The 71,373-nt window shown below is 34.5% G+C and overlaps 2 protein-coding genes across 2 annotated transcripts; both read right to left on the bottom strand.

Annotated features, from left to right (window-relative positions):
- Positions 1-42,963: 42,963 nt before the first annotated feature.
- Positions 42,964-66,395, bottom strand: LOC138334851 (xylulose kinase-like). The gene is made up of 20 exons (XM_069283625.1): positions 66,039-66,395; positions 65,067-65,171; positions 63,393-63,475; positions 62,935-63,004; positions 60,324-60,404; positions 59,870-59,956; positions 57,571-57,663; positions 56,771-56,872; positions 55,896-56,027; positions 55,134-55,199; positions 54,089-54,170; positions 53,665-53,705; positions 53,103-53,218; positions 52,287-52,402; positions 51,635-51,708; positions 49,264-49,360; positions 48,252-48,310; positions 47,961-48,048; positions 46,799-46,884; positions 42,964-43,737 (listed from the first exon to the last, which is right to left on the bottom strand). The coding sequence occupies exons 2-20, from the start codon at positions 65,121-65,123 to the stop codon at positions 43,687-43,689; spliced, it is 1,581 nt and encodes a 526-aa protein (XP_069139726.1). The 5' UTR covers positions 65,124-65,171; positions 66,039-66,395; the 3' UTR covers positions 42,964-43,686.
- Positions 66,396-68,778: 2,383 nt separating this feature from the next.
- On the bottom strand, positions 68,779-71,128 carry LOC138335730 (putative ferric-chelate reductase 1 homolog). Its single transcript, XM_069284894.1, has 3 exons — positions 70,978-71,128; positions 70,415-70,555; positions 68,779-69,899 (listed from the first exon to the last, which is right to left on the bottom strand). Exons 1-3 carry the CDS (start codon positions 71,096-71,098, stop codon positions 69,775-69,777), a joined length of 387 nt encoding a protein of 128 aa, XP_069140995.1. The 5' UTR covers positions 71,099-71,128; the 3' UTR covers positions 68,779-69,774.
- Between the last annotated feature and the right edge of the window lie 245 nt (positions 71,129-71,373).

Genomic DNA, 71,373 nt, shown 5'->3' with positions numbered 1-71,373 from the left:
GCCATATGGATACTTGAATTAAGTCATCATAAGAACAATATGGAAATAAGCATTGTATTCACATAACAACTAGTGAACTACAATAACATAATAATAAATGCAAATGGAGCAATTAAGGGAGAAGTGAACGTCGGAACGTCAGATTCGTAGTTTATAACTGTAATCTTCATTTTCTTTGAAATTTTGAGACATCTGTGTTTCAACAGCCTCAAACTTACGATCGATTATTAGAGCAAGTAAACCCTACTTAAGGCAACGTGTCTGTTAGTGTTTGGAGTATAGGTTTCTAATGCCTCTCTCGTGTTTTTTCTACGTTTACTGTATCCTAAACTTTTATTGGTGATATAAACGAATGCTTGCACAGCTATATAATTCTTGCATACGTAAAATATTTTGGGAGGTGTGATGTAAATGAAACAATACTTCCCCGTGAATTCAATACACTAAGCTATTTCTGACACGACAACAAATAAGAAAAATATGTAAGGGGGTATATACCTACGCCATATGCAGTGAAAATTTATCATCTTAAATCATAACAACCCATGCATGCCAATGGTATTAAAACAGTTTGCCTTACGAGGAATATACTGGGTAACGACCATGCGATCAGTTCGACGAACGGAAGATATTCGAGGAATGCGAGCTCGAGTTAGAGAGGTTCTACTGTAAATGTTTTCATGGTGTCTCTTATTAATTATGTGTTAAGGTATATATATGTAAGTGCATAATATTTCTCCAATCAAATGCTTCCACAAAGGAAGAAACATAATTGGAAACGTCAGTGACAATGCACGTATATGCGCTCGCCTACATATGACGAGACATCATATGTATATCTATTACATGTCTAGCAGTTTATGGATTGGGTATAAAAATTAAGGTAAAGTGTACCACCAAAAAATGTACAAAACGCAAATTCAAATTGTATAAACATATATGAATGCAAGATAGAAGCCGCAATGGCGAATTTGTGTATTCATGAATGTATTGAAATAACAAAGTAACAAAATATGGGAGATGCTGAATACGCGAAAATGGAGTTATATCACAGGACCCAGACAGACATTTTGAGTAGGGCAATTGAATTTACGTAAATTTAAAATATAACATCCTTAAAGCGCTAAATATATTTCAAACAATTCTGGTAAGACTTATTAAAGTGGCAAGAGGATTTTTGTAAATGATCACGGCTCTCCGTAAGAAGAAGTAAAGGTGAGGATCGAGAATCAATAAGCAAAGTCATATTGCCATCTTTAAATATAATAAAAGGATCCAATTTTGTAGATAAAGTCTGAACATCGCATGCCAGAATAGTGACTTTTCAGTAAGGTGAAGTATTGCACATTCGTGTAAATATTGCTTCAACTTTAGAATAATTACATGTAGCTGTATTTACTGTAACATCGAGTTATAGGTTCATAATTAATGTCCTCAGGGCACCTGTTGTTTAAAAAAAAATGCATGTATGTATATACACATTTTTGTAGTACATATTTTTGATTATAGCTAAACTTTGCCGTGCATGCTTTACATGTGATGGAAGGTTTCTATGCTTTCTGTGATATAGCTAAATCCAACGTGTATAGTCACTATTGAAAGTAAGAAAATATACACACAATTTGATATAGGTAATTCCAAGGTGTCTAGTCACTATTGAAAGTAAGCAAATATACACATAATTTGATAATATAATTCCAAGGTGTCTAGTCACTATTGAAAGTAAGCAAATATACACATAATGTGATATAGCTAAATCCAACGTGTCTAGTCACTATTGGTAGTAAGAAAATATACACACAATTTGATATAGGTAATTCCAAGGTGTCTAGTCACTATTGAAAGTAAGCAAATATACACATAATTTGATAATATACTTCACGTTTGTTCTTATTAAAGGTAATAATTCATTTCAATAACATTTGCGATAATAACAACACAGTTATTACGCTTTTTGGCATGAAAATTTTGTATTATCTGTTGTCTAAGGTAAAATCTAATTATCAAAATGCCAAACATGAAACGAATAAAGGGTTGTAAAAAGAAGAAAATAGTCAAAGTTATTAGGGGATAAGTGTTGCTTGCATGTGTTGTGGAATGTTTTTGGTATATTAAAACGAAAGGCAGTGTCTATGCTGTCGACGGACATTTCTAAGTACATGTAATATTCCTGACACGACTTTTAAATGAATGTTTCAGACAAATTTGTTCAAAATTCGATCAATATCGTTTAACATCAACGGTACCAAACGAATATCAATAGGAAAAGTGTGAAAGTTGTTTGTTGGTAATTCGATTGCAAATATCTTTTCTGTCTGTGCATACAAGTTTAAAACATGTTTTCGGCGTTCCTTTTCAATTTTATGATTATTGGTATAATGTGTGACCTTGAATAATTGAACATATGTTATGGTAGATAATTTCAAATCAATGTTCAAGTTAAACTTCAAAGATAGTAAACGTAGCACTGCATTACGATAAAAGCGGGTTTTTTTTCAAATGATTTCCATTTTAAATTGTCACCTATACTTTTGTTAACAATATCTTTAGACAAAGTTTTTATTACGTGCTATATCCGAAAGAGAGGGTTGTCACTTCAGCAATGACACGCGCAGACCGTAACTCCGTTGATCCTACATAAAGTTCCTGAAATTCCTCTGTGGAAATCGTTCACAGGATGTGTAAATATTATTTTCTTCAATTTCCTAATACGTATGTTTTCGTTTTTATTTTGAATGGTTTGATAATTGCGAATACAGTTCTATACACAGCCAAGATATTTAACGGCGACATCCATTAATTATGTGCGATATGTTGCATATCGTATCTGAAGTTAATCGATAACTTAATAGCTTTTACCTCGCGTCATATTGATACCTAAGGTCATGAAATGGAGGTCTTCCTTGGGTGGGTGTGCTACAGAAGACTGCGGAATGTTGATTTTACCTTATATTACTGAACCTCTGGTCAATTTAGTATTAACTTCATGTAGTATATAGTGCCAAAGACTGCGCATAACGCACCCAAAACATTAAAATAACAACGAATAATCTGGAGGCCCAACTGAACCCATGTTAAATGTGTAGGAGTCGTCCACTGACTGTTAATTGTCATTTCATACATAACGGGTTTTCTGCAAAGCACTTTTTTTCCGTTTAATGTAATGTATGCATTAATATAAGGACTGAAGAACAGAAAAGGAAATACGGCATATGTAAATCCTCTTCGATTGACTTGACAACAGCGGAGGATGTGCTGCCACTTTTAATTTAGTAAAACTGAACAACATTGCATAATGGTTTCCAAAGCTGCACGTTCTGCAATACATCTTTTACTTAAAAGTTTCACTGATAAACAAATCTTGATTCTACATTAATATAAGTTAACATACTAAATAGGACGGTGATGAAGAGTTGACATACGGCACTTGGAAGCTATAGCTGATGGTATAACCAACAAGTAGAACGATAGCGAAAACATGTAATGCAGTACCTTCATAAAACATATTTCCTATAAAATGTATATAGTATATGTGAAAATATACCGTATTCTACCTACGTTATTAGGAGAATATACAAAGTATTGAGCAACTACTCGACCATTGTCTTGTTGACACATATAAAGCATGCTATGGGTAAACGTTTTTTTAATCATTTTAAGCATCACTATATGTGTGTCTGCGCCTTTGAAACAAATTATATATCGCATACTATCAATTAACTTTCTTTTGCGGATATTGAATTTCGCGATTTCCATATCAAAACAAGTTCGCGAAGATTATTATTCGCAGATTTAACGATTGAACTTTTGCGAATTTACTTGGATCGCGAAATTCGTGAATGTAAATCACATGCGAATGAAAGTTACTTTGCATGATTTAAATTCGCGATAATTTGTACGCTGCAAACTTGATTAAGCTGTGACAAATGAAGTCGTTACTGAAGTGTTTTTATGACGGCTGTCCCTGTGCATGACCCGTACCACAACATAAAACCCCTATGCGCTATAGTTCACTGACTGGATTGAATTATTTCTTCATTACACAACCAAATCAGTCTCAGTAGTACATTCGCCACTATTCACATAATTTGCTGACAATGCGAGTAGGAATTGCATGTGATAATACTGATGCAGGCTATCAAAAGAGGTTTATAGATTCTTTGTTTAATATTCTTATTTGATTTGCCTAGTTTTTATTACAGATGTAATGACGTTTTCGCCAGTTTTTGTTAATACATTTGGAGAAGGCATATATCATATACGCTATGTTTGCTGCCTAGGGGCCGCGGTGGCCGAGTGGTAAGATGTCTCAACATAATACCACAAGCCCTCCACCTTTGGGTCGTGAGTTTGAATCTCATGTCGGGCAGTTGCCAGGTACAGATCGCTGGTTGGGGTTTTTCTCCGGGTACTCCGGCTTTTCTCCACCAACATACTTGGCACATCATTATATGACCATGACTCTTAATAGGGCTAATACAACCCAACTTATTTGCTGCCGAATTTCAGTTAGATCTTACGGTTTTAATAAAAATGTTTTTGAAGTTTTTCATGTTATGGATATATAACAGAAATTAGTGTACTCTTTATAAACTGCAATTCACGAACCCCTGAGTGTACTCTAATTAGACCACGATATTCTGTATTATGTCCTTTTTTTGTCAAATTCATTTATTATCTAAGAAAGAGGAAAACATATACCATCGGTTCTTGCTAGTCCGAACAGGGTCAAAGCGATACTTTACCATAACCAGTCAGTTTTGCGGCAGTCTATGATAATACACATGTATGTTTAGGCTAAGAACACACATTAACATACTGCAGACTCTCAAAATCCATACTATTTGGGTTAAGGTATTTCCTTCATGGATGCATTGTTCCAATTTCGTTATTAAAACAATTTTCAGAAAACAAAATATTTTACCCCAACATTTGTATTATAATAATTGGTACTGTAATTACTTCTGAAAATGTATTAAAAGTTGACATGGAAACAAATCATAAACAGTGTATCCATGGGAACCGCATATAAGCCCATCAGCTGTTTAAGGGATGTTAAACAATATCAACCAATCAAACATCTTTATAATTGACGCTGAATGATGTGGACCAATATCACAAAATCTATATATAGCTCATATTCTAATAAGATATTGGTATCAAGGGTCTAAGACACGTAATATAACTTAGACTATGGTACGGAATACCGATATTACATCAGTGCTCAGTCATACATTTATAACGTGAATACACCTCACGTTTGTGGATATCCGGTTCGTAAGTGATTTAAACACAGCTTTATTTGAAAGTGTTTCCTTAATTACCTCTGCCGGCCAATAAACTCTACGGGGGTTCTCTGTCTCGTTGAAATGGTCACAGGCTTCACTCGTGCTGGTATTTTCAAAATTTGCTTTCAGTTCTGTCTGAGAAGGATATTATAAAAGACGTGCTTTTTTCGCAAGAATGACCTTTTTAAAGATATACAATATAGCCGACATTTTATATGGGTTAACACTCGCGGGGATATTGGTATGTTTGTCAACATATTGCAATGTAGGACATAGAAACTAATTTAGTGACGTAACCGAAAAGCAATCGCACATAAAACGTAACCCATATTGTCAGTAATTACATAGTAGTCAATACCGAGGCATTACTGACAGAGGATATATACATAGATTTATATTGATAAAGTCTGTATTATTAAAAGTGCGGACAAATATTTTGTTAAAATGTTTTCGAAGCGATTTGCCCCTTTATCATAAAAAATAAGCATGTAAATGTGCACATATTCAAGGGCGCCGTAGCCAGAATATGGACAACGCATGGTACCTTCTGTCGATCGCCATATGAAGCGAGATCGCAGAAGGCTTCTATGTTTATCTATTAACAAAACGTCTCGAGATTGTATAAAGTCGAATATTGAAGTGTTTAAGCGTTCGCTAAAGCAAGTATGCGGGAAACTGACCGTATGACGTCATAAAGATGTCGATGTGAAAAAGTTAACAATACGTTCGTGCACACACTCACGATTGGGGGTCGGGAAAAGATCTCAGTATGTCAGAACCAAAAAAAGTTAGTAGATGGGGAAAAGTAATATGAAAATAATTGTGCAACTAAAAGTCAGTATAGTGAGAAACGCACCAACATTACCGACTATTTCACTGAAAGTAAAAACATATGTGTCAACATAAAAGTCAGCTCGTCTAGAGTAAACTCATTGCGTTGTAACACGTCCCGGAGAGGACCGAAACTTTAAATTCTATAGTTTGTGTATGCCAAGTGGATATATAGCAGTCTGTTTCTAGTAACCTATGTAATCTTACAGTTGCTTGATAGGAACAAGTTACGTTTTTGGCATAAAACGTCGCTATTACTATAATACTAAAATTTATAATTATATTGATAAAGACCTCTTAATTGTAGTAGTACAGTGTGAACTGTTCTTAATATCTTTCATTTTTTTTACAAAATTAAGACAAAATTATCGCACGCGATAATTTTCTGTATGCTTAAAACTAATCTTCCTCATCATCAAGCACAATCATTATACAAAGATGGAGTTGCAAAACTCGCCCTCCATTTTTTATTTTTTTTTTATATAATAAAGTATACTTCTTTTTTTTTTATTTGTAACCATTTATAATGATATTTACTAATTAGTTTTACTACAATAGGATTTTTCAAGCACAAAAACCAAATTTATGGGTATTGGGTTTGTTCCAATTTTTCAATAATTTTAAACCATTTCAAAAACATGACATAGGTATAATCATATGATAGATAATTTTCCAAAAAAAACTAATTCCCGGAAAAATAAATGTAAAGGTTGAAAGGTTGAACTGTAGCTAGAGAGAATTGGCTTTGAAATTCAACATTTGCCTCAGGTGACTGTTAATTGCTAAGTTGACCATAGTTTCCATAAAACAACAATTAGTGATAGAATTGTATAAACTAATATAATATTATATACTATGATATGGGAAATGGGTGCATTTTATTCTTGCATTTCCCCTTACACTACAAAAAAGCTAGAAAAGCAAAAAAAAAAAAAAAAAAAAAAAAAAAAAAAAAATAGATATGCTCTTGGGTGAAACAAAAAGTTTCTTTTTTAATATCAGAAATCAGTTTATTGGACAGAAACGTATTTTTATTAGCAAAGAAAATGGAAGAGATACAAATTTTGATAACTCTTCCCTCTTATATAGATAAAAACTTTTTGAAGTTGGATTAAAAATTATAACAAAGCTAAACAGAATAGCATTAGATTTCCTAGTAAAATGTGTTTCAACTAAAAAGAAAACCAACACACAAAGGCTACAATCTTAACTTGAACCAATCATGGGTCTATATTTCGTTCCAAAGTAATTCGAAACTATTTATATCTTAATCGGCATAACACATAACTATTAGGTACTATTTTTACTCATATAGAAATATCTACATTTCAACCAATGAGAGTCGCTCATTTTGTTACCATGCAAACCAAACATTTCGGAAGTGTCCCCATGAAAATTAATATACTTCAAAACCCCTAAACACTAATTTTCACTTAAATCTGACAATATCTAAATTTCAGCCAATCTGAGACCTTTATTTTGTTACTATGACGACCAATACTTCCGTAAATGTACCATTATATTCAGCATCCAAAATTATTACTATACACTTATTTTCACTTAATAATTCGGACTCTTATATAAACAGTGTTTTGTTGCTCTAAATTCAGGTCGTCCAAAAACTGTTTTTTTCCGGATTTCGATTTTGAAATAAATAAACCCATAGACAGAAGATGTAATGACAGTGTTTTTATTTTGAAGGCAGGGTAAAACTGTGGATACACCCTTTAACAGGGTAAAATGAGATATAAAGTATACGGTCTACTCAAATGATATTTGATTAAAAATGTTTCGATATGCATGCCAATTTTGGGATTTGGGCAGTATCTACGGGATTTTAGCTAATTAGCTTTAACATCAGCTTTACATCAAACACAGATTAGTCATTTTGTTATAAATACATGTGTATATATATACTACAGGATGAAGAAAAAATGAACATGAAACATATCTAACTCTAATGTCTTTACATTAATAAAATCTGGCCAAGAAATCATTGCATTTGAAGCAGAATAATTGGAAGTGCACCAGGTAAACATTTTTAAATTTGAAGACGATGTTCAAACGTGAGTAAAATGCGTTATTTCGACTCACATAATATATAACCCTCGTTATCGTATGAGCTGAAATATATCTAAAGGGAGGTAGTTTAAAGTGAACATATTGATTTTGAAACCGTACTCTTCTGGTATAGAAGGCAATTTCCTATGATACATCTGGTTACACAAGTCCTTTAAACTTTAATGTTGATGCATTACGTCAGAGTATGTGAACTTTATTCCGTGCGGAAGCTTTCGGTACAAAATACACTACGTAACAGCAAGTGAAAGCAATGCTCTAATTCCTGTCTAACATGAAACAGAAAAGACTTATTGACCTGAATTTAAACAGCCATCGCGTGCCTGTAAGATTTCATGGTCCACAACTTATCATTGATAAAACATCTTGATTTTGCATTGTTTAGTTTCCTTTCATCAGATATACTCTATCAATTCGTGGTAAATTTTCCGGATTTAGAAACGGGTTTTATATACGGCATTTTTTATTTTTTTTTTTAGTTTTTTTTCGCGGTTCGTGGAATGGAATCATTTTGTTAACTCGTTTCCGATTCCAACAGCTCGCCGTTACCTCTTCTGAATGCTATCATAGGTAAGTTATATACTTAAACCAAAGGTACTAACTGCATTGTGTGCTGCGTTTCGCGTGTGATTGGGAAGTGTGTTTTGGGGCACTGCGGTATGGTCAAGTGGTGTCACGTTTTAAGAGTGGAAATATTGTGTTACTTACTGTAAAGTATACAAAACAGTTAGTGCATTCCGTCCCAATACAGTATACACCGGCAATATTTCTTCACGTGCATTAATTTCACGTGAATCACATGTGGATTTTACGTGAAATTCACGTGGCATTTACATGTGAAATTCGCTTTTACACATAAAAAAACAATTGTCTGTGTACTGACAATAGGTTAATCAGTCGTCCCATCCCCTTGGTGTTGAAGCTCAAGACGAAATAGAAGCTGCCATTTTACAATTATTCTATATTTGGATGAAAAATGTTTATTGACCATTTACTACAGCGGCTAAATTTAAGTCATATTAAAGGAGACATCAGAAAGTGAAAAATCATTTAAGGCGTCGCGTGTAACACAATGCAGCATTAAGAAAGAGATTTTATAGCAGTTATGTGTAGGAACATTTAAGAATGTCGATAACGCTGGTCCACGCCAAAGGCAAGAGAGGCAAAAATATCGACTACAATTGGCGTTGAAAACTGATGCTAATTGTGGCAATATCTATTTGTCCGTTTATTATTAACTTTCATTCTGGGGAATACGTTAAGTATGCATTTGTTAACTTATTATATATGAAGAGAACTGTTTCACAAAGTTATTAAATATGAAAGCGATCATATCGAAGTTCGGTATGTTAGTTTTCGTTAAAATGTGTTTGGTTTGTCCGTTACAAATATGATAGGATTGTATAGGGTTCAGTCTTTGGTGTCATTGGTAGTATACTTTAGTGCGATTGCACTTGAAAATGGGAAAGACGGGTTTCCAGTTTTACAAGGAGACACAACAGGGACATAATGCTGTGCTACCACACCAACAAGCATCCACCACAAGCAACACGTTGCTTATAAGGAAGTTTGTCCTGAAATAATATTTGCTGTTAAAAAGATGGCTTTATTTATTACAACAAAATTCACGGTAGATGGACCAGTGCACAGAGATACCACTACAAATGCATCTGTTTGTCTGCTAGCGATTCTGATATATAGTAGGCAGTGCTTGGTTTGATGGGACGATCTCAGTGGGTCTGATGGAGATATATCACCGGGCTTTAATTATACCCGGAGGTTTAAACACTGGCGTTCCATGGTGCCATCAACTTGTCTCTTTCCGTCTTGTAAGCGTCTTATTCCATGAAAGGTTAAATATCTCTCTACCGTAATCGTCATCGTTTGTTAGCTATCCTTGGGAAAACACTGAAGGTGATTAGTTATGCTGAGGGATAGGCATTATTCACGATTAAAGGTTTCATTTTACACTTGCAGTTTCTAAGCGTAATGTAAAACACCCTTTTAATATTGCAAGAATTTTTTTTCTCGGGCTTTCACATGTATGGATATTTTTTATATGTACCATTGTTTTGGAAGCTTGTTTACATAAACGTGTATGTTGCTGTTGTGTCTCCTTGTGATAGTGCGCAATAGAAATCTATAACCAATAATATATGTCTGTTTGGCAAAGTCTTTCCTATTTCAAATATAAATATTGGTCGTATGTCTAATGTAGTATATCGTCCCTGTATAGATTAAATATATATACAGGGTGTCCCAAAAACTGAAGGAACTAAAGAACGGGCGCATTGTAGATTCTAATAACTTGAGCCTGAATCTTCATGGTACTAGAAAGTCATCAAAATGTGACATCATCGATGATGTCGTCATTTATATTATGACGTCATCACGCATAATGACGATGTAATCTGTACATTTGTACCCAATTAAGTTAAATTTGGATACTCCTGCTTTCGAAATCATTTTGAATTTTCAAAAAAAGTTTAATATTGCAAAAATTTATTTCCTGTCAAAGTGGGGACATGTTTTTTTGGGACACCCTGTATTTAAAACTGTCATACAATATATCCAGAACTGTCATTTTAAATTCGGTTTGAGATAGATTTTGCGTACATTTATATTTTATTTTTCATGTTATTCGCCAGGTATCCATTTTATATCTAAGTCACTAGTGTTATCATGTTTCATCCTCTTAACGTTTTGTATCCAATTCCTCTCCATTTGAAGTCGTTTTTCATACACACTAATGATACTTTTCATTTGCAAATGCTGAGCTTGTACGTTTTGATCTATGTGCGTTTGCGTCATTATGAAGTATCTTGTAAATACTATTGATTTTGTTAGAAAGAGAGTCCAATTCATTATTACATTTTTGTTTTAATATTCACTATTTACGCATCTTACTGTTATTATGGTAATTAGCGTAGACAATACCGTTACATTATTCACACCATGATCAATCGATTTATATAACATATGTATTTTGTACGAAGGTATACAAGTTCAATCTAAATATTTTTATCGAGACATCATTTGCTGGTTATGATTAAATTTATTTGGTCGGTGACTTGTTGTATTTTTGGCAAAGAAAAGTACTCAAAGAGTTCTACATATTTTTCGTCGCCTCTCTAGGTTTTAAACTTTCGATATTTACCGACCTTTTTAAAGTTCGTATTCACAAAGTTATTAAACAATTGAATTGAAATATAGATTTTTAACGTGTACACGTTTAAAATAGCTCGGAAGTTTCCGAATTGTTCCGACCTATTTGATCAGTACGGGTATTGCCGTTATTGATCACGTGATACGGCTCGTGAGGTTCTGATCTAGAAGGGTATCGCTGATGTCGGTCACGTGATGCAACTCGGTTTTCCGATATTACCTGAAAGTTTGAAACAAATCGTTGACTGTGGCGGTTCCTTTAAAACATGTGATATTTCATGCGACATTTACCGCTTTGTCAATAGTATATTGGTGCTTTCATGAATCTGAACCATCATATTTAAGCATCTATATTCACACATTGTTTGTTTTATGAGAGTTTGTGATTGTGCAAATTACAAGAAATACAACTTTAAAGAACAATACAATTCCTTCACCAATTCGCCTGTATTGTAAGCATGGAGAGACATTGCGGATGTGGATCCGCCGAATAGAGAAGTCGTATGTTTGTCAGAACAGAGGTTATTTCCTACCAAAACGAGCGAGCTGACATCCCTTGATAGATATATCTAATAACTGACAACCTGTGTTATAAGTGTTTTATTTCCGTATGAAGTAAGGACGTTACCTGACAACAAAATATCAGCTATTCTGTAAACATAAATCTTTATACCCGAAGGATACTTGAAAAGGTGTTAGGATAGGTTGAAATTGTAAGATACTCTCTATCCGTATACAAATATACAACATGTCGAATTCACTTGCTCTTTTCTATACAAACTCAATGTTGGAAAAACGTATTTCCATGTGCAATTACTATTTCAGCTGTACCCCATCTTCGCTGCTTCTCATGTATATATAATTGTTTGATAACCAATGTTTTTATACGATAATTAATAAATGATCATTTCAACAACATCAATTTGCTTATGTTGTCTTTGACGACTACAGTAAATTAAAAGCAGCAAACGAGCTGTAGGTTCTGATCTGGGTCAGGTTAACGTAAATAATAGTTGAGCTAATACAACAATAAGGTACCCATTGAAAATATTTGCAATTAACGAATTGTCTACCTATTAAGTAGGGATTACGATGGTACATTGGTAGAGATGTTCCTATATAGGGATCAACCAACTAAATAAAAAAGACCTTCGAAATGGCCCATGTGTATACAAGATTGAGCCCAGGATAGAATTTTAACCCGGCCGATGATTGTCTGGCTAATTATGAATTTCAAAAGTAAAAATGTTTCCTGACAGGTAATTATTCCTAGATAACCATGATATGAATTTGGAAATTCATATTGCGATTTAGGTTCAAAATATCAATTTTGATAATGAATAGGTAAAAGCATTAGAATTTCAGGATTTTTTAGTGCAAAATGCGCCTGATTTCAATAAAGCTACCCTGGTTAGAGTTTGAGCAGAAGGACCCAAACTTTTTTTTTCTATTTCGTGTTATATGAGAACCTAGACTTTAATTATAGAACACAATAGCTAACTAATATTCCTTTGTTTTAATAATACAGTACAAAACTTTACCAAAGTTTAACACTGTGGTCTATGTAAAATTATTTAGTTGGTTGCTCTAGATCTATAGCACCACTAGCCTCCGACCCTCGGTGTCCTACCACACCATAGGCGTTGGTCATTAGCATACATCTATCTATTGTGTATTGGCAGCAATTAAAACCTGCCTTATATTGTAACTATAAACGAAACACAAACAAATAAGATAACGAATGGTTGTTAGAAATGGAATTTAATTCACACTCTAGAGATATCTTGTTTTATCTTTATAAACACATAACTATAGCCATTTACTATGAACATGATGACATGTTCAACACCATCGAGTGTTCATGATCTGCTACCACAATAAAGTAGTATCACTAAGATCAAAATGGCTTTAGCATGTGTGTTTTGCAGATGGTAGCAAATGATATGACCTAGAGTGAATATATAAAGATGACATTAAGAGAATATTTCAATGTATATTCCTAATAAGCGTTTATTACCTTCAGACCAGTAAAACTATATGATTTCAGCATAAATAGACTATTAAATATGCGTATTCATGTGATTCGCTTAAGTATAAATGGGCATCAATATTTGCTTTGGTTTATATAAAGGGGCGCAAATCTAAATATGAACTATCTCCAGGTTTAATAGCAAGTAACAATTGGCAAATATAAGTTACCGATAACTCCAGATACTACAGGGGATAATAAATCGCATCAATCTCAGTACTCCAAGTAATTAGTCCAATCAATGAATCTGTATTACGTTTGTGATTATCAATTGTGTAATTTTAGGCGCACATGCTATTCTGCTTTAAAGATCTTGAGATTGAAAACACCTGCAATTCCGCAGAGGGTAATGATCAATTTGGTATAATCCCCTTGATTAATGAATGTCATTTAAGATTTAATCGTGAAATTCTTGCCGCGAGTCAAACCCTGTAGAAACAACTGGTTAGTGTTCAGTGAAGTCTGTAACCATATCTGATAGAAAAACACAACGTCCTTGAATTTTCTTAATAGGCTATAAACTATTCCCACGCGACCATCAACTTAGAGACACGGATCGATTTCGCCAAGTGTATTAAATTCGTGTCAATCTTTGTTAAATAGATAATTAGCATTCTTTATTTTGCATCAAGTGAAAAGTAATGTCACCTTAGACGTTGAATTTTGATAACCACTTTACAAAATTAATATTTTCTCGATTGCGAGGAAAGGAATTATTCATGTCCTAATGATAAAATTTATGTTATTGTGCGTTGGTTAAAACGGAATAAACATCTCCCCGTTTCGTAATTTAATTTTCAACTCAGATTGTCAAAATTCTCTGTAAAGGCTGTTCAAGAGAAAACGAAAAAAAGTAGCCAGAGATGTTTTGTTTATCAAAAGAGTAGTACGGTTATACTGCCATTGGCTATGTTGGTGGCCAAGACAGTGGTCTCATTCTGCAGGAGACTTTAATACAGGGGCGGCCACTAAGATATTCTTAAATAAAGGTATACTAAAACAGCATTACCGACAGAATAATGAATATCACACACTGTGCTTGCATTGTAATTGTTCGTGCACAGACATTGTGCTTTTAAAGGTCAGCTAACCTATCAACGTCCGGAAGGCCATGGTCTAATCTACGCAGTAAATCAATAGTATTTATTAACATCATCAATAGTATTTATCAACATCCTTAATAGTATTTGTCCCTCTTTCATTCATCTATAAATAATGGGAAGTATTTATATAGTAACGACTTACACGTGTTCGTGTCGATGTTATGTTCCTTTTTATAGTGTTCAAAGAAACACATTCTGCCTGTAAAGAAAATAAGGTCAGAACCGCGCGTGCGCGTTCTAAATCCGATCGTACCTATCACGTTACTGTATCCCTTACATAAAAGAACCGAAATGGTTTGTTGTAAATAGTATATTACATATATCGAGAAAGACATTATTATGATTAAGAAGTATGATTTATGTAGTTTTTAAACTTTATCATTATGCACTTGTATGGGAACCATAGAAAAACGATAACTTCAAATACTACAGCGACATCAATCATTTAAAGAGGCATTGTGGAACATGTACTGTACGATATACGTTTAGGATGTTAATCAAAGGTTGAAAGTACGGATATCATAGATGTGTTTAAGAGTACCATCCACTATTTGCAGGGTTCATTTAATACTCTGGCAGTTGACGATCACCACGAGCTTTGATATTTGTACTTGTGCTATTCTATTTATATTTACATATAGGTGTCAGTGTCCTCTTCCCGCTCACCAATATGATGTGTCACCACAATAACATTATATGTGTTTCACGATATGTAAAAGTTCCCAAACGGATTTTATTATGTAAGTTCTCTGTTCTCCATTGACCTGTCTGCATTGTGTGGAATACTTCTATCCGATTACTGATAGTGTGTTTTTTTGTTTCCTGTTACCTAACACTGGGTAAATTGTATAATGTAATATATATACATACGGACCCCAAATAGAGAACAGGAGTAGCAGAGTACACTTATCTTGAATTCTTTCACGGAGAAATCTATAAAAAAATGTACGTAGGACTACTTGTATCAATAATTCATATTCATAAATCTGAGTTATTTTTTCATTTAACATGTCAGTACATCCGTGGCTCGGATGTATATTGGTGGACCTTACATATATATTTTCCTGGAACATATTTTACATTGTTAATTGTATGCAAACTGACCGCCAATCATATACTATTAATCAGCTTATCCAAAGTTCACAATGCGTAAATTGATCACTCTACACCATGTAATCGTACTACGTGTACAAGACTAGGTGTACCTCAGGAAAGGAGAGCAAAATTCAAAACTGATATATAGCGATAGATTAACCCTAACTTTTTGGAATAATAGATCATAATTGAACGACCATGCAGGCAAAAGTTATTATCAATACGATTCTAGACGAATTATTGGAGCATATGCACTTCCTTATATACTTATATACAAAGGCAGCAATCAGTATAGATATACAACAGCCGCAAACGTGGTATTTCGTGCGTCCCTGTCAATTGGAACAAATATAGCCTATTATTGCATCAAATTAGATTTGTGTTATTAAGATTCATTAACATTAGATAGTAAACAGCCTTGTTTCATAGTACTTTTAATTCACAACATGCATACAGTTTACGAAAATAAAAAAGAAAAGAAATACAAAGACAATTGATAGACATGCAAGTACCAAGCATTAAGCTTAAGATTAATGATTTTAACATCTTGAAATGCAAAATCTTTTTGTTTATTCCCTTGTTAACATCATATGCCTAATCACATAAACAATAAAATGGGTCACAGAAATGATCGATGTCGGATCATTTCCTTAAAGGTAGTTATATTTTAATTCATTTATCCTCTTTTTAATATACGGACATACATCATTCAATTAATAATTTAACTTTAATTAATAAGTGTAAATAATCAAATAATATGTACTGATTTTCTGCAGACAATGCAATATTGTAAGGTTTTGTTTGAATAAGTCAGCAATTTAATAAATAATACTTAACAGGCTTTAAACATTCAAAGTAAGAAATAGTACGGAAAGAAGCATAAAAAGAATAGTGAATAAATACCGGTCATCTCTTCGTCATAGGCTTGTTCGTTGTGGGGTTTCAATCCTGTGTTATATAAAATCATAGATCACGTGTTACATAAAATCATAGATCACGTGCTATATAAAATTAGATATCACGTGACAAATCACGTATCAACATATTTTACATTCCCACAAAGCACAGATGATGAAGAATATTTAGAATAAATCTGGTTAGCCCTGAGATGTTTAATGGATCAAAGCAGGATAAGATATATAATAAATCACACCCTTTTTCCATGTGGAACACGAAAACAATTAGTTAGGTGCTAAATATATAACAAATATTAAAGGAGAATGCATACACCATATTGAAGTAAAATTAAAACATTTTTGAATTCATAATAACCCACGTCAGGATTCGTCAATTTTCCTGACAAGTTCTTATTGCAGAAATTTCTACGAAGGTGCATTTTAGTTCATTGAAGATATGCACAAATGTGGTCCATTTTAAGATAATTTTTCAGATATTTTTTGCGCGTTGACTGGGATATATTGCATCTGGTTTAGCGAGAAAATTAGAGGTACCACGATAGTGTTAGCTACCATGTCTTTTATGTCAGAAAACGGACACTTTGCATCACTGCTAACTTTACGATAATTAAAGTGGTGTGTACAGTGCGCATGCTAAGATTACTGTGCCAATTGATAAAAAGTGTAACCAAACAATAATATCAATTTACTATCCTTATGAACATTTTCTTATATTCATCTCCGCTTTGATTTTCTTCTTTTCATTGCAAAGCTGATCTTTTTGAAGTATTACTCTCTGTTACAACTATAGATGTAGGTATACTTATATATACATAACAGGACATAGGGACATAACGTCCAATTGAGATGAACCTAAGAAACAGTTTACGTCACGTCGTTACTGTAAAGCCAAGTTAGTTGCACAAATTGTAACACCTGTTCATTTCATGCATTGTACAAATGTGCATGGGTTAGAATATAACTAAACTGATAAAAACTTTCACAATTCTGATATAGACAAGAAATTAAAACAACCTGAGTAGCGACTGCTGTAAATACACCATACATATAACATTAATTACACTGTAGGTATGCAGAGCATGGAATGATAACAATCTTCAACAATGATTATGGAATTGAAATCACAGGAAAAGCTAATTAATAGAGGAAAAAACGTTGGAATGTTTATGTAATAAGTTTAGTATTACGCAACATTATGCTTTAACCTTTTTATGTTCTAACGATGTTATGAAAAGCTTGTGAAAATTTTAATTATATGAATTTGGTATTACGAGTCCCTGGAACTTACGAATCAGTATAGAATCAATATGTGAAAATATATCAGCAAACGATACCTGGGATAGCAGTACCTTACGACATCTCCCCAAATTGTTGTCTGATTAACTACAGTAAAGTAGATATCAGCCCTTAATGATATTGTATACCTTATCAATTTGGTAGACGAGTACAACATGGATGTTTAATTCACTGAGTTCGCCAAATTGAATTAAGAAGCCACTTTTTGTACTTCATTGTATTTCCAGTGGAGTACGTTACTGATTACATTCGCTATCCGTATTTATTGTTCCCACGCCACAAGACGTTCAATATACTCATTGCTTCATGGCACACGTTTCATGTTTATGATATTTTGTTTCCTTGGAGTAGAAAGCAAACTTACTTGACTAGAGGATTGTACGATTGATATCACATTGTTTACACAAACATTTAGCTAGGAGATATAACTCTATAATGTTAACCACATTGGTATACGAAAATGAATACAGTAAAATATCTGTATCTCAAGAGTCTTGCCATAAAATCTTGAATCTGAAAATAATATGGTATGCCTACGAATGAAAGTTACAAGTATTTAAAAATCACATACTCCTAGTATAAGACACCTGGATGGATCATATGTATCTCAAGGATAAATCAAAACCAAACTGAGTTACCCCGACTCCTCTCACTATATAGTACGTATATGTATGATTCAATGAAAGTTGCCATAGAAACATTATGGTTGTCATTGCCTGATATATTTCGAAACCCTTTTTGAATCAGCTTTATTGAAGGCGGCAATATCTAATGCTTGACTGGTCAGAATCATGCGTCTAGTTATCATGTCAACAAGTATATGTCCCCCTTATGGTACAGTTTTGTTCGATTTTCTTCAAATTGCCAAAATAGTATATTATTCAAAAATCAAACAATATTGAAAGTTTGACCTAACAGATGTCCGACTGTTTTGTCCACCCTGGTTTGCTTTCTAAAAGTAACAGGTTAATTACTTACTGTATTGTATCAATATACTGTTGCGTCAAGTTTTATTTAGACCAATGGCAAATGACTTATTAAAAAGTTATTTTATAACAGTTATCTAAAGATGTTTTAAACAATGAAATAACGTTTTAAACAATGAAATAACGAATGGGATTCGAAAATAACAAGACACGTACAGGTAATTTGGGTTTAAATATAGACAGCAAGAAACCATTAAACGTTGAAGTTGTATCATGATTCCACTGTAAGCTGAGTAATTTCGAGACGATTTGCTATACTTTTTGCGTTTAAATCTCAGTGTGTAGTAATTTCATTTTGAAGTCGGTGCACACTGCCATTGTTTAAACGTTGAAGTTGTATCATGATTCCACTGTAAGCTGAGTAATTTCGAGATGATTTGCTATACTTTTTGCGTTTAAATCTCAGTATGTAGTAATTTCATTTAGAAGTCGTTGCACACTGCCATTGTTTAATGTATCGATGGGCAGACACTGAGGTCGGATGTACGCCAATATTTGCCCTGTTTAAGATATTTTTACATAATAAAATGACTCCATAATCAAATCAGGATTGATAACTTCAATTAAAGGTTTTGAAAAAATTCTGGCTTCTTTAAATTTTAATTAGATTTCGTCAACATAAATATGTGCTGAAAGTGATTAGTTGCGCTGGGGATCGAGGCGAACCATACCAGCCTTCAACTTAATTCACATTGATCTTTACTATTTTGATTCGCCATATTAAGTGGAACATGGTTCATGTTTCACTTACATATATATTCTTGTTAATAAATACGGTGTTTTGTATGTATATTTTGTCAAATTTCACACAATTATTTTTTTATTTCAGATCTTCCAAAATTTTGACATTATTCAAAGTGTCCTGATTGCAGCATTTGGTAAGAAAAAGTGCTACAGAGTTATGCAAATTACCAAGGAATCTTATTTTCCTTTCCTGTGTAAAACCAACTATCCGTTTACGTTTATCTGGCATACATCACTGTTACAAATAGACCTGATTCTCGAATTATCGGTACAGTAATGTACGCGTCAAAAAACTAGGCCATTGTCGAAAGCGTTAAGCTTTTTATTGTCGGATTTATTGTCGTCTGTCAGGATTGGTTGCTTACTAATGTACAGAGAAAGGAAACTGAATTGTTCGTACTTAAATCAGGGCCCAAGCGGGCTATCTGATCGAGAACGAAATGCTGAAACTTTAGTTCCAGCTCGGCAGTCGTTAAATGAATGGGCGATGTAATACGTGCCTCACTAACCTCTGACAACACTTCCAGGCTGACACTCCAATACATTACAGCCGAGCTTCTCACACAAACAGCACTTAATGAAAATCGCCCATCCAAGGTACAAATTCTTTAAACAAATCAAAGTGCGCGGATCAACCATGAAGACAATACGAGTGTTTGCATGATCGAGAAGCAAAAGTGCATCAATTGATATCGTAATGTTTTTCAGTTATGTTTTGTTTAGTGACACAAACGGTTGAGACATAACTGATGATATGGATATGTTCCAAACCATGACTAGACAGTAAGTTTTTCATTATGGGACCATGATGGCCGAGCATTGAAGATGTCCCGACATATTACCACAAGATCCTCCAACCTCTGGGTCGCGAGTTCGAATCAAATTTGGGCCTGTTGCCGAACCGCTGGCCGCGGGTTTCTCTCCACCATCAAAGCCTGGCACGTCCTTACATGACTCTGGCTGTTAATATGATGTAAAACTGAACAAACCAAACCAGATTATTATGGACCTTGATGCAAAGAATTCGTCCCTGATGATAGACATAGAAACGTTAACCCTAATTACATGTAGTAGATACTTTCTGTTTGCGAAATAGGGCTTCCTAACGTGTAAGTGAAAAGGTACGAAGTCGGTCTGCGTATAAAATGCCAATATAGGTATGTTAAGACACTCTTTATCAGCGTGGGTGCGTGACTGCGTTTTGTTGTAAAATGAATTAAATTTTACACAATATCAATATCCCGCATATTTTCTTGTGACTTACTCCTCATCGGACCTCCTACCATTATCAGGGCCGTCATATGATATCAACTTATATGTCATTTTCTTGTGCGAAGAGTGTGAAAATTAATCATATGTTTTTAAACTCTCATGGATTAAAGATAATTAATATAACTTTTTGTAGGACACGCTTTTAAACGGATTTCTTCCTAAATGGAATTGCGTATATCAAAGAACTTGCTTGAAAACATTTTACAACAAAAGGTATACGAAAAAACACATGATGCTTATTCATCCTCTTTAACGACAGCTGTTAACATTAATTCTTCAGAATACATGAAAATTCAACGGTAAATATAACGGAGGGTATTTGTATCAATTACTGAGACCTAATTGCTATTGAATTTATCCTCTCACCTCAGCCCGATCGTCCTCACACAACATAGAACAATATGACATTGTGAGTACTATCAAACGAATATCGACCAACTCGTCCCTATGTCCGCTGTAGCCGGAAGTACGTACAGTATATACTTGAAATCTACACGTAAAATCTCTCTGACCAGCAATTATCTGATATGTTTTAGCACAAAGTAATCGAATAGCTTAGTCTAGTGTTTGTTTTATTGTACATAAAAAGGTTACAAAATTCGCTACATACAAACTGGATACGTAAACAGTACCAACCCGCGTATTTGGTCTTTATTTACTTTATGAAAAATGAAAATGATTGGCCTTATCAAATATTCAGTACTTCTACCTTACAGAATTATAGCTTATAAAAAGGGCACAATTATTTACACATGCATTTAGACATATAAGGAATCTAGTTATACATATAAGGAATTCAGAACAATAATCCAAACCCTATTAAAGTCAGATATTTTGAAGACAGCGGATAAGACAAATATGATGGAAATATATCTATTCCTGTACATAGAACGTGCTATTTAAATAATATTTAATTTTCAAACACATTTTATAGAGGTCATAATGTAAAATCTACATCTTTAAATAGATGTTAAAAGAAAGTACTTTAAAGAGCAGTTAACGATTATAGACCTTTAAGTTTAACGTCCTATTAACAGCCAGGGTCATGTAAGGACATGCCATGTTTGAAGGTGGAGAAATGCCGGAGTACCCAGAGAGAAACCACCTCCCAGCGGTCTGTATCTGGCAACTACCCCACATGGTATTTGAAATCGCAGCCCAGAGGTGGAGGCCTGGTAGTTATATGTCCGGACATCTTGATCAGAATTGATTATAAGACGTTAAGCAAAACCAGGTAACTAACCAACGTAAAATGGAGGTATGTTTTCGTATATGACAGTGGTCGTAGCTGATGGTAGGAAAATAAATTTAAATAATCAACCAATGCGTACCATACTCAAATACCCTGATCTCGATTAATACACAATGGAAACACATGCGTGGTATCTGATTTGTATATTGAAATAGCCATTACATACCTACTAGCAAAACAAAAGACCTTTGTGATATCATTAAGCTAACGATGCCGTGAGGTGATGCTGCCAGATCGTTACTAACACTTTGTTATTTACAATAGAATCTCACCTCAGTGTTGTATACCGAACAAAGGGATATGAAAGTAATGATCTATAAGGTGTGGTGACAGACACCGTTTATATCGATAACAAAATATAGAGATAACTAAAGCATGACTGGGTCGTACTATTGTCATCATAGCTGCCTCTATAAACACTCATAACATCAATATTTGAAACATGTGTAATCGTTTTTATATAAGTATTCAGAAGTATTTCAGTGTGTTCTTATCAGTCAGCCATGGCAAACGGTTGTTCTGTCGCATGTCATTGTAACAGTCTCAAACAGCACACAAAAAGTCTGAAAATCACTGGCTACATTCACAAAGGTAACGACTGCTGTAGCAGATTCCTAAAACTATGTTGACACTCACACGCGTTAACACACACACACACGATATCTCCAAATATCATATGTAATATTTACTCTGTTCAATAACTTAGGTGTTCATCTCTCTTTAAAAAACGAGTAAAATTATAATAGTGCTTACAGAGGCTCCAATCTGGACCGAAGTCATTCGAAAAACGAAATAAAAAACACATTTGTGAATTGTGAATTATGAATTATAAACGTTGGTTGCTACGAGAAACCACATCGCTATTTTTTCGAACACAATATTCAAATTACTTAAGCAATGAACTTGTATGTGGCAGAGATGAATCAATATATATAATAAAGACCTACATGAGACAAAAATGACGTCACTCACCCGATATAGCGGACAAGACATTCATATTCCCTGTTTGTCTTGGTATCACCTTACGCTGTCAACACCTTCTATGTTTACTTCTGCAAACTTTCCGATCTTCTTCACAGGAGAGTTCAATGTATAACCAACACTGAATTTCCTTTCAATGTCGTTGGACTATGTATGCCAGAATACTATTCTTCCACTTAGAAGCTGGTTTTATTTATGACATAGTCGACTTACTTCTTACACATCCTGGTAGAGATGTACTAATGTGCTGCCCTCCTCCTAATTGTTTCACGGACTATATCATAACTTTTCCACAACGACATATGATAACGAAAAGTGAGGAAAAGTCTTCACACGAATAGATTGGATATCAATAATTCATTCATAAACGAACCAGGGGCAGCGTAAATCAGTGTAAATACGATCGCGCCACATATGTCCACCACCATTTACTACAAGATCAATTTTGTTTTTGTTTTGTATGTGAGAGAAAACAACCCGACCTAAATCGGATTGCAATAACAGGACAAGAAATCTATAACGCAGCCTATCAATCTATCATGGGTAACACGTTTATGGGAGTCCGTCTCTCGCACACCGACGTGGGCCCTCTGACAACGCCGATCTGTAATTGGCCCCTGTATGCGTTGCACATAGGAACAACACTACTGGCATAAAAAAAGTTATTGTAGTAAGAACAAGAAGTTTATTATTTCAAGCATGGTTCGTTTGCGAGTGCTATTTTCGGTGCTGCGCAAAGAACTTTACAGAGTAATATGCATTATAACAACCAATAACGTGATTGAAACTTCCACAGATTTAAATTTTAATTACGTATTGATTTCCTGGAACTACGCCATCGGTATGCACCAAAGAGTACGTCTTTTAAGAATTTCAGGCACAGTTGGAAATTTATTTTAGTAATAAAGATATCATCTTCACTGATTTTGGACAGCCAGGACCAGTGTGGCTAAACAATTATTCATTAAGTGGGCAAGATCATGGGCGACGCATGGTTTTATGAGAGAAATTATGGATTTTGCTTTCAGTTCCTTTGACGCATTTTCTCTTCCAAATATGGTATAATAAAAAAAATATTCTAGCTATGTTGAACTTCACCGATATTGTTTTGTGAAATATTTATTGAATTTGTTATTTTAAAACACCTGTCATGAGAGGACATTTCGATTCTTTAATCGATATGTATTTACCTACTTCTATTTGAATATATTGTTAAACCTGTCTATAAAGCTCACACACACAAGAGGGATATGGAAATGATATTTATCAAGACCACCGCAGGCACAAAGAAGAATGGTCTTTATAGTGAAGTAATCTGCATACACAGTTAAAATAGTGTTTAAAGTGATCAGTGTTATGTTGGCCGTATTAAGCATATGGGATCCTTATACAGAGGTATCCACTAAAACAGGTTTGACTGTAGACAATGTTAAAATGTAACCAAATGACTTTTACATTAATAAAATATTTCACATTGATGATTATCAGGAATTTCCATCGTCACTTTACCATTTTTGCACATACAGCGGTTGATTCTTAATATGGTATTGTTCCGGCATAAGCAATCTGTCACCAACTTGGCAGGCCTATCCACAGATACATTGTTGATGGTTTAAAACACGATATACCGAGTCATACTATCCACGGAATCTACAGACTTCAGAAGGTTTAAAGTGAATGAAAGTGGATTGAAATAGTGATATGTCAACATGATACATTATCAAAGGAATATATATATAACATTGTGTATAATGCTTCCTCCTGCTGTCACAGTATAATGATACATATTCACTATCTGATACATATACATGAGTATATATGTTTATCAGATATATATTACTCCAAATACATTTTAGTGAAATTATGCAATAGAGGGTAAGCAATACCCATTAATACCGACAATGGGGGGGATCAGTAATAACGAAAGGCCAGCCAAGTTACACAGACCGTCGCGTTACAGCTTTTAAATTTAGTGTTAAAATACTGGATCAAATTAGCAAAGAAACTCACATTGGTATCTATAAGCTCTCATATAACACCAGATAGAAAAAGTAGGGTTGCTTTGCTCAACGAGGTAGTCGTTTTGAAACCGGGACATTCGGCATGAATCACTGCAAAATATAGAAGATATGAAAACTCCATATAAATATTTGAAAGCATTTCTTATATATTCGTGGTAAAATTATTGAAACATGTACATCACTGGATGTATAAAATTGCAACCTAGGGAAATGTAAATATGTTTGGGTATACACCTACTTTCTATCCTTTAATTCATCATTATTATATCAAGCAAGTCCTGGAATAGTATAGCACATCACGTTCTAATTATACCCTACCGGCTACCTACGAAACCTATCAATTATTTTAGATGAAAATCCAGAAAACAATACGATTTTGAAATTGCATTGTGAAACGTGATACCTCTGTTGGTGGATGGTTGATAAACTTTTTAACTGAAGTAGTGCAACGTCTCTACCCCACGTCATTAGGTGGCTTGTGTTTCAAATCATCTTAAATGTACTGTTGAGTGTGCTTTTTGGTTAAAGTGCTTTGGAGATTGTCTTTGAAGGATTGGATAAAGTCATCATTACTTTCTGTTTGCATACGATGCGTTGGAAAAGCATGTGGTATGTTAAGGAAGAGCTAGGTGCTGTAAAATGAAATGCTGTATTTTCTGTATTTCCCAGGAGGTTCTCAATGGTTGTTTTGGTAGATTTATTTGATTCCCTCTGTCTACGTTAAAAGATGATCTCGGAGAAGTACAAATAGATTTCTTGATTTATTCATGTTACATCGTAAAGACTGATGTACCGGGAGCACGCAATGCCTGCTATTCCATCGCCAATACAATCCCCGTCCCATGGTTACCGTTGACCACAGAAGATACTTATTTTAAATCTGAAGCTTGGTTAAAAATGCATCAGATAAATTAAATCTGTTTCATTAACTATATTTTCTATTGTATCATTATATATTTATATTTCTCATTGCTAGACCACATTTACTTAACTAAATGTATTTTGGAAACAAATTGACGCTATATTGAATGTCAGTAAGACTTTAACCTTTAGTAAAATTATTCATTTATCGTTATATTTAACATATATCGCCGCAATTTTCACTGATCATATGCAATAATGACATTTTTATTAGTTATATTTTGTATAAACAAAATCTAGTTAAATGCATGTTCCAATGTAACTGTAGCGTGAGCAGACGCCATCATAAACAGCTATGACGTGAAGTTGGTAGTGAATTCACACAAATGTAATAGACGACATTTTAGAGACACTCTCAATATATTTGGTTCTACTGTTGGATACTAATACAAAGATTTATTCCAATACATAGTTTTCAAAAAATCGTAACTTTGATAATTTCAAACGGCTTAGGAATATATGTGATAAGGAATAATTGCATTAATGATGGCTATGGTATTATAGAAAATGGCATAAAGAACATATTCGCCGAAAATCCCAAAAAGTGTAATACCCTTAGCTTGCCTTACTTTAAGATATAAAGTTATACGTACTTTGAACTAATACCGTCGTTCAAAATACGACAGCATGTCTTAGATTTTATGTCCTTTGGATCTATTACATGACGAGTCCTTTAATTGAATCCTAAATAACATATTGATAAAGCATCGCTATTGATCCAGAATATGTTTCATATTGTTAATAGTCCCATGTGAATCTAATCACATTTCAGATAGTATGGTTGGTTTCCTTTAATATATCCGGGTTATGTCATTTTAAACGTCGATGGTTCTAGTTACAATAAACATGTCTGTTGTTTTCTCATCTGTTTTTATCCATTCACGTTCTCCCACGCCACGGTAATGCACAACTAATTGCAGTAGTGTCAAACACTCATAAGATGACTTTGGTGTTCAATTGCATGCGACAAGTTGACTGAAAATATTTAGACTTGGTTCCATGTATTAATTGATTATTGCCCATCATACTCAACAGTCTATAAAAGAGTTTGTAAATTGTAAAGTCGTGGCCACGTGGCAAGCAGATAATGACGCCTCATTTTGTCATTTATGTATCTGGTAAGAGGTTTAACCTCGTCACAAAAACTAGGTCAAGTATAAGATATACTTAATAGGAGTGATTTTGTAATGCAAACACATTGTTGTGCTTGTTAATTGGCATCGCTGTAGTCTGTCGTATTTATATCATTCTGAATGCAAACAAATTAAAGGAGCAATGTGATTGTATGAACTATTTCATATTTTTCTGTGGTTTGAATTGAAAAGCATTGGCAACTGTAATATTTATTCGCATTTTATTTTTTCTTAAACATACGAAATATAATCAGATGTACGTATAAATGATCAATATTCATGTGATTTAAGCAACAATAATCATACATTCTATTGAAGTGTATCACTCCACACTAAGAATGCTAGGACAAGACCGGGATTGCATTCATCTCCAGAGTGGACTGACTGGGCAATTCCCAAAAATAGTGTGACCAGGGTTGTTGTCCATGGTCCAGTTGTTCAAATGCTGAATATGCTAACCAGTTTTCATATCACGACAAAATGTTGTACAATTTAAAAAAAAAAATACATATAATTCTAAGGTATCCCACCTACTTACCAATGTTTAAACAAAGTTATTATCACAGGTCAAGAAATGCGTATTCCTTAAGCTAATCACCATTTGAACAACTGGGCCCCCGATATTGTCTTCAGCAGTATCCTATGATGACCTAGAGAAACGAGTTGTGCTATCACAATAAGACACATCATGTTTGTTAATTCATCCTTGTTGACGTTTTGTGATAGTGTAATTCTATAATGTAATTGTGAACACCATTTTGAATTCGATTGTGATGTCGTGATGCCAGTAATTTGAAATTGCAGAGCTGACCTCTCACTTCCAATTAAAACTCTCAAGTAACACTTCAAACCATTCAAATGTAGTGTTTTATATAAGATGTGTTAAAAAGGTCTCTTCGGTCCACCATCGGCAGCAAACACTTTTATCAGAATTTTTTACGTATAGGAAATAAATGCAAGTCATTCATATTAAAAAAATGTTTCCATGTACTGATACATATCATCTAACACATGTTAGTAAAATAATGCAAATATAAGAAAACAGATGTTGCATATGATAATGTTACTACGAATTCCATATCAAATGCGCTATCATCAACTATTTATATATCAATATTTACAATATATCGCAGCTTATCGCAGTAATTGCTACAAATCGTATGTACAGCCAGATAAAATTTAGGTACTGATTCCCTAACATCTAGCATTCATGTTTAATATAGCAACAATGGTTTTAAGATTTTGTAACATATATCAGCTTAGAAACATATGGCTGGGAATGAGGATTTGTTGTTGTTGTCTATTGTTAGAAAGTACATGTTATATGAACTTTTTTCTTGTAGAGGGCATTTTTCTCTTGATTTGCAATTTTGTTGTAGACTATTCATTAAAACACTTGTCAAAGACAATGTTTTCTGTTCATGAATATCTGAATATCATATTTTGATATGGACGTACCTGTAATTTCCTTTAGCAAATTATCAACGTACTTTTTTGACCCAATCGGAAGTCAGTGAAAATTGCCTTCGGAGAGGTAAGCACTGGGAAGTATCAGCGAAATAAGATCAAGATGATTTTTTTTATCAAATTAAGATGTTATACTATAAAAGAAACTGTTTCTAATAATTGAATTGACTGCTTTCACTTGACTGTTACTGCTTATGCATTTAGTGCATGTAGGCAAATGTTTATGTATTGGAGATAGTGGTATGTTTTATAAATCGATATAAAGTGACAGCATCCTATACGTATAACGGTGATTTGTTGAATCCTCGCATCTGTAAAAGTCGGCTAGTCCTTCTGTATGAACCCGAAGGCTAAAGGATGGATCTTCAAGGATAACAATTAAGTACACGCGAGCACAAGTGTCACACAAATTGGTGAGCACTGATCCATTGGCATAAGATTCATCTTAAAACATGGCTAGGAGATTGACCTCACTTACGGTGACTTATTTATCAATGGCTGGACAGCTGAAGCAGTTGATATCACTCATGATTTCCGAGTTTAAATCGCTTGTTATCACAGACGCCATCGGTGTCAAGAGAAAAGCATACACAATTGAACACCTCAGTTGCCCTCACGATTAAAGTCACTGCTAGCACAACTATTACAATGTGAACGGGTGGGGTGTGTTGCTCGGTGTCTTCGGTGGCATGCTTCAGTGATATAGCACTATAAAAAGGGCAACAGTTCCTCTATACAAGAAGACACAACATGAATATACCGCATTCTCCCAAAACACGCACCTCGCACAACATACACGCAACACACCGCATTCATGGGAGGCCGTCCTCACATGACCATAGCTGTTGCTAGGACGTTAATGAATCAATCAAACAAACAAACAACTATTATAAGTTAATTGACCGAAATCATGCAATCGCTATGCACTATAACATACTATGCATTTAAAACTACGGTGCGCCATTTCACCTCTGTAATCAATATATACAAGAGAACTCCTACCCCTACAACAGAGTTCTACCAGTTTAAAATGTTACAAATTACTAAGCACAAATTCACAATATTTTGTGATTTTCTACCCACAATTCGTTGGATGGTGTAATGTCTTATTGCCAGCAAAGGTAATTAAAGGTTTATTTATTTGTTTGACTCATTAACGTTCTATCAACAGCCAGGGTCATGGAATTAAAGTCGGCCTCCCCTGGATGAAATGGGTTGGGTTTTGAATATCTGTATGTTTTGGATGACTGCATAATGCTTATGTTGTGTCTCTTTGTGATAGTGGAAATTATGTTTTATTGTTCTATTTTATTCTGTTCTATTTTACTTGGTCGAACCAAAGACATCGAACAGGATCGGTCATGTCAATACTGACAGAGGGGAAATCGGTAGTCTTATTCCTCTTCTGAAAGATTAGGAATTACCCCTTTTATAGAATATGACGTGTCTCTGTCAGCGTAGGGCAGAGTTTTCCACATAGGGGAGAATGACAACTCGAGGCTAACATGGGGTCAAGGGATTTGGAAAGAAAAGGTTAGTTTGGAAGAAGAGAAATTATTAGATCCCGAACTCAGTCCCCTTTTATGATGGCGCAATATATAAAGTGGCAGCATGTGCAGTGATCTAACGTCCTATCTGCAGGGTCAAATCGGTATCATGACGGTGTGTATCATGACGGTTTGTATCATGACGGTATGTATCATGACAGTATGTATGATGATGGCATGTATCATGACGTTATGTATCATGACGGTATGTATCATGACGGTATGTATCATGACGGTATGTATCATGACGGTATGTATCATGACGTTATGTATCATGACGGTATGTATCATGACGGTATGTATCATGACGGTATGTATGACGGTATGTATGACGGTATGTATCATGACGGTATGTATCATGACGGTATGTATCATGACGGTATGTATCATGACGGTATGTATCATGACGGTATGTATCATGACGGTATGTATCATGACGGTATGTATCATGACGTTATGTATCATGACGGTATGTATCATGACGGTATGTATCATGACGGTATGTATCATGACGTTATGTATCATGACGGTATGTATCATGACGGTATGTATCATGACGTATGTATCATGACGGTATGTATCATGACGGTATGTATCATGACGGTATGTATCATGACGTATGTATCATGACGTATGTATCATGACGTATGATTGACGGTATGTATCATGACGGTATGTATCATGACGGTATGTATCATGACGTTATGTATCATGACGGTATGTATCATGACGGTATGTATCATGACGGTATGTATCATGACGGTATGTATCATGACGGTATGTATCATGACGGTATGTATCATGACGGTATGTATCATGACGGTATCAGAAACAATACATGATGTGGTAAATGCTTTTAAACTAATATGACTGAAGGCAAGGCCTTAAAGGGCGCAGCCAGATGTTTCAGTATACCATTAATTGTGCAATGTTAAAAAGTTCAATTTAAGGAAATAACGGAGCCGAATATTCTGGTTTTTTTATTCATATATTCACACTCTGTACTTGTCCATAAACCCCCATTTGAGAAGGAAATCCACATTATATTTCCGTAACAGATATTCCGTTTTTGGTCAGCTGATTGTATTGATAGTGGTCTATTTCTTGAACGCTTGCAAATAAAGAGCAATAGCACTGATCACGAGCTTCTGCCGGATGAAGATTATGTTCGTCGGATCATAAAAGATTTTGAACTAGTTGATTATATAATGAGCTGACTTCAAAGCATTGCATTGACGCTGATGGGACATTTTACAGTGGGTAAAACAATGGCGATCGCAAACTGAAGCTGTCAGTGTGTAGGATTGAATTTGAAAAAAAAATCTGTTAATCTTATATTTTCATGTATGTGTTACCATAGAAGTTCTCCGCACGAAGGACTGCGCCCTTTTTATTGAAAAATATAACCCATAATATATTGTTTGCCGACAAAATGTATAAAATAGTATCTGTTACGCAATGCTACATAAGCTAAGGTAGAGGTTTAGTCACAAAATGGAGACTGGATTCCTAATTTCGTATACCACATAATTAGTGAGTACAGAGCTAATTGGTAAACAGCATTCCAATAGACTATCATATTAATATCACTCAAAAAGGAATACTAGTACCATAAAATGTTTCAAAGCGCATAGTCAAAAACACACCTGGGTATATAGATTCTTTACTTTACTGCGTTATTGTATAACCTGAAAATCTTTAGTGAGCAACATAAGACATACGTAAACCCCTATCAAATTTACCTTAGACATGTCCGTGTGTGTAATCGGGATGTAGAAGTTAAAATCGATCGTGAAGATATTGTCTGTAGTAATACCGTAGCGTGAGACAGGTTTCCAGTTTTTGTAACAAGTCTTATTTGTGTCTAGTGTAGGGGAGAGGATAGGTGAGGTTCCCAACTAATACATGGATATGCTATACATGTCTGGCAGTATCGGCTACTTCATTGACTCTCAGGAAAGTACATGATATCAAATATCCTTTTCCATTACATACAGACTAAACCAGAAAATCGTTCAATTCTAATAAAACCCATAACATACCAGATATAGAGTATAGTACTTGTTCATAGATAAGCATAATGGTGGATATGACTCGAATTTTCCAACGAAACTGTCATTATTTAGGATTAATTTGTATTGGAGACCCGCGTCGTCTCACGATTGTATATTCTCCAATGAAGTTTTCTTTGGAAGAAGTGTCTTTTACCTGAAACTGTTTAATTAAATGGTCAAGGTCACAGCTGCGTGTAGTTTTATATAGTGTAAATACTGTACTATAGATCTAATGTGTTCTTGAGAACCACGATGCAGCACATTCAAACTCTTGTCTTTCCGAAATTCTAAAACGTCAGTACTAATGATAAATCGTTTTCATTGTTGTCACTTATTTTCGCATCGACATAACGTCGGTTGGATAAAAGTATGTGTTATTGACTTTACCATCGAGAAAAGTATGTGCTATTGACTTTACCATCGATAAAAGTATGTGCTATTGACTTTACCATCGATAAAAGTATGTGCTATTGACTTTACCATCGATAAAAGTATGTGTTATTGACTTTACCATCGATAAAAGTATGTGCTATTGACTTTACCATCGATAAAAGTATGTGCTATTGACTTTACCATCGATAAAGTAAATTGACTTACCATCGATATGTGTTATTGACTTTACCATCGATAAAAGTATGTGCTATTGACTTTACCATCGAGAAAAGTTTGTAATATGTTATTGACTTTACCATCGATAAAAGTATGTGCTATTGACTTTACCATCGATCGACTTAAATAAAGTATGTGCTATTGACTTTACCATCGATAAAAGTATGTGCTATTGACTTTACCATCGATTAACATCGATAAAAGTATGTGCTATTGACTTTACCATCGATAAAAGTATGTGTTATTGACTTACCATCGATAAAAGTATGTGTATTGACTTAACCATCGATAAAAGTATGATGTGCTTATTGACTTACCATCGATAAAAGTATGTGCTATTGACTTAACCATCGAATGCATAAAAGTATGTGCTATTGACTTTACCATCGATAAAAGTATGTGCTATTGACTTTACATCGATAAAAGTATGTGCTATTGACTTTACCATCGATAAAAGTATGTGCTATTGACTTTTCTATCGATAAAAGTATGTGTATTGACTTTACCATCGATAAAAGTATGTGCTATTGACTTTACCATCGATAAAAGTATGTGTTATTGACTTTACCATCGATAAAAGTATGTGCTATTGACTTTACCATCGATAAAAGTATGTGCTTTTGACTTTACTATCGATAAAAAAGTATGTGTTATTGACTTTACCATCGATAAAAGTATGTGCTATTGACTTTACCATCGATAAAAGTATGTGCTATTGACTTTACCATCGATAAAAGTATGTGTTATTGACTTTACCATCGATAAAAGTATGTGTTATTGACTTTACCATCGATAAAAGTATGTGCTATTGACTTTACCATCGATAAAAGTATGTGCTATTGACTTTACCATCGATAAAAGTATGTGCTATTGACTTTACCATCGATAAAAGTATGTGCTATTGACTTTACCATCGATAAAAGTATGTGCTATTGACTTTACCATCGATTAAAAGTATGTGCTATTGACTTTACCATCGATAAAAGTATGTGCTATTGACTTTATCATCGATAAAAGTATGTGTTATTGACTTTACCATCGATAAAAGTATGTGCTATTGACTTTACCATCGATAAAAGTATGTGTTATTGACTTAACCATCGATAAAAGTATGTGCTATTGACTTTAACCATCGATAAAAGTATGTGCTATTGACTTTACCATCGATAAAAGTATGTGCTATTGACTTTACCATCGATAAAAGTATGTGCTTTTGACTTTACCATCGATAAAAGTATGTGTTTTTGACTTAACCATCGATAAAAGTATGTGCTATTGACTTTACCATCGATAAAAGTATGTGCTATTGACTTTACCATCGATAAAAGTATGTGCTATTGACTTTACCATCGATAAAAGTATGTGTTATTGACTTTACCATCGATAAAAGTATGTGCTATTGACTTTACCATCGATAAAAGTATGTGCTATTGACTTTACCATCGATAAAAGTATGTGCTATTGACTTTACCATCGATAAAAGTATGTGTTATTGACTTTACCATCGATAAAAGTATGTGCTATTGACTTTACCATCGATAAAAGTATGTGCTATTGACTTTACCATCGATAAAAGTATGTGCTATTGACTTTACCATCGATAAAAGTATGTGCTATTGACTTTACCATCGATAAAGGTATGTGCTATTGACTTTACTATCGATAAAATTATGTGTTATTTACTTTACCATCGATAAAGTATGTGTTTTTGACTTTACCATCGATAAAAGTATGTGTTTTTGACTTAACCATCGATAAAAGTATGTGTTATTGACTTTACCATCGATAAAAGTATGTGCTACTTATCGATAAAAGTATTGACTTTACCATCGATAAAATATGTTAAACGTAAAGTATGTGCTATTGACTTTATCATCGATAAAAGTATGTGCTATTGACTTGACCATCGATAAATGTATCTGCTATTGACTTTACCTTCGATAAAAGTATGTGCTATTGACTTTACCATCGAGAAAAGTATGTGCTATTGACTTTATCATCGATAAAAGTATGTGTTATTGACTTTACCATCGATAAAAGTATGTGCTATTGACTTTACCATCGATAAAAGTATGTGCTATTTACTTTACTATCGATAAAAGTATGCGTTATTGACTTTACCATCGATAAAAGTATGTGCTATTGACTTTACCATCGATAAAAGTATGTGCTATTGACTTTACCATCGATAAAAGTATGTGCTATTGACTTTACCATCGATAAAAGTATGTGCTATTGACTTTACCATCGATAAAAGTATATGCTATTGACTTTACCATCGATAAAAGTATGTGCTATTGACTTTACCATCGACCGCTGTAACTTACATACAAAAAAATAATTGTACTTGAGTTATAAAATCGTCAAATCTAATCGTTACACAATGATTTATAATAGAAGTGTAGCTGATCTAATTACGCTAAAATAAGTTAGTTTAACGAAGTTATGACGGAGCTGGTTAATTTAACTACACAATACACCTTAACTACACAATACACCTTATGAAGCGCCATAATGTTATAATAGCTATTACTGATAATCTCTGTCGAATATACAGATATATATATATTGCGGAGTTGAGTGTGACATTTAATATTTATATTTAAATCAAAATTAAAGCATGTTGAATGATTCTGGCTGTGGTTCTGACCTGTACTCGAAAAGCGACCAATACTATTCATTCATCATTAACGTTCTTCTTCCGACATTACCCCTTCCTCTATTTTAACATTATCATGTTCCTATTATCGGAATAATACTTTGACATCCATTTTGTTTTTATCTGATTTTTCTACAATCGTTTTATTTATAGCTGACGTAAAAGAAAACAGTGTGGATGTATCTTTATATTCAGTTTAATTACATTATTACAGGGCTATGTATATGCACACTAGTACATGTTCTCTCATTATTATATTCATGTTTTTAATACTTCCATCTACTGGACATGTCTTCATTGAATGAGGTACATTGTATACCAAGTGTGACCTCACATATATCTCAAAGTGAGTAGACATTTTAATGTGTCGTCGGTGTTTCCCTGGTAAACGGATATAATGGAATAAGCTCCCGACTGTCAAATGTCTGGTTCAGCGGTTAATCTGGATTGTTTGCGCTCTACATCCACTCTGACGACGCCAAGGGCCGTCCACGGGTTATTACCCTAGAAGTAGTAATAACCATTTTCAAGTCATCAAAACTTCTTCCCGTGCTGTCTCCCATCGCGTACACGGGGAAACCTAATGCAATAATAACGGTATTAGATTCATATAATAACATAATACTAATCTCAAGGTTATCAATAAAATGAGAACAAAACCAACATGTCAACATTTCATGATCATGCCAATGCCGAAGATGAGAAGTTGGTTTTCATAGCAAAAGGTTAAATAACAACAATTACATGATGATCGTATTATGTTCTCATGCATATTTGAAAAAAGCAATATCCTTTCCAAAACACTTTACATTCTTTGCCATTACATATAGTTTAGAAAACTAATTAAGGTGTCATACTGTTTATACGAACATTTAGAGAAACAAGAGGCCGAGAGGGCCTTATCGCTCACCTGGTTATTGTTATGCCGAGTAATGTTCTGATTACAGGATCATTGTTTTTTTCTGAAGGAATTTAAGATTTACCTCTAATTTCCTTATTGGGACCTATTCTTTCTGCTCCAGGGGGTCGGAGCCAAAATCTACACAAACTATGTTCCCCTTCCCCAAAGGATGTTTTTGGCAAAATTTGGTTACATTCCATGCAGAACTCAATAACTAGTAGCGATTAAAATAACTTTCCTCTATTTCTCCTATTGGGCCCGTCTTTCCTGCCCCTGGTGGGGGGGGGGAGCCAAAAAGTGAAAAACACAAATTGTTCTCCTTCCCCAAGGATGTTTCTGGCCAAATTCTGTTACGTTCCATACAGGATTTACCTAGAATTTCTCTATTGGACCCGTCCTCCTGCCCCCGGGTGTCAGAGCCAAAAAGTAAACAAAATGTGTTCCCCTTCCCCAAGGATGTTTCTGTCCAAATTTGGTTACATTCGATGCAGAATTCTATGACTGGTAGTGATTAAAAGGAAATGTTGACGGACGGACTGACGGACGACGGACGCCTCGCTATGACATAAGCTCACCAGCCCTTCGGCCCTGGTGATCTAATAAAAATTGTAAGCAAAAACGATTTTCTTAATATTTCGCTTCCTCTTCTCTCTCTCCCGTCCTTTCTCCTGAAATGAATGTCGTGACTGTGCCGCCCACATGCGTTAACGTACATGTCATTTACATCATGAAAATTTAAAAATCAATATTATTCAATTTTAGTGTAAACTGATATTAATAATCTAATATATGTGGTCATATGGGAACATATGTATATTTGGTTGTATACCAATTTCTCAAATGTACAAAAATGGAAACAAAAATTGAGTAGAAATTTAGTTCAATTGAATATCGCATTTACAATTTACTGTTGATGATGATAGACTGTATTACAATTGTCTTTATTCGATGAAGTGTGTTGACGGGTACATCGAGCAAAATGTTCGAAAAACAGAAATTCGGTAGAAACTAATTCACTAAAACCAAGCGAACTGATATCCTCGCACGAAACATGACAACACACATATGGTCAAGTAAACTTAATTTCAATCGAGCGATAAAGTAAAATACACCGTAGACTAGTGTGCCGATGTAATTTAACCAAGCATATCTCCATGGATTCTACAGTCTTCTAAATTTCCCTTGGTGCCGGGGATGAGGACGACATTAATACAGACGTCGGGCTATAGGAGTCTTGTATCACACCATTGTCATATCTAGAAATGTAGACAGAAAATTGCCGTTTGATGGGATATACATTTATATATTGTTTCCTTCCCTCTTTTAACGGTAATCGTTCAAAGACAGTTTGTTATCCAAAAGAAGCTCGTGGTATTAAATGTTGTGATATGAAGTAAATGGTCGTGGTATTGTATTCCTGCTTACGATAGGTGGTTCATCGTTGGCTGCATAGGTTACAAATATACACATAATTAGCAGCAAATTGAAATTAGCGAAAATAAATCATTCAAAGGAATGTAAACGCCTCGAGAATAATTTAGTTTACAGTATACCATATAGTCGCATAAATCAAACCATATGGTCGGGCATACAGGTGTCGTTATTGGAACTCAGGTCAATTTCAATATTTGTATTTCATGAAAGTGCATTCACATGAATTTCTTTACAATTGGTACACAAAATAATATTACGTTAACATTTCACGGTTAACTAGCACACCTTTATCATATAGTATGATAATATGTCTTTGATTCCCCAGCCACTGATTTCCTATTTTTGGATGGTATCATCCCCGTTCTCTATGACAGCGACGTAGAAACGAGTTCAAGAGACAAAGGTCTATGAAAAGCTTCGAAATTTTAGAATTACGTAAAAAGTTGATTAATCGTAGTATACTATATTTGTAATCTGTCAGAAGTATTTAAACGGATTAGTATTGTTTTAATTCGTCACAATGATAATTTACATACATACGTACACCAGACAATTAATTTAAGGTTTATTACTTTCGTTTTGACGGATAGGAAATATTTACTGTACAATGTATATACCTCTCTGAAGGCTCAAACTAATCACCGTGTCAAGTCGTGTACTTCAGACGGATCTAGGTGATAATGATTGATTGGAAATTTCCTATACACTAGAAATTGTTCATGCCCATATTGTCATATCCTTAATAAAATGTGTAGTTACTTAATTAACCATACTAGATTCGCTAACCGGCTGTCGCAGTGAAATACATAGCACTTAGCACTACTAAACTTATAACACTTTTACTAAACACATAACACTATACTAAACTTATAACACTTTTACTAAACACATAACACTTATACTAAATTGATAACACTTTTACTAAACAAATAAAACGTATACGAACGAAACACATGACACTTACACTAAATATATAACACTTACACTAAATATATAACACTTACACTAAATATATAACACTTACACTAAACACATAACATATTTGTAATTCCTCCACAGCGCTTGGCTATTATTGTTATATTGTGTAAAATTCATCCGAAATCCTCTCATTAGCAGTTGATGTTAGTAATATTCAAATTTCCATAACTCAAAATGTCATTAAAAAGCATTTCCTATTAACCCTTGATATGTTTCAAGTACACATTTGGAAAGACAAACATGATACGGAATGAGAGTGGAATGTTTTATCATAAATACAACTTTTGCATACCGGTAACCGTTTCTGTAAAATATCAATGCTACATGGCGCGTTCTGTGTGGTGTACTTGAAAGCTGTTTGGTTTGGTTGTCATCGTCAACTGAAATACTTTGGTATTTTTGTATCAGCGTCAAATAATGTTTTTTTTATAAATGGAAGCACACGCATCAAAAAACGCATGAGCAAAACATTAATTGAGTAACATCAGGCTTCATTTTAACATGAACACATTTGTGATACTTACAAATGACCAAACATCACATCACAAATCTGCTGGCAGACCTTCCAATAGTCGGATCAATATTATCTATAAAATTGGAGATGAACTTACGACCGACATTATGTATGCAAGTGGTGGACCAACTTTGCTAGCCAAGAGTACTAAATACGATACTGCCCCTGACACTTTTAATTTGACGTACCTCACGACAAAATTAAAGTTTCCACTTTCAAATTCTGATTGGACGCGTCTAGGTGCAGCAGACGAATGAGAATGCGCTTTCTATACGTCAACAAAATTGAAATGTGATGAGCGTGATGAAAGTGACCATCGCGTAATAGCATGTCTATTAACTTTACCTTCCAGCGAAGTCACGAGGACCGCCGATCTTTATTATCTGATCCATTATGGAATTTTAGAGCAGCTAAATAAACTTGGATAGTTTTTTTTATAACGTAAACGGGTGCGTAAATGCGGTCATCAAGCAGGAAGCGCAGTGCGGGAACTTCCTTTTGTTGCGAGATCCGCGAAGGTTTTCGGGGAGAGAATCATAGTGGATAACTTTGGCTAGCGAATTGAAGTTGATGGTTGATGTGATGTTCAAACAACGTTCAGAACGTATTGCACTTACATATTCTAACTTTTCAAATAGTAATAGTTGTCAGCGGTAGCTATTTAATTTTGTACTTAGATGTCAAGTAGATATCTTATGTATTGATACATAAACTCTAACCAATAATTATAGAGCTTATGTGCATATATCGAAATAAACTAAAATACCTTCAGAGTGTAAACGAATATATCTCCTATTAAAGAAACAGCAGGTGCGCATTTAGTGACATAAATGTACAGTAAATTATTCTTATGAATAAATGAAATCGTGTAAGAATTTTAGAAGTACATATAGATATAGCAAATTCTACGTGTCTCTTTAGAGTAAATATATATATTCCAAAGTTTACAAATCAACAAACTAATAATAGGTCCTACCCATATGATAGTACCGTTGTGATCTTTAACACTGCCAAATACTATAAACCACTTGCTTTTCGCGGACACTACTTTTCGCGTATTCATCTCCATATCCGCAAATACATAAGTTCACGGTCAAAGGTTCTTATTTACAATCGTGCAGTCATCTCAACTTTAATAAAATTATTCGCGAAACATTTGAATTCCGTGACAACGCCCGAAAGAACGCATCCGTGACCACGCCCGAAAGTACGCACTCGTGACCACGCTCGAAAGTACGCATCCCTGACCACTCCCGAAAGAACGCAACCGTGACCACGCTCGAAAGTACACATCCGTGACCACGCCCGAAAGTACGCATCCGTGACCACGCTCGAAAGTACATATGTACGCATCCGTGACCACACTCGAAAGAACGCATCCCTGACCACGCCCGAAAGTACGCATCCCTGACCACTATCAAAAGTACGCATCCGTGACCACGACCAAAAGTACGCATCCGTGACCATTCCCCTCTAGAAAGTACGCATCCGTGACCACGCAAGAAAGTACGAATCCGTGATCACGCCGGAAAGTACGCATCCGTAACCACTCCCCTCCCGAAAGTACGCATCCGTGACCACGCTCAAAAGTACGAACCCCTGACCACGCCCGAAAGTACACATCCGTAACCACTCCGCTCCCGAAAGTACGTTTCACGATCGCATGATATTCTCAATGTATGTTTGATGTCTAGTTGTTTTATTTGTGTCGATATCGTGTACGCGAGGTATGGCGCGAATGAGAGTACGGGAGCGGAAGTGCACGAGCGGAAACTACAGGTATGGTATGCCGAGAGTAATGGCAGCAGTGTGACTACATGTACCTGTAGTCAGTGTATTTTATACATAGTATCGTGGAACACAGGCACAGGAGACAGACTGTGGTGAGTACCTTATATCTATTTCCTATTAATTGTTCATTTTTGTATTTGTATGGCTTATATTCCTGTTAAATGTGACGCTAGTGAAATCGTATCAAGCGGTCCATTCATGCGTAGCCATTGATTACTATTCAGTACCTGATTGTTTACGTATCTCGTTTATATAGTTAAGCTTATTTTAGGTTGATATTTCAGGAAAGGTTATGGTATTATTAATGTATATAGCTTATTTACACTTATTATAGTAATGTAACAGTCAGTTTTAATGTATTGTTCGTGTACATGTAAATTGGGTCAGTCAGTGTCGTCGGTGTAAAAATGTATGGAAGCCCGTACTTGCTGTATTTGTCATATTGTGTAATAATCTCGGAATGGACCGATTCAGTTATTTGACTATTTTCTAGTTTATTTATATGAATTATATAGGAGTTGTACTATGTTTTGATAAGTAATTATTTGTCCTAGCATAATAGTGTAATGTTTTAATAGAATTATAATGTTACTATAAGTGCGGTGAGGAAGTTGTAGAAAGAATGATTATGGGTTATATTGTTATATTTGAAGCTTTCCATGATGGAGTAAGGACACCGCAACATCGCAGCTTCGGCAACAGGACCAAAGCATATGACATTGGTCAGCCTCAGGAAGTGTGACGGTGGCTCAGGCGGGTCGACGACAGAGTCAGAGGGAGTTGGTCTTACGACCAAATGTGGGTATTGTCAACCTACGGTGGTACAGATGTACCCGTACGAACAACCTTCTACGTGAGGAGGTGATGTGTTTGGACACTCGAGGAGTGATGGTCTCGAGTTACACGCACATGTAACGTGCGTGTGGAGGAACCTAAACTGCGGTCTAGGATCGAGATATTATTCGCCTGTGGAGTTTGGGAGGCATGTGCAGAGACTCTTGTTGGTGTAAAATTAATTGGAACTTTCAATGAATGTGAGCGAGTGTATTAGCGAGTGTGCGAGGACGTCGTTTTTTGTAGAATTTGTAAATAATAATAATTTTCTATTAAACGTTTGCTTATAAATTTCTAGTGTTGTTGTTCTCTTATCCACCAACCTAACTCGTCCGCTTGTCCGACGTTACAGTACGCATCCGTGACCACGCTCGAAAGTACGAACCCGTGACCAGACCCGAAAGTTCGCATCCGTGATCTCGCACGAAAGTACGCATCCGTGACTTCTCCCCTTCCGAAAGTACGCATCTGTGACCACTCCCCTCCTGAAAATACGCATCAGTGACCACTCCCCTCCTGAAAATACGCATCTGTGACCACGCCCGAAGGTACGCATCCTTGACCTCGTCTAGATCTAATAATACGCAGTACTATCCCACAAGTACGCATCCATGACCACCCCCGAAAGTACGCGTCTGTGACCATATCTGATATCTAGTACGCATCCGTGACCCCGTCTGATAGTACGCATCCATGACCACGCTCGAAAGTACACGTCCACTATCTCGCGAAACTAAAATGGTTTACAATACACCAATGCGCATAACTCACTCACCACTTAATGATGGGTTTCATGTGCTGGACAGAATGATCAATGGGAACTCCCTGGACAGAAAAGATATACAAAATATCATAATTTCTCCTTTAATATCCTGTAAGACAGTTGATTGGCAACTTTTATAAATGTATAAGAGACACAAAAATCATTGGCGTTATTGAAATATTTGGAAAGAGAAAGATAATTTTACAAACATTTCAAAAAAACCACGAGCCACAATATTGGTTGCATGCATCATCGGGAATCCGCGGTTGATTGCACTATGTTTTGCTACACTCCTACACTCAACCGTGAGTCTCAGCTGATGGTTGTATGACGCTAAATCAAAATACAAAATATCACAAAATATTAACATGAATTATTTGTGGCAAATTAAATGACTAGGTGAAAACCATCATATTGCGATATAGACATGCATAACCATTCACACGTACCCTGTAAACGCACATATATTTTTTGTGTAACAAAGCCGCTCTATATATATAATGACATATCATCAGTAAGGTATTTGGGAACACGCGTACATAGATAACTATTATTACCATTTGAAAAGAGATATACATAATAAGACTTTACATTTTACACATCCGTTTTCAACCGCAATACGTAACCATATGCCATAAACAGTATGTTAGGTGATAGGCGATACTGATACTGAGTTGCTTTGAATATATCCATTAAATGTCAGTTACTGTCCAGCATTGTAATAAGCTATACTTGACAGTTACATTTTACTCTGTTCTGTACAATACTAAATGTCAACCAATAAATCATGCATGCATAACATGTTAGATATATAAGCGAACAATATACAAATCTATGAAAATTGAAATAACGTTGTGTAAACAATATAATAACGCATTAGCAAAAAACATTTGAATGGACACACACGTGGGATATACAACTTGGCATCTTCAAAATCGATTTGGCACATTTGATTTATTGTGTAGAAATAAGATTAAAATCAATTTAATTACATTATGATCTAACAACAAAATACATTGTATCTACATCTGCTGTTCCAGTGCTTTGTATCTCTCACTCAGCCTTTGGTAGATCTACAACAAGCAAACAACACAATGAAGCAGTTAACCATTTCATGACAAGAGACTTACTATCAATGTGAATATTTTCACGAGTGCTTAATTTCGTTATTTGTGAGTATTGTAGTGTTATTTTCACGTTAGATTAACATTCGGACGTTTAGCAATATATTACATACAATCACAACATTTAAACAACCCTCCGATAAATATTTAGCGTAACTTTTTCCTTCGCGTAAATTTCCACATTTACCAAGGTTGTGTACTCTATATGTATACGATATATTTGTAAATAATAAACTTATATGAGGTAACCGATCAAAAATCAACTTCATCATGCAACTTAAACAACTAAATGTTAATGAATTCTAATTACCTTAAGTATAGAGCATTAAACCATATCAGATAGTCAATTAGCTCTGACCACGTTCAATGTATTATTCATTTTTGGGGGAGGGAGTATAAGGAATTCTACGAACGTAGACGTGTTGTTTAAATACTGAATGGAAAAGGCTTCGGTTAAAGTTTAATCATTGTTAACTACCTTAATTTAGAAATGTTGCAAAGAAATATATGTGTCTGTACACTTTATATAGCTAGAAACTTCGGCATGAAAATCATTTGCGCAGTTATCGCACAGACGCCAGTGCTATCCATACAAACATATAGATGTGCATTTGACACCAAACCGTTTCGTTTGCATCTCAATACGTTATAGAAAGCCAGTCGCGACAATTCTAAATACTGTTATAGTAAGCCAGTCGCGACAATTCTAAATACTTTAAGAACTTACTTATTTCCAATGATGATTTTCTTTCAATCAATAAATAGTACGCCGAAAATCAATACTAAATCATTGTTATTGACGGATCGTCAGCTTTCAATCAAACCTCAAGGGTAGCGCACGTGACTATGCATTTCATATTATATTGTTCATGCTGCGATGTTTGCTCCGGCATTGAACAGGTACACGTGCGTGTGCGAGCACGAGGCGTGGTTACATATCGCCTGGCGATCAGTCAATATAACTGGATATTTATGCGGGTCTAAATTGTCGCGATCTTAACTATATGGGAGAAAATTCAATTTTAAGGGGTTAACTTTTTGCGATCTGTCTTTAAGGTAATATATTATTCGACTATTAATATTTCGCAGATCGAAGTTTTGCGTTCAAAGCAATGTTATTCGAAATCGCGAATATAGCTACACGCGTATACGATTCAAAATTCGATATCGCATTTTACATTTTTCATGTAGCATTGAAAGACTAAATCATCCTGGCTTTAAGACACGCTAGGGATATAGACGAGTTGAGTTCTAAAACTCGCAATGAACGGTATAACTGTTTGGTAATGGCTGAGAAAGGCTGTGTATGTTTTAAGTGCATTATATAGTCTTTATACCTAGGCATTCCGTCAAATCGATCCCGACGTTAAACCAGTGCGATCGGGTTAATCGACAAGAACAAATACACTCTCTCTGTTTACGATCTAATGCTACATTTGCTGTCATTCACAAAGTTTTTGGAATCTCTATAAACCTAGCCTTTTTGAATTCGTGTGACTGGTGATTTTCTTGTAAACGGATTATTATTAAATGTGTCCGTGACTCTGAGACTGACTGCTAATAAAACAACTGCTAACAAACGGTTCTTTAAATTCGATGTGTGACAACACTTGAGGTCAAGTTTGCTGTACAGTTGCATTTCATTATATGGTGTAGTCATGCATTTGTTTTTGTTGATGTCTTCAAACTTTGCATTTGAATTAACACAATATCGTTTCCATCATTTTTAGCTTTTGAAAAGTTGTTTTCAACGTGGCTTGATATATAAACGGGAGGTCAAACATTTTGACATTTAAAGATTGTCCGAGCATTCAACGTAAGCTATCAACAAACGATCACAGTAAACGATTTATTTTTACAGAGTATATTAGCAAAACATTCAACTGAAAGCAGTTTCAAGATGAACCTTCAAACCTCATCTCAACCTCATCTTTTACCATGAAATCAACTTCTACGAAGTATAAAAGTCGACCATCAAATCCAAAATTTAGGACGAAATGTGTAATCATTTTAAACATGACCAAGACATCACTCTGTAAGCAATTAAGATCGACCGACAAATCAATTATTAGCAATTTAATCTAAACGTGATTTAAACCTCGTTCGATAAATCTCATTTGTACTGTTAGAGACCAAAACAAACGGCCATACACAGCACAAGTCTCGCAATCCTTTGTGCTAACTGATGCTTATGTCCTTTTGATGGTTGTCAATGGCGAAAACCGTGAATATCACACAGTTATCGTTCACGAAAGAGAAACTGTGTTTGAAATACTACCTTTTTACAGTTTTAGTTCTCGATTCGAATGTACTTTAACTCAAGACTTCAAATAACGGGAGAGGAAACGACTATTTTTAATCCCATAACTGCGAAGTGTTTAGTTACTTATGATCGTCATTGATCAATAATCTACAAAAACGTCCATGGAACCCTTTGGTTCTCATAGGTTTAATAGCAGGTCACTTAACCATGACGTCAAAAGCCTTCAAGGCAAAACCTAATTTGAGTTGGTGCGCGCTAAATAATGTTTACCTCTTTTTAATGGTAGTCAGAAGCTCCCAATGATTTCATTGCCCATTATTCGCTTTTGAGACTATATCTCTAAGTTCTAAACGTAAGCTGTGTATTTCCTGTTTCTGTAGAGACATTTTAAATGTGTCGAAGTCATTCCAATAGCCCCATTGATAAGCAAATGCATATTGCATTTGGATTTGTTTTATGTACATATTACAGGGAGACATTTGATCATACCAACAAAATTGTAAAGAAGGTATCAAATTGATGAAGCGTGGCAAGTGTTTTCTTTATATATTTTTATTTATATGCATTTCAAAATTTTTTTGTTATGTATCACAAAGTCGGCAGCTGCTTTGAGATTTTCAGCAAGAGAAATGAAATAACACAAAAATACTATCCTAAACTGAAACATACTCGCACAAATACCGTGATCTTTGCATAGCTGACCTTCAAAAACAACTAACCAGATCTCCTCCTGTCAGTACAACTTACCTCTGCTGATCCTTTGGTGGGCGTTGCTACACAGACAGGCTCAGGGTGTCCTTTCACAACCTCAGAAAAGTTCATACCGGTTACACCTTAGAGGTAAAATTAGCAAGACGTATAAGTCACATAAAATTTCAATCGTAGCCATATTAAAGCTTAACAGAGTGCAAGGCATTAGAATGAACTCTGAAAAAAGCATACCCGTTACACAAAAATAGCATTAAGTATAACTCACATAAAATGTCATTGCTCTTCAAACATTTACATTGCCACTGCACGGTGCCTATTTGTTGCTACTAAGCCCATTGTACAGGTATGTTATTTTCCAATATTAACATTGTCCGCTAGGCTCTGGCGTACTAATACAAAATCAGAGTTACAGAAGACACAAAAACACTGGGTTTAAGTCTGTGTGAGAATTCACTAAAAATGTTTAAATATTCTTAAAATTGATCAATTAAAAATATATTATTATTTAAATATGTGAAATTAATTGAAGTTTTATATTTATATTTGTATATCTGATTTATCAACAGGACTATTTCATCTACTGCTATTGTTTAAAAAAAGACAACCATTGCTTAATTAAATGCAAAATTATTCCTATTAGGAATACCGCACAAAGCATTTGAATGACGTTGTTTGTAGGCAATGCATCTATAAACTATTACTACTTACTTATAAAATATGATGTGTTAATATATGTATATATTTCTGTCCTTCAGATTTGAACAGTATTTGACAAAGGGCAGCTAAATATGAGATATTCCAAAATTTTATTCTGCATGACTTTTTAACAACTCTACTGGACTTAAACTATCCATATGAAGAAGAGTATGTGATTTCAGCTCCGTTTGAATCGGTAATATTATTTACATATCAATGGTGCTCACTTATGTTGGGGTTGGGACGACTAGATACTCCCTATAGTCAGTATACAATATATACATAACATTATAATGACACAATTGATGACAAAGGGCAGTGCCATCACAAGGCGCCACAACAATAATCTGACATATGGAGTGGAGGATTTATTTCCAGCCAAATTACGGTCAAGAAATTAAATATCTGCAATATTTTACTTCCAATTATGATAAGGGACTATCGCACAACAATCAAACATTCCACACATCCATTGGACAATTCTACATATGCATGTACATACCATGTTTGGCTCTGTAACAGCCCCCGAGAGCTGCCGAGTTCGGAACATCTGTTACGTATACGGGAGCGTTGAAAACATCAGACAACACCTGGAAACATACATTGCTGCTTTGTTTCAATGTTATCAAAAACGCCACGATACATGGATATGTAAACAAAATATCACTGTACACAGATTGTGTTCCTTCCAAGATGAAACTTGTCATAACGATATTTGCTTCATTTAAATCATTACAATTCCTAATTTCTCTGGGATTATGCAGTAATATCACATTTGTAATAAAAGTCCTACCTGTAGAATGGCTTTATTGGACGAAGCTCCGCCAGTAGCTAAAACACGTGTCTGTGGACCTACGCAAATGTAATATTTGGGTGAAAATAAACTGATCAGACTATCCATATCACAATATAAATTCAGAAGTATAAAAAAAGTTTCACGGCATCCTCGACATTATTGCAGGCTAAATGTAATTTCTTTTCAAATCACTGCATTTAAAGCAAAACTGTATTGCAACCCCACTGCATTTCAAGACCTTTTGGATTTCAATCAATTAACATAGCTATCATATTAAGTATGTTATTCAATAATTTCCTTTCAGTCATGGTTAATCTTTTTCTGCATTTCAACCTCACATCAGTTTACTGCAATTCAGTCCCCAATAATACACGGTGTTCAAATCTCTGTTACATTCAAATTCTTTCTTCTGTTCAATATCTAGTTTATTCGATCGAAAGAGCTTTATATTCCATTTGTTGGAATGAACACAACTTTATGTCAACTCCAAATGTATCACTACACAGACAATGAGTTTCTTGACCTTAAATTCATGTGAAATGTGAAAACAAAATCATATGAAATTCATATGAAAAGTGAAAACAAAATCAAGTGAAATTCATGTGGAACGTGAAAACAAAATCCTATGAAATTCATGTGAAAAGTAAAAACAAAATCACTTGAAATTCATGTGAAAGGTGAAAACAAAATCACATGAAATTCATGTGAAAGGTGAAAACAAAATCACGTGAAATTCATGTGAAAAGTGAAAACAAATGCATGTGATATTCATGTGAAATGTGAAAAAATAACATGAAACTCATGTTGAAAGCTGAATCACGTAAATTCGTGTTGAAGGTGAAAACAAAATCAGGTGAAATTCATGTGAAGCAAAATTCGGCTGTATACACAAGGATATCCTGCACAATAGTAACATTACATTATTGGTATGTACCGTGTGTATAATATAATATTATAATGAGTAAATGTAATGAGCATGTAGGCACATAGCTCATTAGATAATACTTACCTACGCTCATTCCACGGAGCTCTGCATACATCCTCCTGGCTAAAAACTGACTTTCTAATACAGCTCGCACTTCAACTTCGGGTGAGAAACTTTCAACCTGAATCAAGAACGTATTTCACTGGTTTGATAGGTACATTGTATGTTATATTATAATTAGTTTCTCTACAAATTAGCTCTTTCAACAGTTACAAACAATATACAAATGAACCATATTTTTTACGGAAATTCAGCAATTTATCAATAGGAGATAAAGTTGCAATGACTTGTTTAAGATATTTCAAAATAATTGAAAAGTTGGCAATGGTCAAAACGTGTCTTAAAACCCCGAAAGAAGGAACTACCTTCCCGAAACAAGATTTCCACTACCTTCCCGAAACAAGATTTCCACAGAAGTGGATGTGTCGCCTGCACAGCATCACAAAAATAGTCATTTACAGTTGAAAATATTGTTAATAATTAGTAATTAGGTGAAGTTATCACATCCTGTAACTCTTGCAAATATTGACGGATTTTGACCAGTATCAAACCCATTTTAGATCTCATTGATATAAGCAATACACTTAATTTGGTTGAAATCGGAAAATAAATACTGAAGTTACATGTATATAGCAGAAACCATGTTTTGACGATTTTTAAGTCCCGTAACACTTGCAAATGTTGACGTATTTTGACCAGTATCGAACCCATCTAAGTTCTCATTGATATAACGCAATATACCAGATTTGGTTGAAATCGGACAATAAATACCTAAGTTATTGAGCGGAAATCATGGATTTATCTGTTTGATGATTTTAGAGGCCCGTAACACTCGCAAATATTGACGGATTTCGACCATTATTGAACTCGTCTGAGATCTCATTGAGTCATCGAGCGGACACCATGGATTTATCTGTTTTGACGATTTTAAAGTTCCATAACTTTTGCGGATTTTGACCATTATCGAACTCGTCCGAGATCTCATTGATATAAAGCAGTTTACCAAATTTGGTTGAAATCGGACATAAAATAATTAAGTTATCGCACGGAAACCGTTTCCCTGACGCCGACACCGACATAGCGTTTGCAGACGACACAACAAAAAGAAAACAATAAAAACAATAGAATTATATTATCGAGAGCCTAAGCTGAGGTTACAACACTAGATAAATCCCTGCGTAATCTATGTAACAGAGAAGATTCATTTCGCTGTTCTGCCGTTTGACATAGCAAACTACCGCGGTAATTAGGTCCGCGGTAATTAGGTCGGGAAACATAATACGACCCCGGTTATGGAAATTAACATTTAATTTATTTCAATTAAATTGTTCAGAAGGTAATGATAAATGTACTATTAACGTTACTATTTAATTAATAACTTTTGTGACTTTACAACATAATCAGTGTCGTTTTACATTCCCATTTTAAAAATCAAAAAGCGTTTGGAAAAAGTAATGGGCCTTTTATATTTTAATATGAAGAATTCGGGGAGATAATTAGCGCCTACTTTTAAAGCATAAAGGTCGATCAAGACTTGTTTTTTTCTATCTTAGATTAAATTTAGCATAAATGTATAACTATAAACAATGCCACAAGGACACATTTAATCCAGAAACAAAAATTAAAAAGTTTATTTTGTCGGTAGGTGGAGAGAGGGGACTATTCTTTCCATTGGGCAACTTTCTGTTATAGGTAGGGAGGGATAGAATTGGCTATATATTGCTGTCCATAGTGACAGGTACAATGTACATGTGAACAATAGGAGGCTTTCTTTTTATGCTTTATAATTTGTTTTATACAGGTCATCGTTTTAAGATGATAACGAAACAATAAAATAGCAAAGAAGTTTTTTTTCGAAAATTTGAACTGTGAAGATCAAATATACATGATTAAGATATATGAACATAAAATGTACATTGAAGTTCCAATCATATCATTTTTATGATCGTTGCGTATTAATTCGCTATCCAGCCATATTAACAAGCTTCTTTATAAATTAAATCCGTACTAAAACTCCGAAAGATATTTTTTCTAAAGATGTTTAAAGACACCTATCAAAATTATCAATACAACATCACTGATTTACCTTACAATTTACCTATGAAAATTTTAAGAATAAGAAAGTTTTTGTTATGAAATCGTATAACAAGTTTGTGGTTCATTTTACAGAACAGATGTAGCGATGGATTCAGTTTTTAACAGAAGGAGAGTGGAAGGAATGGAAACAGCACCTGTTTTAAGACCTTTTGATCAGAGTTATAACATGTACATATATAATAAGGACTTCAAGAATTAGGTAAGTAGGAATAGATAACACTTGACATTTATACAAAAGCAAGTTAATTATCATATCAAAAATACATAATTGTGTAACCACATGTATATGTATATATACCTTTTCACCATTGCTATTGAACCTTGATGTGCCCATTGCCAATGGCTGGATTTCGGTTGTATCAAAATATATACCTTGATAAAGAAATGAAAAGATGAAATAATGTGTATATCTTATTCTCGTGAAATGAGAGATTATATTTATTTCTTAGAATTTATCATAATAACTTTGCTGGTAAATATTTTTGTTCTCATTTATAAAATCGAGTAAGTGTAACTATATTCTGTGATGGAATTAGATTGGTGAATCATCAGTAACCAGGTATTCATCTAGTGTTTGGTGGTCCTTTGTTCAAACCCAGGTCTGGAGCTACATTTTAACATCACCTGTTATAAACTTGAAAGGCTTGCTAACAATGTTCCAAGCATTGGGAGCATGGACATGTGAGTATGAATATAATATGTTGTTTCTTCAAGAGAGAAAACTTAAAATAGGTGAGAGGAACATAGAAGTATTGGACTGGGTCGATCATCTGTGACCTGTAAATCAATCTGAAAAGCATAAGAGTAGTTTTCAAAGGTTCAGGATTCCAATTCCAGCCTGACTGCTACAATGTACAAGTCTTCTCCTGCTACAATTACTATTATAGGCAAATTAGCATTGCTTCCTGTGGTGGGAAGGTATAAACATATCATAATAATAGATTACTTACCTATGTTTCCATTGTTACCCATCGGTGTGCTAGTCAGGCAGCTAGAGAATGTATTCCAGGATCCACTGGCGCATTCCTTCTGGATTCTCTCCCTTGTCAGCGACCCATTCTTAAAACTGTGAGAGACAGTTTAGATACAAAATTCATACCATTTATCATAACATGACATTAAATATTCAATTGTAGGCCAATTCTTAAAGTAGTCTACTACTTTTGATATGTTTCACACTGTAATTAATACCAATATTGCCAAGCTGAACAACATGTCTATGTACATGTAGATAATATAGATATTTGTGATGAGCTTTGAGAGGATTTATCTCCCTTCCATTATAAATTCATTCACTTCTTGAAACTGAAACATTTTAGAAACTTTTGAAAACGGAATAATTCAATACCTATAAGCTCCATAATAACTCTCTGTATTATTTCAACATAAATACAGCATGAGAATCCTTTTCAATCAATATCAAAGAAAAATTGCTATTATATGTATAACTAAAATTATATAAAACAATGGTTACCATTACAAAATATGGTATAATATCAATACATAATTTAGGACAAAAAACGTGTACCAACTCATGAATATTACAGCAATACGACTGACATTCAAAAACTGCAATGTGGCGACCTAGCTATTAGATTAATGTTGTCAAGGGGTTGTCTGCAAATAAGAACCCCACCACATTTGACTTTATTTTCTTCTCTTGGTCGGGTGTGTGTGTCTTATTTGCAGTGAAATACAGTTAAATAACACCTATATAAGTATGTGTATAATATAAATAGGTCATTTTATCATATTAGTTGTCTTACCAAACAAGAGCCATATAGTCCATTGGGTCGATGGGATTGACAAATATGTGTCCTTCTAAACCAGCTTTCTGTTCATTCAGCCATAGAAACACTGTGTCACTGGTGCCCAGACTTACCTAGACGTATCATATTCTACTTATATTATGTTGATTCAGCAATTCCATAATCATATCACAATTTAATGCAACTAATTCCAAATCACTCAAAAAGATTTCAATTTTAACAAAATTGTATTTCAACAATAAATTATTGATAGAACAACAGGCAATGCCTATATAATACATATATATAGTTCTTTCATATGTAATATTGATAATATTCACTAAATTTAGTTATATTTTAGAGCAAAAAATTGTCCTATTTACCTAAACTAAATAAGTAACATGTAAATGTGATCTGATTTTCTTCCAATCTATTATTTAATTAATTTTTTTTTCTGGCAATGCCAAATTTCATATGTACCAAAACACAGTAATTATTGGCAGCAATAAGTTTATCATGCTTTATCCAACACATCTAATAACTAAAAGAGTAATTACCCCAGTAATGTACATAGACTTACAATGGCGTCTCCCTCCCGAGGAGCAAGTCCAGCTAAAGAGGCTGCAATACAAGAGATATCAATGTTCTACATCATTATGTATCACAAAGGTCTATACTTTATTTGCTAACTTTTGTATATTAGATGAAATACAATGCCATATGTATGTTTATCCTGTATGCTTTATCAGACTGATGTACATCTACGTGTATACATGTACATAATATATACATACTATCATAATGTAAAGCAGGAAGGTTTTAGAGGTTCAGGAAAGCTGGATTATCAAACTGTGCAGTAAGTTCATGGCAATTGGCCTATTGTCCAATGTTGTTGTATAATTAACGATATATGTCTGGGCCTCTGCAGACACAACATGCATTTAAATATTATATTCAATAGTTTTCTTGTGTAGCTCAGAATTTGATGATATATTGGTACAAACCTGGATTGTCACCTGTAAATGCCACTACTTGACAGGCAGGAGAAAATCCATATCTATCCACAAAGTACTTGGATATCTTACCCTTAAAAATAAAATTATAGCCTAAGATATTGACTGACTATGGATTTCTTATTTCATTTTGATGTTTATTTTTCATTCAATCGACAATGTTTTTGTTTTGAACCTGCTTATGCAAATTAAAGCAAAAGAAAATTTATAGAAAAAAAAATTAAAATAATAACAAGAGGCCCATGAGTCTGTTAACGGTCACCTGATCATGACATATGATGCCAATTAAGTTGCCATTACGACTATTTTTTCAAACGTTGCAATTTATTCTCTTCCAAGATGTTACACATGTAGATGTTAGGTAGCACATGCACAGTCTCATTAAGTGAATGTCTACTCATTTAGATATTATATTGAATATGTAAAACAATTTCATCATTACTAATGGAAATAACACTGTACAATAAAAACTAAACAAATGTTTCTGCCAGACAATTTCCATGTTAAACCTTTCTTACGAAATTTAAGAAAACTTCCTCAACTTTCATTAAAATCAGTATATATTTACTCCAGTATTGTACACATTATCCAGTATTTTTTATTACTGCAAATTTAAGGGCAATATAACTAAATAACTGTCCAATAATGCTGATTTTCAAACACATTTGTAACCGTACTAATCCTAGGCTGTAGACAAAGTTTCGTAAAGCTCAGTTAATATATTAATTGTTTTGTCCACAAGGTCTAATAATAATCAATATGGCAAAGAGAAAAGTTACTATCGAATAAGTCTGATTTTCGAAGTCATCCAAGATTTTACCAATGTAAGTCGACCTGCATACAAAGTTTCATTAAGCTTGATGAATATTTACTCAAGTAATCATGTGCACAAGAAAAAGTTACAGTTTACAGATTAATGGAAACAACTGACATAGGACTATCACAATAGGTCACCATGATCTATGGTCAGGTGACTTTAAAATAAAACAAGAAAACATTTAAACTACATACTAAAATAAAAAGAAAACATTTAAACTACATACCACAACAGAGTGGAGGGAACAGGTTCTCCCAACTTTTCAGCTAGATTTTCTCCACAGGCCTGAAATAAAACGAAACTCATCACTGTCATCACCAATTATAATTATATTAAAAATAGATTTACGAAACAGTTAATTTTGAGAAAAAGGTTTAAATTAAGTGGAATGCAATATGAAAAAAATGTGGTAGACTTGATGAATACATGTATGTAACACAGTAGAGGAGAAAATGTAGCAGCCTGGGAAACATGTAACACAGGAGAGGAGAAAATGTAGCAGCCTCTGAACACTAATGTACTCTATGGCTACTGATCACCGATGATCAGCCCAGATGAATCCTGCTACACTCCTCCCTCATTTTTCAAAGTCTTCACTCTCAAAGACATACAAAACCCTTAAACCATCACCATGAATTGAGTATTTTCGTTTGGCGCCAGTTTCGTAACAGGAGAGTAGAAAATGTAGTGGCCAGACTGGGATTTGAACCCGGGACCTTTGAACACTAACAGAGTGCTCTAGCTTCCACTGAGCTAACTGGTCACCGATGATCGACCCAGTTCAATATCAATGCACATGTATCTTTGTTATAACCTGATTAAACCAAACAATCATAATTAAGACTCAAAAATTAAAGTTATTTGTCGCATCCAGGTAACATTAAAATTTCACTTTAACACTGATCGATATTTATGTCATATTTCATTTAAGTTATCAAATTGTTTGTGTCTCATAAAAAAACTGTATTCCTACATTAATACCTTTAAACATTCCTGTGACCATGATTTGTTAACAATGTCCAGCAGATTCATACCAGATCCGTCACTGTAGTCTATTGGTGCGTAATCTCCACAGAAAAGGGTAGCTGCAAAACTGCTGACAAGCGAAATCCTCTGTAAACACCAAATACATAGCACAATGTATCTTAGATTATTGTCATTCATTCTTAAAGGTGGTTTACTGTAGATAGTTGGTAGATTATATAGTGTTCTAATTTACAAAATATGTTTAAGCACAAACAATAAATTTTTCATTGTTTTCATAACAAATCTGACTTTCTGATTAGCCCATTCTTAATCTCCATACCTCCTAGAAAATTCTGAGAATGGCACAAAACTTGACATTATCGTGATGTCACAATAGAGACAATGAAGTTGGATATTGATTTGGAAAAATAATCCATTACAAAATCAATGCATCATATGTTTAAACATACTTAATTGCATCAAGTAGTCTGAACAATTAATTACAAGACTTGATGTCACTATTTTTCATTTTAATTTGGTTATGAGAGTGCTTGCAAACTTTAGAGAGATTGGATTCACACAGTTTGCAAACAAAATTTTGTTCGTACCCCAATACAATGTAAACTCAAAAACTAGGGACATCAATGCTTAGACAACAATGTAAATAAATATTAAATATTTTTCTATCTGTAGAATGGCTGATTAATAGTGTGATCACAAATATTTTGATCACAATAGACATATTATAATGAAAATCAAATTTCAATTCAACACTGCAAGGTTTTGTGCCATATTTTGGTAAACAAATGGTGATGAGTTACAGTATAAGTTAAAATAAAACACAGTATATATATATATATATCAATAATTAAATGTAACATATAAGGTACCTCTGTTTTAGAATATGCATCAGGCTGTGTTTGTGATATCTTCATGATTTGATTTCCAGTATATCGTTCAAATCCTCTAGCACCAGTGATTTCAGCAAGGCGCTGAAAGAGAAATAAAAATAACAACAACATGAAGCATCTTTTAAAAAAAGTATATGCATATACTGTACTGATAGGAGTTTTAATAAATTCTTGGATGACAGCTAATTTTTTACATTGGCATTATTAATAACAATAGTATATTTATGTAAATATCTAGTTATCACATAACTGACTCATTCAGTCATGTCATACACAGTCATGGCCGTCATAAGAGGTGATTTGATAAAGTAAGACACAGGTGTAAAAACTCTATTGCGATGCCACAGATAATATAATGTCATAATCAAAAAATCACTACACACAATTGTGTCGGTAGACAGAAGCATCACATCTGAGCTGGATAATACCAAATTAAAAGATAGGTACATGTACAGACTTATACTTGTGCTTACGTACATTGTAATATGAAAATTATCAAACTTGTTCAATAAATTTCATATAAAATGACCACTCATGTATTTAAAATCTTCTATATCCAGTTTAATTAAATGCAATATTTTAACGGCACAGGCACAAATGTCAAGAATCTGTCTTCCTAACGGTTTTGAATATACATGTATATAAAGTTACCCAATCACGTGTGACGTATTATCAAAAGTTATAATATATTATTTTTGATTGGCTATAAGAAAAAAACCTAGTATGTTTAAGAATGTATCATAGACCCATAGAACCAGAGAATTTATTAAGTGTTTTACCATAGGCCCTCCTACAGCAGTCTCTAACTGTTGACACTGCGTGGTCGTACTGGCATCCATCCATATCGGCGAGTCAGCCACACTAAAGCTATCCTGTAAAAATAATTCTATAAATCATCACAACTGAAACAACTGAATATTGAATAAGCTAGGTCATTCTGTATTAGCATAACACAGAGTTATCCGCCGAGTTGGGCAGATACATGAATTGATTCTTGCATCATGTTTGGAATTGTGAGTTATGATTACCTATACCGGTAAGGCAGGTAACTCTGTATTATGCAACAAGAGGCCAATGGCCTAGTAGCACGATGGTTCAGTTAATTAATGTTCAATGATTGGTTTTGACTAATATTCTTGATTATCACTCATATGCACTGTTTAAACTAATAATTAATTAGGACAATTCAAATGACCACTGGTATTTAATTGTTATCAATGTTGGTATTAAAACAATCATAACATTCTTTCAAGACAGATGTCATTCATCAAATGTTAAGTTATATATAGATCAACAGTTTTATAAAAATATTGATTTGTGCAGAAAAGGTTTTTTTTCTGAGCAAGATTTTAATGTGAGCGTATGCAGAAGAAGTAGCATCTTCTTAGTAAGAATATTGTTTGGACCAATTCAAATAGCATCAACTTAACTTTAATATTAGAAAATTTAATAAAAATCAAAATTTAACAAAGCTTTTTATTCAAATTTATCAGAATATTGTTATATGATAAAAAATAATTGGGAATTTTTTTCCTGTATGATTGCTTATCGATATCACACATGTACAACTATGTATAATCAAAGTGTTAAGTTGACTAGACTTTTAAAAGATACCTGCTGGAGGAGGGCTTAATTCATTATAGGTGACCAAAAAAAATCAAAGATGTTTGGCTGTCCTGGTTATAAGAGGTAAACTGAATTTGCTTCAATACGTTGAAATTTATTACTTATCTTTTATCTCATTTTCTTCAACACAATATAAATTTCACAATTAAGATAACAATGCACAAGTTGTATTGGCTGGGTCTCGGCACAATGGAATGTGTACTACGGGTCAACAAATTGACATTGGCAGCTACAGTCGAGCCTTTCCCAGGGCCTTGATAACAAAATACATTAATTAACTCTCAACCATTGTTTTTCCCTTTAACAGTAAATGGTATATGTAACACATTTACACACACATATAGGCCTATAAACAGCATCTAGATGAAACTAGGGCACCTGACTTGTGACACTGTCCAGGGAATATAGATTATCCAACACAGGTAATTATGATGTCATGACACTTTGAGTAACATATTTAAGAATAGAAAAATAATGAATATTTCTTAATTGCCTTAATCTTTTCTTAAACTATATTTCTTTTGTATGAAGTGGTACCGTCGGCCATATAATTTCCCATAATGCATTGTGTTTCTCATTTAAATATTACTATAGACAAAGAAGGAATGAAATATATTTTAATTCCTCAAAAATACAGTTTATGTCTGTTTGTCGCCAAGTTTTATCAGTTTCGTCCTTATCTATAACTACATGTCTGTGCCAAATTTCATTGCTGTTAATGGTGTATAACTTGAGATATCCTGTTCACAAGGTGATTTTCAAAACTAGGGGGTATGCTATAAGCTACGATGCAGCTATGCTCCATCGTGCTAAAAATGGAATAATTGTGTTATAGATAGCACGGCATGTACAGTTTGTGACTCCAACAATATTGTCATATTATTTTTTTCATTTTCCAAGGGTATTTTGGGAGGGGTATAAAGCCTGTTTTAAAAACCTATCAATGCTTTCTTCAAAGAATACGAGAATTAGCATGGAAAAAGTTAATATCATATCTTGACAGTATTCAATAATTTCTCAACATTTGGCACACACAAAAACACACTTTCCAGATATTCTTAGATGTACAAATTTTGTATAAGCAATCAAATGATTATATGATATTGTCATCTTGGAAAATTTCCACCTCTTTGATGAACCTTAATTTATCATGACTATTATACATATATTCTATCCGACCATTAATAATTTATATCAGCCATTTTATTTTTACATGACTTAATCACCCCAAAAGACATGTTTAGACTGTCATTAATAAATGAAGTTTCAGGGGTGAGTGACTTAAAACAACCTTACTACAATATGAATCTAAATTTTCGTCTGCATACATGGCTTCATATCTCACTGACTTTTAATACATGGACATACAAAATGTATAACAGTTTGCTTTGCCATCAACAGTGCTCATGCTTACAATGAACATGTAAAAGTTTGGAGTAAGTAATTAATTACCTGGAGTTGTTGGTGCAGCGGTTTGACAGGATCTAGCTGTCTTAGTGTATTCTGTGCCCCAGTCTTCCAGTATACACTTCCATGTTGCTGTCAAAGTCAAAACAGCATATCATCATCATTACAGCTTACCTTAGTTCTAAATAACGTCTGTTCACAAGGATTTCTCTTTCTTAAATGTTGATGGGATATATTTAAACCAGAATCATAGTATTTCTGGTTATTTCACTAATAGTATGACCTACATGTACAGAAGTAAATGTCATCAATTCTATACTTACAAATGTACATGTATATAATCATATTTTCACACGGGAAGAAGGGTAACTGATTAGTAAAGACAGCTTTAAATCTATTTGTGTGAATGCATTGCCTATGATGGTTCCATTTCAGAAATGATTAATCTAAGAATTAATATAAATTAACTATGTACATTACTATCATCAATAATAATTACCTGTCCAGCACCAGATATTGCCAGCACTTTGGAAAAGTCAAAGCCACTTGTCTTTACTTGATCTAAGAGAAGGTCAAGAGCCTGTAACAAGAATTTAAAACTCACAAATAATAATTGAAAAAGAATAATAAATCTTTTTTCTGGCTTATTCTAGCTTGAAGACTTCACAGTTAACAGTGTTTGCAGGTGACTGGTTGAGAATATGCAGTGATTTCATATTAATGATAACACATGTGTATAGTATTATAAGACGGGTTCAGTTGTAATTTAATATTGTACATATATACACTGTAGTCACAACCTATCTTTATAGACATGCATGTTAATATCTTACCCAATTAAATGTATTAGTAACAAATCCCTGTGGGGAAACTATCACTGCATAATATATCATCGTTAAAACACCATTGTAAAGTGTATGTGAGAAAATAATTTAAATTTGATAAGAACTTACTCAATCTAAAAAAATCAACCTTGTGCATGTAATTCATCTCCATTAGAATACATTAAGATCTAATGTACAACCTTCGCTTTTAGAGTCACCTCAGCAAAACCCCTATGGTGAGCCAATCAGGGTGTTGCCTATGAAATCTTTGGTGTGGTCGAATCTCTCAGAAGTATAAATGGCTACTAGTATGTCCCAAGATGCTCCAATGCTGGACCAGGGGTCATGCTGAGGTGACCCAAAATGGAGGGTTGTTAGATCTTGTATTGGAGTGTATGATAGAGTTTGGAAGGGGAGCAGAATTATAAATCTAATTTGAACAAGATTGGAAGTTACTACACTACAGGTACATACTGTAAAACTAAAATGTCAAATTATCAATTCATTATATGCATAAACAAGAGGCCCAGAGGGTCTGTATCGCTCACTTTGTTGGTTTTTTTTTTTTTGTTTTTTTAGTAATTCTGTAATTTAGTACATGTAATTAGTGTTTCAAAAACCACAAAGACAAATTGACCCCAGATTTAGTTAATTTTGAATCCCAACCATATAATGATGCTATTGATACCATACGAATATACAATGCATAGAGAAAGTAATTTATATGAAAATAGTAGCCTTATTAACCTTTTTGGCCCCATGCCTAAGGCCCCAGGGGGTCAGTTCTATCATTTTTACAATTTTGAATCTACACCATATAAGGATGCTATCATTGCATTATGAGTGTTATCCCATGCTTAGTTGCAGAGAAGTTGTTAATATAGTAACAGCAAAATTGAACCCTTTTGATCCCACACCTCTGCCCATGGGGGGGGGGGATATCAGCCCCATAATTTGTACAATTTTGAATCCCCACACTCTAAGGATGATACCATTGCATTATGGGTGCAATGCCATGCTTAGTTTCAGAGAAAAAGTCATTTATATGGAAATATCCAAATTGACCAATTTTGACCCTGCCACTTATAATTAGGCCTCAGGGGATCAGTCCCATCATTTGTACAATTTTGAATCCCCATCCTATTAGGATTCTACCATTGCATAATGAGTGCTACACCATGCTTGGTTTCAGAGAAGAAGTCGTTTTTATGGAAACAGCCAAATTGACCCCTTTGGCCCGCCCCTGAGGCCCCTGGGCAGTCAGCCCCATTATTTGTACAATTTGAATCCCCACCCTAAAAGGATGTTACCATATTGTATTATGAGTGCTATATCCCATGTTTAGTTTCAGAGAAGTCGTTTATATGGAATAGCCAAATTGACCCCTTTTGACCCCGTCCCTCAGGCCCCAAAGGGATCAGCCCCATCATTTGTACAATTTTGAATCCCAACCCTATAAGGTTGCTACCATTGCATTATGAGTGCTATCTCATGCTTAGTTTCAGAGAAGAAGTCATTATATTTTATATGGAAATAGCCAAATTGACTCCTTTTGACCCCGCCCCTCAGGCCCCTGTGGGGTCAGCCCCATCATTTGTACAATTTTGAATATCTATCCTATAAGGATGCTAGCATTGCATTATGGATGTTAAATCCCATGCTTAGTTCAGAGAAGAAGTTGTTTATATGGAAATAGCCAAATTGTTCTCTTTTGGTCCCGTCCCTCAGGCCCCCGGGGGTTCAGTCCCATCATTTTTACAATTTTGAATCCCCTACATATAAGGATGCTACTATTGCATTGTGAGTGCTATATTCCATGCAAAGTTTCAGAGAAAAAAGTTGTTTATGTGAAAATAGCAAAATTGGCCCCTTTTGACCCCGCCCCCAGGCCCCTGGGAGGTCAGCCCCATCATTTTCCAATTTGAATCCCCATCCTATAAGGATGCTACCATTGCATTATGAGTGCTATATCCCATGTTTAGTTTCAGAGAAGAAGTTGTTTATATGGAAATAACCAAATTGGCCCCTTTTGGCCCCGCCCCTCAGGCCCCTGGGGGGGTCAGCCCAATCATTTGTACAATTTTCAGTCAGTAACCCATAAGGATGCCATCAGTCAAATTTTGTTGAATTCCGACTAGCAGTTATGGAGAAGAAGTCGATTGTTGACAGATGTCAGACGCTGCGGCATCCCATAAGCTCACCTCGGTCCTTGGGACCAGGTGAGCTAATAATGAAGTTATACAAGATGGATATTGAACACTATATACAGTAATTTGTCCTACTGACCTTGACCCACATCAGTGTTGGTGCCGTAACCGTGACCTTGTCATCATGTATGTGAGCCCCTCCCTGAGTCCTACACAATAATCAAACAAAACACATACTTAACTCACATTTACTGGTGTATAGTTTATTAATTATAGGTTTTTAGCAACATAAATATTCTATTTATATAATTTGAATTAATACACACAGGCATTATTGTAACTTGATCATATTCAGATTTAATTTTAAAATTAATGCAAATATTTTTAATACTTTAGTCTATTTAAATGTATATATATAGGATGAGATACACAATGTAACAAACATACATTAATTGAATAATTGCATGGACAGACCACATACATTTACATGTATGTCATGTAGTTTTGTACTCAAAAATATTATTTTTAAAATAGAAGAAAATAAACTCTAAACATGGGTTCTAACATTAAATGGAAAATATTTTAAGAAATTCATACTTAAACTCTGGGAGATCTGTGTCAAATTTTACAGCAGCTTCATGTAATACTTTGGAATCTTCATTTACAGCAATTACTTTAATCTGGAAATAAAAAAAATATATGTACATACACTCTCTTGACATAATTATCTATGTTCTTTATTAAAAATGAAATTATGTAAACAAATGTAACTGCATTACATAACATAATTGGTACACAGAGATACCTACAAATGTATAAATATATTGTATATATCAATTTGATTCATCTAAATTATTTAATCATTTGCATTTATTTTTATCTTTTTTTTTTCTACAACAGTTTACAAATTTGGCTGTAATTATATACCCAACCCAAACCCTAGTAGTGAACATGATTCCCAAATTAAATCTAAAAGGGGGATGCTGTACAAGTTATATTATACATGTACATGACAGTACATCAATTTTTTGCAATGGCTTATATTATTCACAAATGTATTCTATCTATCTTCATCTACATCTACCAAATAATCGACCTACTTCATCATATTGAAGATCATGTCGATATTGTTGAAGGTGGCTATGAACAGGGGAAGAGAAGAAAATAATTAAGTTAGATAGGAAAGACGAGTTTTGAAGGAGTCAAGTGACTTTGAGATTACAAGATCTTGCAGAAGAGAGTTCCAGTCTTGGATAGTGCGGGGAAAGAAGGAGTGTTTGCGAGAATCAGTTCTACAGTAATGTATTTGGTATGCAAGTGTATGGGAGTGTCTGGTAGGGCGTAACTGTGAGGTCAAGTATTGGTCTTTTTTAATAGTTACTATATATGCCGTTAGTAATTTCGAAAAGCATAGTAAGCCGTGCGTTTTTTCTTCTTGCTGATAAGCTAGGCCACTCTAGGTGTTCAAGCATGTCACTAACGCTTGAGGTGTTATGGAATCTGTTAGTGACATATCGAGCAGCTCTGTGTTGGACCATTTCTAGCTTAGTAATGTCTCCCTTCTGGTATGGGTCCCACACTGTACAGGTATATTCAAGTGTGTGACGTACTAAAGATTTGTTTGCTTGTTCTTTAATCTTTTTTGAATTAATTTTGAGGTTTCGTCTAATAAAGCCAAGTGTCTTATTGGCTGTGCAGGTGATGTTGCTGATGTGGGAGTCCCATTTGAAGTCGTGTTGGATTGTTACACCCAGATATTTGGCCTTATCAGTGTGTTCCAAACAGTGACCATGGAATTCTGTTACACTGTTTACAATGTATGCTTGATTGAAGGTTTAGTCTTGGTAATCGAAAGAACATTACATTTCTGGGGGCGGAATTCTGTTACACTGTTTACAATGTATGCTTGCATTTGCCGCTTTCATATAACGTTAACATGGTCACTGAGTGTAACGGAAAAATAGCATGACAAGCCAGTTAAGACAATGTGAGTACACGTGTATACTAAACTTGACCTCAAATCATACTCGAGTCAATCGTGAACTGATAAACAGCTAGGATCGAGGATCGCGGCCTAGCTGATCGAGGATCGCGACAGACTTCTTATCCAACTGTTATCACAAGAATTGACGCCAGCAGAGTGGTCTAACAACAGACACTGCACACACTTACATCGAGTAAGTAATGTAATTAAACTGACTGTTTGTGCATACATAAAGCATTTCTGAACGTGACTGCAAGGTTGTCATCATAAATAGACGGATTACTTACCTGTTGTGTGCTAAAATCAAACCCGAGGTACACGCCGCTTCCAGTATCTTGCGCCATTTTGTTGGGTCAGGAGGTCAACTAACCGGTGTTCAAGCAAACACATACCTAGGGTAAATACAGTACCGGAACTTTTAACCCCATATAGACACTCAATAGTAGATCGGCGGTAACATCTCGAATTGGATTGTAATTGACACTAACTAAATTAAGATAAAATGAAAAATGGGGTATAATTATTACTCAGGTATTGTATTGTTGTGTTTTTTTATCTTTTATTTACTGGTTTTGTTTCACCCAGTGGGGATATTTAATTTATAAACCTAAAAAAAAAAACATTGAAAAGATTTTGGTTCAATTTGCTAATATTGAGCACTGAAGAAGGGCCTACAGCGTACATTCGATAATGCGTGGTGCGTGTTTTCATAGAGACTGCGATATATTGGTGTTGTGTCTCCTTGGCCTTGTAATAGAGGAACTCTTGCCCAATACCCGGTCACATTATACTGACAACCGACAGATCCCATTCGTCCCACTACCTTTATAATGAGCGTGTTTTTGGAGATTGTAGTTTGGTCGTGTTATGTCTTAGTAGCGTAGTCACGGTTGAAACAACGTGGATGCAATGTTAATGTTATTTCCCCCCGAAAGCAACTTGTTCCTGAACAGGTCAAACAATCCTGGAAAAAAAATCTGGATTTTACAATGAGGCAGTATAAAATCCAAATCAACTGAAAATCAGGATTCCCGTGCCTGAATTACTGGTCAGTTTTATTTAATTCGCGCCTTAGCATCACCATTTGTAAAGAAATAAATTTTGATATAACACGAGTATTGTTCAATGTCCAACAACAGTTATGCTATTTACAGTAGTGATATTTTCAAAATATTTTCACACAAAATAGTCTATTCATTACACATCGTACTCGTGCCTGCATTATTCTACCCATTGACCTTTCTCCCATTTTAACTCACCATCAGACTTCCTCTTGCTGGCCCATAAAACACCGTTTCATGTCTTCATCAGATCATTTACTGATTCAGCATCACCTATTATACTTCAAACAACATAAAACTGGACTCCCAAGGAAATAATCGCTGGTACATGTATCCTATGTCACCTCTAGCCATACCATACTAGGGACCTCCGATCCATCCACAAGGAAGGAAACAGACAAACGTATAGATGTACAGTAAGTGTAATTCTGTAACATTGTACACTTATATCAGGGTAAACATCATCCTCGATACTCCAGGGGTTCTGATCACTTACGATCTCTACACCCCTGGACTACCTCATAGAAAAACTGGAGGCAACAGAACAGAACAGGTAATTATATATATATAATTTAGTCCTTTGAGATACATCAAAAGAGTCGCATAACGGTACACTATGGTTGACTGTGTGGCTTTAAAGTCGGGCGTAGCTCTCTCTGTAGTTTTTAAAGGAAATCTGTGCAGGCCTGTGAGTGTTTCATTTGTTTTCCCCTGGGCCACCTTCTGTTTTACTATGATATAGTCCAGGGGTGTAGAGATCGTACGTGATCGGAACCCTTGGGGTATCGAGGATGGGCAAACATAAGGGAATGCCAATCAGGGTTTAGGAGAGCTTCGATTACACCTTGGTACATTATGCACCTGTGTTTGAAAGGAGAAAGAAACATATCACAGGTATTGAACTTCAGTATGTTATGGAGATAAGTCGAAAACTGTACAATATGTGGGAGAGAGAACTGTATCGAGGCCCGTCAGAGCCGAGATCTGTTCTCTCTCCCATATATTGTACAGTTTGAGGCTCATTTCTAACTTTAAACATAGCAAGTCTTTGTGTAGTAATTAAGTACATTTTATTTCTAATATAAGCCAGTTTTTGCCTTTGTCTATGAGCTCAGTTAACTCTACCAATGTGCATTCAACCATGACATCCGATATAGACAATGGCAATGCCATAGGATTACCTTTGTCTGTGTGTTATAGCCCTACGTGATGAATAGCATTCATGAACGGAATGCATGAAGCATGATTATGGGTTGGACAACTATCTGTAAATTCATTTTTACCATGTCCGCCAAAAGTGATGGAGGGATATTACTTTCTCAATTCAAGCGATATATCAAGGTGGTTTTAGTGACTTTTATTGCAAAAAGGACATTTTTTCCAATGTCTGATGTGGTAAAGAAATGGCATATGAAACTAGACTTGCAATTAATGCGTTTGTTTGAAAGCGTCTTGCTAAAATTATCGCATATAGCAGTGATTTTCAGGCTAGTTCAAAACAGTCGGTGCCCCGATAATTTTCATTGAAATCAGAGGATTTAAAATTTCGACTTCTCTAGGGACAATTTTGGATTCATTTATAACATGTGCAATTTCATTCAACGAGCCGATGGGATTTTGGTGAAATTCTGAAATATTGTTGAAACAACACCAAAATAAATGTAAAACTACAGTAAATGATTTAGAAATTTAAAATCAAAAGTGGTGTACAAAAACAAAAAGGTTTCAGAAAGTGGAAATTGGAGTTAATGCTGTAGATATGTGTTAAATGGTGAATTCATAATTAGGAGGAAAACCTCGATCTGGGATATATACAGAAATTCTGTGTATGTGTTTAATTCCGCATCAATAGAGGATAAAATTCTCTTCATATCCATTGTGTGGGATTTTTTCGTAATTTGGATAATAAATTCTATTCGTTTATTACCTTGAGCCTTTCGGCGCATCGGTTTGAAACAAAACATATATACAAACACAATACATCCTACCTTCATTGCTTATGTGACCATAGAATATAATCACCTTAATCAGATCATGTTAAGATTCACATGTCTGATTAAAATGAAAAACATCAATCTCAACCTTATCAAATCACTGTAAAATAAATGTTTTTTGGAAAAATAAGTTTTTAATGCTTAAATAGAACAAATGCATAACTAGCTTACAGTGACCTTCTTCATTATTTTTCAATCTGTTTTCTGAAATAAAATTCAGAAATCCGTGAGTTGCAGGTGGCAGAATCTTTAACAGCATTATTACTGAACAATTAATTAGGATTTAAAAATGACATTTGGAAAGCAACATTAAATCCCAACATTAAGATAAATATCCATGTGTGTAATGTACTGCAGTGTGTGAATGTCTGTATGTTTAGGGAGGCTGTGGTATATTTATGTTAATGTTATAATAGTGGAACACTTGTCCCTCTTTATAACGAAAATGGATACCATACCAAATTAACCCGGTTACATTATACTGACAACGCACAAAGCAGTATCCCTACTACCTTTCCGCTGATCGCTTAATAGGAGCAGAAACTACATCTAACAAAGACTTCCTACATTTTCCCTGATTTAAATTACATAATTTTTATAGTCACGAGGGCTGATTAATATGTAGTGGATGCAGGGGAATTTAGTCGCCTTTCACAAAATAGGTGGCGAATAAGATGATAAAAATACATTGACTTGTGTCATGTGTTTGTGTGTTTTGTATTCGAACTCGACTTCTGGTACCGGGTTGGTAGGTTATTGAGTATGCTATATCTGTTCTCATACATTTCGGAACCAAAAATATAAAACACAAGAGGTTTATCAATCAATAACATATAAGCATATTTTATTTCGTCAAATACAATACGATTGTTAAATTTAAAAAAAAAAATGTTTGTGCACATAGGTACACATAGGTATACAATAGATAAAGTGATACTTTTTGTAATTACAATTAAGTTTGGTATGATAGTCATATATAGCGTATACATCCTATATTATGCTCATGTAGGACATGGGTAATCTCCCCTTGTGTAGCTTCCCTCTGTTAGTAGTTAGTTAATTGCAGTGACGATGGAAGAACAGCCTGAAAGGTTACAAAAAGTATTAATATCTGCTCAAAGAGTCTTTCATTAATGTAAAATCTAGCGCTTCTTTATGTTGCAAACTGTATTGCAAAACAATTTTTATTCCACTATAAAAGCTACTTGAGTGGAGTTTACAAATCACTTTTCTTGTGTACTCATTCGAATGCACTAAAATTACCCAGTTTAGCGTTCTCCAGATTTCATGTCAAACTCAAGTTGTTCATGATGTAGTTAAGTCAGAAGAATGACGAATTAGTAGACACACACATCATCGGTTATTGGTTCTAATACTGGAATAAGCACAAAACACCGGGAAAATATGGTACGTGTGCAATATGTACGCAAATACCAGAAATACGTCGGAAGACAAATACGGTCTAACTACCCAAACAGCGTTAAACTTTCGTAAGAAGGATATGATATTCTTCACAATCAAATGGAATTCTTCAGAAGACGGATTCGACCCTTTATACACAATTAACTGATATTCTTCAAAAGAAGAATTTAGTCTTGTATAGGAACTCTTCAGAAGACAAATATGGTCTTTTACTCAAACAACTGGAATTTCTCAGAAGACGGGTATGGTGTTGTACATAGACAACGGCAAACTTCCAGAAGGATATGGTCTTGTACACAAGCAACGGGAATTATTTAGAAGAGTATGGCCACGTTCACAATTAACTGGAATTCTTCAAAAGACGAATATAGTCTTGTCTACAAACAACAGTTAATCCTTAGAATAAGAATATGGTTTTGTACACAAACAACGTGAATTTTTCTGAAGAAAATATGGTCTTGTACAGAAACAACGGTTAATATTCAGAAGAATAAGGTCTTGTACACAGTGGAGAACGTTCAAAAGAAAAATATGGTCATGTAGGCTGGTATAAGCATCAACACCATGGTCGATATAAAACACCATAACATCACTGTCTGTACACCTGTCCTGCTACTGGTAGGGTCTGGTTTGTCAGCTTTCTCTACAATATAAACATGTTATTATACAGTTAAAGTATGGGGTGGAGAGATTGGTGAAGTTCGGCAGTTCTCGGGAGACGCAACCGAGGGAAACTGGCAAGGTCAGTATAAACCGGAAACTTGATATATCCTTACGCGCTTCAACTACATACTTTGACTGCTAGCATAAATAAAACATAAAAATGAGTACTGATGCAGTGCAAAAATATGTATTAAAATAATATTTATACCACATCATAGGTTATTGTCTATATCTTTGAATGATTTTCACAGTTTTATTAATCAAACCTTATATAGGTTTCCAATAGAGAACTAAAGAAAATTAGCACCTCCATTGTTTTAAGAAATATATTTTGAAAGATTTTTTATAAGTGAAAAAACCAAAGTCTTTTCTCAATCAATGTATAACATAATGTACGCAGTTTTGAATTAAAATGGATTTCTGTCTATATCTTGTAAGTAAAGCTTGGCTAGTAGTTTTCTCGTTGCCAGATAATGATATATTGTATGAACTCACTTGATGTATGACACTTGGTTACTTCAAACAGGACCTCCCATAATACCTGAACTCCTATCCAAAAACAGAGTATGGAGGTTCCAAATTCCTCTTGAACTTTTGGCAGGTACCCCGTGTTGAAAATGATAACGGATGTTACAGCTGAAATATATTCCGGTATATGCACTGTATGCATTGTATTATGTACTCACAAATAAAACAAAATTCGAATATTATCTTTTTCGTTTTAATAAAACCGAAATGTTATCCAAATTTCTAGTTAAAGGTTAGCCAAACTTCTAATTAAAGACGCCAACATTAGTTCCACACTGTTGGGAATTCAAATAACGTTTAAGACATCGTTGTATTACATGTTGCAATGTGAATTAAATCATTTCATCTGTAAGATTTCTTATGGGAACTTACTTGTACTTTAGTCTTTTTTGCAAACAAATCACAAAAATTGTAAAAAAATCTTTTAGCAAAAATGTTCTCGCTTACAATGTGTTTAAATTACGTTGAATACAACAGGAAAACTGTTAAGCAGAATAAAAAAGAAGACACAAAAACCAAATGATATATACCTGCTAGTATTTGAGCAGATTTGCCTAAACCCCAGTGTAGGTAATTAAACACTGGTCTGACACGGCTTTCAGGCGACGGTCGTAGGAGACCGCCTATCAACTGTAGACACACACACGCCATCACAGTTATACCAGTCCAAGTGTGAATACCAACATGCTAAAATAAAGTAAATCATAATCTGTATTTGCATATTACAGAGTCATCTGTCCATGTGGGTAAGTATTGATTGGGACGTCATGTGTTCGCGAGCGTAACGTCATATTTTTCGGAGAAAACGACGCGAATTGCGCCCTCTATATAAAGATGTCACAATAGATACCTACCTGCAAGGGAGCTAACTTTGTAATAATATACACAAAGACGGAATTATGTCTCGGTAATACCAAGCCAACTCT

The sequence above is a fragment of the Argopecten irradians genome, chromosome 11 (genome assembly GCF_041381155.1).
Source record: "Argopecten irradians isolate NY chromosome 11, Ai_NY, whole genome shotgun sequence".
In the NCBI taxonomy this organism is placed as follows: domain Eukaryota; kingdom Metazoa; phylum Mollusca; class Bivalvia; order Pectinida; family Pectinidae; genus Argopecten; species Argopecten irradians.
This window is presented reverse-complemented; position numbering and strand designations above follow the sequence as displayed.

What these genes read in the sequence shown, in the direction of transcription:
- LOC138334851 (XM_069283625.1), bottom strand. Translation starts at nt 65,123, where the DNA reads ATGGCGCAAGATACTGGAAGCGGCGTGTACCTCGGGTTTGATTTTAGC. An exon ending in TTGATTTTAGCACACAACAG is followed by an intron (nt 63,476 to 65,066) that starts GTAAGTAATCCG and finishes TTTTATTTCCAG; the next exon opens with ATTAAAGTAATTGCTGTAAA. An exon ending in CTGTTACAGAGCCAAACATG is followed by an intron (nt 46,885 to 47,960) that starts GTATGTACATGC and finishes TTTACCTCTAAG; the next exon opens with GTGTAACCGGTATGAACTTT.
- LOC138335730 (XM_069284894.1), bottom strand. Translation starts at nt 71,098, where the DNA reads ATGGCGTGTGTGTGTCTACAGTTGATAGGCGGTCTCCTACGACCGTCG. An exon ending in ATCTGCTCAAATACTAGCAG is followed by an intron (nt 70,556 to 70,977) that starts GTATATATCATT and finishes AATATATTTCAG; the next exon opens with CTGTAACATCCGTTATCATT. An exon ending in AACCAAGTGTCATACATCAA is followed by an intron (nt 69,900 to 70,414) that starts GTGAGTTCATAC and finishes TTTATATTGTAG; the next exon opens with AGAAAGCTGACAAACCAGAC.